Source organism: Oncorhynchus keta, chromosome 33 (assembly GCF_023373465.1).
Source record: "Oncorhynchus keta strain PuntledgeMale-10-30-2019 chromosome 33, Oket_V2, whole genome shotgun sequence".
Classification (NCBI taxonomy): domain Eukaryota; kingdom Metazoa; phylum Chordata; class Actinopteri; order Salmoniformes; family Salmonidae; genus Oncorhynchus; species Oncorhynchus keta.
This window is the reverse complement of record NC_068453.1, coordinates 2,320-72,644: the sequence shown is the minus strand read 5'-3', so window position 1 is coordinate 72,644 and position 70,325 is coordinate 2,320. Positions and strand designations below refer to the sequence as shown.

The 70,325-nt window shown below is 34.8% G+C and overlaps 1 long non-coding RNA gene across 2 annotated transcripts; it reads right to left on the bottom strand.

Annotated features, from left to right (window-relative positions):
• Positions 1–14,220: 14,220 nt before the first annotated feature.
• Positions 14,221–68,829, bottom strand: LOC127914574 (uncharacterized). 2 transcript variants are annotated; one of them, XR_008088900.1, is made up of 2 exons: positions 68,732–68,829; positions 14,221–14,598 (listed from the first exon to the last, which is right to left on the bottom strand). It is a non-coding gene; the product is annotated as an uncharacterized LOC127914574 (long non-coding RNA). The 2 variants fall into 2 exon arrangements; XR_008088901.1 differs by lacking the exon at positions 68,732–68,829 and adding an exon at positions 67,429–67,722.
• Positions 68,830–70,325: the final 1,496 nt, after the last annotated feature.

Below are 70,325 nucleotides of genomic sequence, written 5' to 3'. Positions count from 1 at the left end.
TTGCAATGAGGTTAGTGGAAGAACAGCATCTAGTAAAGATGAGGTCAAGCGTATTGCCTGCCTTGTGAGTAGGGGGGGAAGGTGAGAGGGTGAGGTCAAAAGAGGAGAGGAGTGGAAAGAAGGAGGCAGAGAGGAATGAGTCAAAGGTAGACGTTGTGACGGCCCTGAATTTTTCTGAACCGTCTCAGTGCAGCTCCTTGCAATAGGGCGCTTTCCCTTTAATTCCCAATTAAATAGCCAGCATCAGCTGTGCGAAAGTGGGGTTGTGATGGAGACGTGCATGAGGATGTGTTCAACCCTGAGTTCCGAAGCTTCTCTATTCCGTTTGTTTTGTTGCCGTTAAACGTGTGTTTTGTAGCCTAAGAGAGTTTACCCAGGATCGGATCCACTCTTCGCGTCCCTGGACTACACCTCTCCGTTCTTCGTGGCCTTTCTCCGCTGGAGATCTATTGGCGGATTGGATTGTCTGACTGACCGACTGACTACCACCTTTTTGTATACGGTATTTCATTTGTTTGGATGTGATGTATACTGTGATTTGTGTAGTTAGTGGTAGTTGAGGACTTAATTAAGAGTTGATCCGCTTTAAGGTTCTGTGGTAAAGTAATTGTTATATTGATTGTATGTTTAATACTGGGTTTAGGCTACACGGAATGAACGGACAAACATCGCGTGACAAAAGTCACTTGAGTTCACTGAACTCCTTTACCGGGCAGGACTCTTTTTAGGCCCGAGGTACAGGACATTTCTGGAGGAACCAGAACTCATTGTGATATTATTATATGTGTGTGTGTAATCATTGTTGTTGCTAATACAACCCACGCAACAGAATATAGTTGTTTTTGAAGTTCTTTCCAATGTTTTAAGGGTTTATGAAAAGTTTATTTCCATCCTGACTTTTACATAAGTCCTTTGTATTGGTGTAGACTTGACGGACCAGATGGGACTCATTCCCACCCAAACTAAAAGGAGAAACCAATGTTTTCTCTGGTAGGCACCACCTACCTGGCACCCCTATAAATAATAACCTCAAGTCAAAACCGTTACATAAAAATGGCACCCCAGATGGGACAGCTCAACATTGAGAACTAACCAAAGCAAATATTTTGTGTGGAATTAAAACAATGGATTCACCCCAAGATAATGTGCTCATCCATGTCATACCTGTCAATGGGAATACACAGGGCCATTCTGACCATCAAGCTGACAATACAAATCATAATGTGAATGGAGATAATGGAGTTGATTTGGGCCAGAGCCCTGGGAATCTGAATGCTCGGCCTGAGCCACAGGCCACAGGAGGTCTAACCAGTTACTCACTTATTGACATGGATCTGTGTGGAAGTACTGAGCTAGTCCTCCCTCTGACACCCAACCTTCCTCCATTGTCTGGTTTATCTCCAGAGGTTGTAGTCTTACAACTTCAAGGTGACATCCTTGATATTCGTCAGACTCAACAACATCTCCAAACTCTTATCCACCATAAATTCAAATGTCTGAGGGAAGAGCAACAACAGAGTGCCATGGAATTCAGAAACTCACTGAGCACTCTAACCCACACGCTGAAAGAGCTCAGTGAGAGTGGAAGACGGGAAATGACTGGTGCCATGGACAGGCAGTTTGACTACCAACGAAACCAACTTACTCCAGACGCTGCTTGCTATGACCAGGTAGGCCATCTCCATGACTTGAGAGCTCTTGTCTCAAAGAACATGATCCAGGCTCGACTCAAGCAGAAGAGAAATTATGATAAGAACAGACGAGACATGCAGTTCCAGCTTCGTGATCGGGTGTGGCTTCGCTCTCATCCTTACTCGAAAGCTGAACAATTCTTCTCGGCCAAGCTCGCTCCTAAATGGCAAGGACCATATAGGATTGTGGAGCAGATGGGCCCTTTGAACTACCGAGTGGTGAAAGAGGACACAGGTGAAGATATGCGCGTTGTTCATGTCTCACGCCTTAAGGCCTGTTACCCCTCGGCTGAGGAATTGGAGGCGATTGAGCGCCGCAAGGTCCTGGATATCTTTGAAGAGGAAAGTGAGGAGACTTTTCTCGGATTCCCAGACCCAGAAGTCTCGCACCTTAAGGCCTGTGACCCCTCAGCTGAGGAGCGTGAGCTCCAAAAAGTAATGAATATTTTTGTAGAGGAAAGTGATGAGGCGACCTTTCTCGGTTTCCCCGACCAAGATGTGCCTTCCAGGGCAATGGTCGGCTTTTTCCAGGGGAGGGGTGTGTGACGGCCCTGAATTTTTCTGAACCGTCTCAGTGCAGCTCCTTGCAATAGGGCGCTTTCCCTTTAATTCCCAATTAAATAGCCAGCATCAGCTGTGCGAAAGTGGGGTTGTGATGGAGACGTGCATGAGGATGTGTTCAACCCTGAGTTCAAGCTTCTCTATTCCGTTTGTTTTGTTGCCGTTAAACGTGTGTTTTGTAGCCTAAGAGAGTTTACCCAGGATCGGATCCACTCTTCGCGTCCCTGGACTACACCTCTCCGTTCTTCGTGGCCTTTCTCCGCTGGAGATCTATTGGCGGATTGGATTGTCTGACTGACCGACTGACTACCACCTTTTTGTATACGGTATTTCATTTGTTTGGATGTGATGTATACTGTGATTTGTGTAGTTAGTGGTAGTTGAGGACTTAATTAAGAGTTGATCCGCTTTAAGGTTCTGTGGTAAAGTAATTGTTATATTGATTGTATGTTTAATACTGGGTTTAGGCTACACGGAATGAACGGACAAACATCGCGTGACAAAAGTCACTTGAGTTCACTGAACTCCTTTACCGGGCAGGACTCTTTTTAGGCCCGAGGTACAGGACATTTCTGGAGGAACCAGAACTCATTGTGATATTATTATATGTGTGTGTGTAATCATTGTTGTTGCTAATACAACCCACGCAACAGAATATAGTTGTTTTTGAAGTTCTTTCCAATGTTTTAAGGGTTTATGAAAAGTTTATTTCCATCCTGACTTTTACATAAGTCCTTTGTATTGGTGTAGACTTGACGGACCAGATGGGACTCATTCCCACCCAAACTAAAAGGAGAAACCAATGTTTTCTCTGGTAGGCACCACCTACCTGGCACCCCTATAAATAATAACCTCAAGTCAAAACCGTTACAACGTGGGGAGGTTAAAGTCGCCCAGAACTGTGAGAGGTGAGCCGTCCTCAGGAAAGGAGCTTATCAAGGCATCAAGCTCATTGATGAACTCTCCAAGGGAACCTGGAGGGCGATAAATGATAAGGATGTTAAGCTTGAAAGGGCTGGTAGCTGTGACAGCATGGAATTCAAAGGAGGCGATAGACAGATGGGTAAGGGGAGAAAGAGAGAAAGACCACTTGGGAGAGATGAGGATCCCGGTGCCACCACCCCGCTGACCAGAAGCTCTCGGGGTGTGCGAGAACACGTGGGCGGACGAGGAGAGAGCAGTAGATGTAGCAGTGTTATCTGTGGTGATCCATGTTTCCGTCAGTGCCAAGAAGTCGAGGGACTGGAGGGAGGCATAGGCTGAGATGAACTCTGCCTTGTTGGCCGCAGATCGGCAGTTCCAGAGGCTACCGGAGACCTGAAACTCCACGTGGGTCGTACGCGCTGGGACCACCAGATTAGGGTGGCCGCGGCCACGCGGTGTGGAGCGTTTGTGTGGTCTGTGCAGAGAGGAGAGAACAGGGATAGACAGACACATAGTTGACAGGCTACAGAAGAGGCTACGCTAATGCAAGGAGATTGGAATGACAAGTGGACTACACGTCTCGAATGTTCAGAAAGTTAAGCTTACGTAGCAAGAATCTTATTGACTAAAATGATTAAAATGATACAGTACTGCTGAAGTAGGCTAGCTGGCAGTGGCTGCGTTGTTGACACTACACTAATCAAGTCGTTCCGTTGAGTGTAATAGTTTCTACAGTGCTACTATTCGGGGGCTAGCTGGCTAGCTAGCAGTGTTGATTACGTTACGTTGCGTTAAAAGAACGACAATAGCTGGCTAGCTAACCTAGAAAATCGCTCTAGACTACACAATTATCTTTGATACAAAGACGGCTATGTAGCTATCAAGCAAATCAAACCGTTGTGCTGTAATGAAATTAAATGAAAATGTGATACTACCTGTGGAGCGAAGCGGAATGCGACCGGGTTGTTGAGTGCAGAAGTTATATTCGGTAGACGTTGGCTAGCTGTTAGCTGTTAGCTAGCTAGCAGTGTCTCCTACGTTAAGGACGACAAATAGCTGGGTAGCTGTTAGCTAGCTAGCAGTGTCTCCTACGTTAAGGACGACAAATAGCTGGCTAGCTGTTAGCTGTTAGCTAGCTAGCAGTGTCTCCTACGTTAGGACGACAAATAGCTGGCTAGCTGTTAGCTGTTAGCTAGCTAGCAGTGTCTCCTACGTTAAGGATGACAAATAGCTGGCTAGCTAAACTCAGTAAATTAAGATAATCACTCTAAGACTACACACTCTAAACTACACAATTATCTTGGCTACGAAGACAGCAAAGACAACTATGTAGCTAGCTAACACTACACCAATCAAGTCGTTGAGTGTAATAGTTTCTACAGTGGTGCTATACGGTAGACGTTAGCTATGTGGCTAACTGCTGGGCAGTAGACTACGTTAGGACGACGAAATACGATAATTACGCAATTATCTTTGATACAAAGACGGCTATGTAGCTAGCTAAGAAGACACAAACACGCAAACACAGAGGAAGTAACCAGCAGCCACACAAATGCTTGACCATGCAGGGCAAGTCAAGTCAAGGCTGATCTTCATGGGGGAGTTACCCAGTGACAATGTCAACAGCCTTGCGTATACCATTTCACACTACTGAGCTGAGGTGATACAAGTCAAGCTGAGCTGTACTGCCCTAGCATGGTTATGCATTCATCCACCACAGTTTCTGGAACCATGCTGATGGGCCATGTTTTTGTGCACCTTTTTAGTTTTTGTCATGTGAAAAGGATAGCCTTTAGGTTATCATAACAGAAACATTCCAATGGATCAAATCAAAATAGCCTTCAACAAAAACTTGGGTTTGACGCCAATGGGAGCTTGTTGGACTTCCTAAATATTGTCTACTTTTATCCCACTGAGCCACGTGGCTTCAGTCTTGTTTCAGATCCTCCTCGGTGAAGTTTCCTCTAGGTACAGATCTAGGATCAGCTTCCACTCCCCCAAGCTTAACCTTAATCATTACAGGGGGAAATCCAAAACTGCATCTAGAGGCAACTTCATCCTACACCAGTTCAGATGCAAAATTACTTTCCATCAGGTCATGATTCTGGAGAAGCCTCAGGGCTGCATTCCATATGACACCCTATTTCTTATGAGCCCTGGTCAAAAGTAGTGCTTTATAAAGGGAATAGGGTGCCATTTGGAACAGAGTCTAGGTCACCACAGCAGACAGGACAGATCCTGGACCTGTGGTGACTGACTAGCTTCATCATATTTCACTCTGGTGGAAGGAGGGCTAGCCAGATCCCATGTCTGTTTGAGTATGCCTAGAGTCCCAGCTAACAATTCTAGGGAGAGAAAATGCTTTTGTAATATTACCCATAACGTTCCCCTTGTGAGTGTCCAGTTTTCCATTAGTTAGGGCAACATTTTATGTATGTTAGCAAAAACGTCCTGAGAACCTATCTAGCATGTTTTGACGTTAGAGTTTCCTTAATGTCAAACAAAACTTACCCAGAATGTGGTTACCATGTTCTCAGAATAAAGATATTAATGTTCTAGACACATTCTATGGGATGTTGCAAGAACTGTGTCCAGTTTTATGAGGTTTAGGAGAATATTCCATCAACGTCACACCAAACATACACAGAACATGATTGCTATGTAGGCGGCGCCGGAGAAGATGACTGACGTTTTACATGCTCCTAACCGATTGTGTTTTTATGTTCATTTTTTTGCAACGTATTTTTTTAAACTTATTTTGTAAATAATGTTGCTGCTACTGTCTCTTATGACCGTCTCTGTCTCTTATGGACATCAGAACAACTCATCCAGAACTGGCAGAAGCTTTTTTTCCCTTTAACGAGTCCGACATGAATGACATACTGCTTTCCCGGGAATAGTCACAAATCCCTGTCATTTGCTTTAAAAGAGGATGGAGAAAAAGAGGGCTGCCTTCTGAGAATTCGTAGGCGATCGAATAAACCCCCCGCCTTCTGTTCTTCTAGCTAACATGCAATCATTAGAAAATAAAAATCGACGACCTACGAGGAAGATTAAACTACCAACGGGACATTGAAAACTGTAATATCTTACGCTTCACAGGGTTGTGGCTGAACGATGACATTATCAACATACAGCTGGCTGGTTATACGTTGTATCGCAGGATAGAACAGCGGCGTGTAAGACAACGGGTGACGGACTATGCATATATGTACACAACAGCTGGTGCTGTTCTCAAGGTTTTGCTCGCCTGAGGTAGAGTATCTCATGATAAGCTGTAGACCACACTATCTACCTAGAGAGTTTATTTATATTTTCGTAGCGGTCTACATACCACCACAGACCGTTGCGGGCACTATAAGACCGCACTCAATGAGCTGTATTCTGCCATAAGCAAACAGGAAAATGCTCATCCAGAGGCGGCACTCCTAGTGGCCGGGGCCTTTAATGCAGGGAAACTTAATTTTTTTAAACCAAATTTCTATCAGCATGGTGCAACCAGATGGGCGGGGGAAACTCTAGACCACCTTTACTCAACACATTGAGATGCTTACAAAACTCTCCCTCACCCTCCATTTGTCAAATCTGACAATAACGCTATCCTCCTGATTCCTGCTTACAAGCACAAATGAAAGCAGGACGCACCAGTGACTCAGTCAATAAAAAAGTGGTCAGATGAAGCAGATGCTAAGCCACAGGACTGTTTTGCTAGTGTAACAGCATTAAAAATCGTACAATGTGATTTTCTGGATTTTTTTTCTCTCATTTTGTCTGTCATAGTTGAAGTGGTACCTATGATGAAAATACAGGCCTCATCTTTTTAAGTGGGAGAACTTGCACAATTGGTGGCTGACTAAATACTTTTTTGCCCCACTGTATGTACAGTTGAAGTCGGAAAATTCAAAAAACTTTAGCCAACTACATTTTAAACTCCGTTATTCAATATTCCTGACATTTAATCTCAGTAAAGATTCACTGTTTTAGGTCAGTTAGGATCACCAATTTATTTTAAGATTGTGAAATATCAGAATAACAGTATAGAATGATTTATTTCAGTTTTTCTTTTTTTCTTTCACATTCCCAGTGGGTCAGAAGTTTACATTCACACAAATAGCATTTGGTAGCATAGCCTTTAAATTGTTTAACTTGTGTCAAACATTTCGGGTTGCCTTCCACAAGCTTCCCACTATAAGTTGGGTGAATTTTGGCCCATTCCTCCTGACTGAGCTGGTGTAACTGAGTCAGGTTTGTAAGGCCTCCTTGTTCACACACGCTTTTTCAGTTCTGCCCACAAATGTTTTATAGGATTGAGGTCAGGGCTTTGTGATGGCCACTCCAATACCTTGACTTTGTTGTCTTTAAGCCATTTTTCCACAACTTTGGAAGTATGCTTGGGGTCATTGTCCAATTGGAAGACCCATTTGCGGGGTCTTTAACTTCCTGACTGATGTCTTGAGATGTTGCTTCAATATATACATGTACTTTTCCCTCCTCATGAAGCCATCTATTTTGTGAAGTGTACCAGTCCCTCCTGCAGCAAAGCACCCCCACAACCTGATGCTGCCACCCCTGTGCTTCACAGTTGGGATGGTGTTCTTCGGCTTGCAAGCTTCTCCCCTTTTCCTCCAAACATAACGATGGTGATTATGGCCAAACCACTACAAACTGATGCTGGCACTAAGACCGCACTCCATGAGCTGTATAAGAACATAAAGCAAACAAGAAAATGCTCATCCAGAGGTGGCGCTCCTAATGGCCGGGGACTTTAATGAGGGAAAACTTACATCCGTTTTTACCTACATTTGAAGTCGGAAGTTTACATACATTTTAGCCAAATACATTACATTTAAATTCCCTGTCTTAGATATAGATAATTTTGTACCTGTTTCTTCCAGCAACTTCCCAAGGTCCTTTGCTGTTGTTCACTTTTTGCACCAAAGTACGTTCATCTCTCCTTCCTGAGGGGTATGACAGCTACGTGGTTCCATGGTGTTTACACTTGCGTACTATTGTTTGTACAGAAGAACGTGGTACTTTCAGGCATTTGGAAATTGCTCCCAAGGATGAACAACACTTGTGGAGGTCTACATTTTTTTCTGAGGTCTTGGCTGATTTCTTTTGATTTTGCCATGATGTCAAGCAAAGAGGCACTGAGTTTGAAAGTTGGCCTTGAAATACAGCCATAGGTACACGTCCAATTGACTCAAATGATGTCAATTAGCCTATCAAAAGCTTCTAAAGCCATGACATAATTTTCTGGAATTTTCCAAGCTGTTTAAAAGCACAGTCAACTTGGTGTATGTAAACTTCTGACCCACTGGAATTGTGATACAGTGAATTATAAGTGAAATAATCTGTCTGTAAACAATTGTTGGAAAAACTACTTGTGTCGTGCACAAAGCAGATGACCGACTTGCCAAAACTATAGTTTGTTAAAACCTCTTAAGTCGACCCCCTACTTTTTCGAACATTCTGCTACTCATGCCAGGAATGTAGTATATGCATATGATTAGTATGTGTGGATAGAAAACACTCAGACGTTTATAAAACTGGTTAAATCACGGCTGTGACTATAACAGAACGTGCGTTTCATCGAAAAGCGCAGGAAAATCTGATCACTGAAAATGGGAAAATATATCCATGCGCCACTTGAACCCATTGTTGAATGTGAACCACATTAAATGGGGCCGAGGTTGCAATACCTACAGCTTCCACACGATGTCAACAGTCTTGTCATTTGCCTAAGATTTGTTTCTTGGTCAAACTGACACGAGGCAGCGCATTTCTTCCGGTCTCCGACCGGATATTTTGGTTGAGTTTTACCCGGACATTATTTCCAGACGTACAGCTATAGAATATACATCGCCTCGTGATCAATTTGATCGATTATTAACGTTTACTAATACCTAAAGTTGCATTACAAAAGTATTTTGAAGTGTTTTGTGAAAGTTTATCGTCGACTTTTTTAATTTAAAAAAATGACGTTGCGTTAAAAAACGATGATTTTTCCCTTGATCACACAGTCTTCATAGACCGATATCTAGGCTATATATGGACCGATTTAAACGAAAAAAAGACCCAATAGTGATGTTTATGGGACATCTAGGAGTGCCAACAAAGAATATTGTCAAAGGTAATGAATGTTTTATATTTTAGTGGTAAGAGTGTTGGACTAGTAACCGGAAGGTTGCAAGTTCAAACCCCCGAGCTGACAAGGTACAAATCTGTAGTTCTGCCCCTGAACAGGCAGTTAACCCACTGTTCCTAGGCCGTCATTGAAAATAAGATTTTGTTCTTAACTGACTTTCCTAGTTAAATAAAGGTAAAATAAAAATATAAAAATATGCGAGGCTCTGCTGGCAGCAGGCAACATTTTCACGAAAATAAGAAAAGCAATCAAATTAAATCATTTATCTTTGAAGAACTTTGGATGTTTTCACTCAGGAGACTCCCAGTTAGATAGCAAATGTTCCTTTTTTCCAAAAATATTATTTTTCTAGGCGGAATAGCTCCCGTTTGTTCTTCACGTTTGGCTGAGAAATCGACCGGAAAATGCGGTCACTACAACGCCAAACTTTTTTTCCAAATTAGCTCCATAATATCGACAGAAACATGGCAAATGTTGTTTGGAATCAATCCTCAAGGTGTTTTTAACATATCTATTCGATAATATATCTGCCGAGACAAGACAAAAACAAGACAAGACAAGACAAGACAAACACAAGACAAGACAAGACAAACACAAGACAAGTCAAGACAAAAACAAGACAAGAAACAAGACAAGACACAAACAAGACAAGACAAACACAAGACAAGACAAGACAAGACAAGACAAAAACAAGACAAGACAAGACAAAAACAAGACAAGAACAAAACAAGACAAGACAAACACAAGACAAGACAAAAACAAGACAAGACAAACACAAGACAAGACAAGACAAGACAAGACAAAAACAAGACAAGACAAACACAAGACAAGTCAAGACAAAAACAAGACAAGACAAGAAAAGATAAACACAAGACAAGACTAAAACAAGACAAGACACAAACAAGACAAGACAAACACAAGACAAGACAAGACAAGACAAAAACAAGACAAGACAAGACAAGACAAAAACAAGACAAGACCAAAACAAGACAAGACAAACACAAGACAAGAAAAAAACAAGACAAGACAAACACAAGACAAGACAAGACAAGATAAGACAAGACAAAAACAAGACAAGACAAACACAAGACAAGACAAACACAAGACATGATAAGACAAAAACAAGACAAGACAAGACAAGACAAACACAAGACAAGACAAGACAAGACAAAAACAAGACAAGACAAAAACAAGACAAGACAAGACAAAAACAAGACAAGACAAGACAAAAGCAAGACAAGACAAACACAAGACAAGACAAACACAAGACATGACAAGACAAACACAAGACAAAACAAGACAAAAACAAGACAAGACAAGATAAGACAAGACAAAAACAAGACAAGACAAAAACAAGACAAGACAAGACAAACACAAGACAAGACAAGACAAAAACAAGACAAGACAAGACAAAAACAAGACAAGACAAGACAAACACAAGACAAGACAAGACAAAAACAAGACAATACAAGATAAGACAAGACAAACACAAGACAAGACAAGACAAACACAAGACAAGACAAGACAAACACAAGACAAGTCAAGACAAAAACAAGACAAAAACAAGACAAGACAAGACAAAAACAAGACAAGACAAGACAAGAACAAGACAAAAGCAAGACAAGACAAACACAAGACAAGACAAACACAAGACATGACAAGACAAGACAAAAACAAGACAAGACAAAAACAAGACAAGACAAACACAAGACAAGACAAACACAAGACAAGACAAAAACAAGACAAGACAAGACAAGACAAACAAAGACAAGATAAGACAAGACAAAAAAAACAAGACAAGACAAACACAAGACACGAGACAAACACAAGACAAGACAAGACAAAAAAAACAAGACAAGACAAACACAAGACAAGATAAGACAAGACAAAAACAAGACAAGACAAACACAAGACAAGACAAACACAAGACATGACAAGACAAGACAAAAACAAGACAAGACAAAAACAAGACAAGACAAACACAAGACAAGACACAAGACAAAAACAAAAACAAGACAAGACAAGACAAGACAAACACAAGACAAGATAAGACAAGACAAAAACAAGACAAGACAAACACAAGACGAGACAAACACAAGACAAGACAAGACAAAAACAAGACAAGACAAACACAAGACAAGATAAGACAAGACAAAAACAAGACAAGACAAACACAAGACAAGACAAACACAAGACATGACAAGACAAAACAAGACAAGACAAGACAAAAACAAGACAAGACAAACACAAGACAAGACACGACAAGCACAAGACATGACAAGACAAAAAAAGACAAGACAAGACAAAAACAAGACAAGATAAGACAAGACAAACACAAGACAAGACAAGACAAAAACAAGACAAGACAAAAACAAGACAAGACAAGACAAAAACAAGATAAGACAAACACAAGACAAGACAAACACAAGACATGACAAGACAAGACAAAAACAAGACAAGATAAGACAAGACAAAAACAAGACAAGACAAAAACAAGACAAGACAAACACAAGACAAGAGAAAAAACAAGACAAGACAAGACAAAAACAAGACAAGACAAACACAAGACAAGATAAGACAAGACAAAAACAAGACAAGACAAACACAAGACAAGACAAACACAAGACATGACAAGTCAAAAACAAGACAAGACAAGATAAGACAAGACAAAAACAAGACAAGACAAAAACAAGACAAGACAAGACAAAAACAAGACAAGACAAGACAAACACAAGACAAGATAAGACAAGACAAAAACAAGACAGGACAAACACAAGACAACACAAACACAAGACATGACAAGACAAAACAAGACAAGACAAGACAAAAACAAGACAAGACAAACACAAGACAAGACACGACAAACACAAGACATGACAAGACAAAGAAAGACAAGACAAGACAAACACAAGACAAGACAAACACAAGACATGATAAGACAAAAACAAGACAAGACAAAAACAAGACAAGACAAAAACAAGACAAGACAAGACAAGACAAACACAAGACAAGACAAACACAAGACATGATAAGACAAAATCAAGACAAGACAAACACAAGACAAGACAAACACAAGACAAGACAAAAACAAGACAAGACAAACACAAGACAAGACAAGACAAGACAAGAAAAAACAAGACAAGACAAGACAAACACAAGACAAAACAAACACAAGACAAGAGAAAAAACAAGACAAGACAAGACAAACACAAGACAAGACAAGATAAGACAAACACAAGACAAGACAAACACAAGACATGATAAGACAAAAACAAGACAAGACAAAAACAAGACAAGACAAGATAAGAGAAGACAAAAACAAGACAAGACAAAAACAAGACAAGACAAGACAAACACAAGACAAGAGAAAAAACAAGACAAGACAAGACAAAAACAAGACAAGACAAGACAAACACAAGACAAGATAAGACAAGACAAAAACAAGACAAAAAATTTTTTTTTGCAATTTTTTTTTTTGAAAAAAAGTTTTTTTTTGGTGAAAAAAAAACGTTAAAAAAATTTTTTTTTGCGATTTTTTTTTTTGAAAAAAACACTTTTTTTTGAAAAAAATTACATAAAAAAAAATTTTTTTTTGCGATTTTTTTTTAAAAAAAACGTAAAAAAATTTTTTTCGATTTTTTGAAAAAGTTTTTTTAAAAAAACGTAAAAAAAAATTTTTGCGATTTTTTGAAAAAAGTTTTTTTTTGAAAAAAAAAAAACGTAAAAAAATTTTTTACGTTTTTTTTTGAAAAAAAACTTTTCAAAAAAAATCGCAAAAAAAAGTTTTTTTAAGTTTTTTTTTTTTAAAAAAACGTTTTTTTGCAAAAAAAAAAAACGTAAAAAATTTTTTTTTGCGATTTTTTTTGAAAAAAAAAGTTTTTTTTTTTTTTTTTGAAAAAAAAAACGTAAAAAAAATTTTTCAAAAAAATCGCAAAAAAAACGTTAAAAAAAAAAAAAAAAATTTTTAAAAAAAAAAAAAAAAAAACGCAAAAAACGAAAAAATCATAAAAAACTTTTCAAAAAAAAAATCAAAAAAAATTTTTTTTTTTAAAATCATAAAAAAATTTTTTTACGTTTTTTGGAAAAAAAAAACTTTTCAAAAAAAAATCGCAAAAAAAATGTTTTTTTGCGATTTTTTGAAAAAAATTTTTTTTGCGATTTTTTTTTGAAAAAAAAGTTTTCAAAAAAAAAAATCACTTTTTGTGAAAATGGTTAAAAATTATTTTCGGGTCCTTTCAGAATGGCGCAAATTCGGCATGTCGGGGTCACCGTTTTAAGTCGAAAAAAAAAAAAAAACTTTTTTTTGAAAATGGTTAAAAATTATTTTCGGGGTCCTTTCAGAATGTCGCAAATTCGGCATGTCCGGGGTCACCGTTTTTAAGTCCCAAAAAAAAAAAAAAATTTTTGAAAATGGTTAAAAATTATTTTCGGGGTCCTTTCAGAATGGCGCAAATTCGGCATGTCCGGGGTCACCGTTTTTAAGTCCCGAAAAAAAAAAAAAAAAAAAAAAAAATTTTTTGAAAATGGTTAAAAATTATTTTCAGGGTCCTTTCAGAATGGCGCAAATTCGGCATGTCCGGGGTCACAGTTTTAAGTCCCGAAAAAAAAAAAAAAAAAAAAACTTTTTTGAAAATGGTTAAAAAAAATATTTTCAGGGTCCTTTCAGAATGGCGCAAATTCGGCATGTCCGGGGTCACCGTTTTTAAGTCCCGAAAAAAAAAAAAAACTTTTTGTGAAAATGGTTAAAAATTATTTTCAGGGTCCTTTCCAGAATGGCGCAAATTCGGCATGTCCGGGTCACAGTTTTTAAGTCGAAAAAAAAAAAAAAAAAAAAACTTTTTTGAAAATGGTAAAAATTATTTTCGGGTCCTTTCCAGAATGGCGCAAATTCGGCATGTCCGGGGTCACCGTTTTTAAGTCCCGAAAAAAAAAAATCACTTTTTTGTGAAAATGGTTAAAAATTATTTTCGGGGTCCTTTCCAGAATGGCGCAAATTCGGCATGTCCGGGGTCACAGTTTTTGAGTCCCAGAAAAAAAAAAAAAAAAAAAAAAAATTTTTGAAAATGGTTAAAAATTATTTTCGGGGTCCTTTCCAGAATGGCGCAAATTCGGCATGTCCGGGGTCACCGTTTTTAAGTCCCAAAAAAAAAAAAAAATCACTTTTTTGTGAAAATGGTTAAAAATTATTTTCGGGGTCCTTTCCAGAATGGCGCAAATTCGGCATGTCCGGGGTCACAGTTTTTAAGTCCCGAAAAAAAAAAAAAAAAAAAAAAACTTTTTTTTGAAAATGGTTAAAAATTATTTTCGGGGTCCTTTCCAGAATGGCGCAAATTCGGCATGTCCGGGGTCACCGTTTTTAAGTCCCGAAAAAAAAAAAATCACTTTTTTGTGAAAATGGTTAAAAATTATTTTCGGGGTCCTTTCCAGAATGGCGCAAATTCGGCATGTCCGGGGTCACAGTTTTTAAGTCCCGAAAAAAAAAAAAAAATCACTTTTTTGTGAAAATGGTTAAAAATTATTTTCGGGGTCCTTTCCAGAATGGCGCAAATTCGGCATGTCCGGGGTCACAGTTTTTAAGTCCCGAAAAAAAAAAAAAAAAAAACTTTTTGTGAAAATGGTTAAAAATTATTTTCAGGGTCCTTTCAGAATGGCGCAAATTCGGCATGTCCGGGGTCACAGTTTTTAAGTCCCGAAAAAAAAAAAAAAAAAAACTTTTTTGAAAATGGTTAAAAATTATTTTCGGGGTCCTTTCCAGAATGGCGCAAATTCGGCATGTCCGGGGTCACCGTTTTTAAGTCCCGAAAAAAAAAAAAAAAAAAAACTTTTTTGAAAATGGTTAAAAATTATTTTCGGGGTCCTTTCCAGAATGGCGCAAATTCGGCATGTCCGGGGTCACAGTTTTTAAGTCCCGAAAAAAAAAAAAAAAAAATCACTTTTTTGTGAAAATGGTTAAAAATTATTTTCGGGGTCCTTTCAGAATGGCGCAAATTCGGCATGTCCGGGGTCACAGTTTTTAAGTCCCGAAAAAAAAAAAAAAAAAAAAAAAAAAAAAACTTTTTGTGAAAATGGTTAAAAATTATTTTCGGGGTCCTTTCAGAATGGCGCAAATTCGGCATGTCCGGGGTCACAGTTTTAAGTCCCGAAAAAAAAAAAAAATCTTTTTTGAAAATGGTTAAAAATTATTTTCGGGGTCCTTTCAGAATGGCGCAAATTCGGCATGTCCGGGGTCACAGTTTTTAAGTCCCGAAAAAAAAAAAAAACTTTTCTGTGAAAATGGTTAAAAATTATTTTCGGGTCCTTTCCAGAATGGCGCAAATTCGGCATGTCCGGGGTCACAGTTTTAAGTCCCGAAAAAAAAAAAAAAAAAAAAATTTTTTTGAAAATGGTTAAAAATTATTTTCGGGGTCCTTTCCAGAATGGCGCAAATTCGGCATGTCCGGGGTCACCGTTTTTAAGTCCCGAAAAAAAAAAAAAAAAAACTTTTTTGTGAAAATGGTTAAAAATTATTTTCGGGGTCCTTTCCAGAATGGCGCAAATTCGGCATGTCCGGGGTCACAGTTTTTGAGTCCCGAAAAAAAAAAAAAAAAAAAAAAAAATTTTTTGAAAATGGTTAAAAATTATTTTCGGGGTCCTTTCCAGAATGGCGCAAATTCGGCATGTCCGGGGTCACCGTTTTTAAGTCCCGAAAAAAAAAAAAAAAAAAAAAAACTTTTTGTGAAAATGGTTAAAAATTATTTTCGGGGTCCTTTCAGAATGGCGCAAATTCGGCATGTCCGGGGTCACAGTTTTAAGTCCCGAAACACAAAAAAAAAAAAAAAAAAAATTTTTGAAAATGGTTAAAAATTATTTTCGGGGTCCTTTCCAGAATGGCGCAAATTCGGCATGTCCGGGGTCACCGTTTTTAAGTCCCGAAAAAAAAAAAAAAAAAAACTTTTTGTGAAAATGGTTAAAAATTATTTTCGGGGTCCTTTCCAGAATGGCGCAAATTCGGCATGTCCGGGGTCACAGTTTTTAAGTCCCGAAAAAAAAAAAAAAAAAAAAAAACTTTTTTGAAAATGGTTAAAAATTATTTTCGGGGTCCTTTCCAGAATGGCGCAAATTCGGCATGTCCGGGGTCACCGTTTTAAGTCCCGAAAAAAAAAAAAAAAAAAATCACTTTTTTGTGAAAATGGTTAAAAATTATTTTCGGGGTCCTTTCAGAATGGCGCAAATTCGGCATGTCCGGGGTCACAGTTTTTAAGTCCCGAAAAAAAAAAAAAAAAAAACTTTTTTTTGAAAATGGTTAAAAATTATTTTCGGGGTCCTTTCAGAATGGCGCAAATTCGGCATGTCCGGGGTCACCGTTTTTAAGTCCCGAAAAAAAAAAAAAAAAAAACACTTTTTTGTGAAAATGGTTAAAAATTATTTTCGGGGTCCTTTCAGAATGGCGCAAATTCGGCATGTCCGGGGTCACAGTTTTTAAGTCCCGAAAAAAAAAAAAAAAAAACTTTTTTGTGAAAATGGTTAAAAATTATTTTCAGGGGTCCTTTCAGAATGGCGCAAATTCGGCATGTCCGGGGTCACAGTTTTTAAGTCCCGAAAAAAAAAAAAAAAAAAACTTTTTTTTGAAAATGGTTAAAAATTATTTTCGGGGTCCTTTCAGAATGGCGCAAATTCGGCATGTCCGGGTCACAGTTTTTAAGTCCCGAAAAAAAAAAAAAAAAAAAAAAAAATTTTTTTTGAAAATGGTTAAAAATTATTTTCAGGGTCCTTTCAGAATGGCGCAAATTCGGCATGTCCAGGGTCACCGTTTTTAAGTCCCGAAAAAAAAAAAAAAAAAAACTTTTTGTGAAAATGGTTAAAAATTATTTTCGGGGTCCTTTCCAGAATGGCGCAAATTCGGCATGTCCGGGGTCACAGTTTTTAAGTCCCGAAAAAAAAAAAAAAAAAAAAACTTTTTTTGAAAATGGTTAAAAATTATTTTCGGGGTCCTTTCCAGAATGGCGCAAATTCGGCATGTCCGGGGTCACAGTTTTTAAGTCCCGAAAAAAAAAAAAAAAAAAAATCACTTTTTTGAAAATGGTTAAAAATTATTTTCAGGGTCCTTTCAGAATGGCGCAAATTCGGCATGTCCGGGGTCACAGTTTTAAGTCCCGAAAAAAAAAAAAAAAAAAAAACTTTTTTGAAAATGGTTAAAAATTATTTTCGGGGTCCTTTCAGAATGGCGCAAATTCGGCATGTCCGGGGTCACCGTTTTTAAGTCCCGAAAAAAAAAAAAAAAAAACTTTTTGTGAAAATGGTTAAAAATTATTTTCAGGGTCCTTTCAGAATGGCGCAAATTCCGGCATGTCCGGGGTCACAGTTTTTAAGTCCCGAAAAAAAAAAAAAAAAAACTTTTTTTGAAAATGGTTAAAAATTATTTTCAGGGTCCTTTCAGAATGGCGCAAATTCGGCATGTCCGGGTCACCGTTTTTAAGTCCCGAAAAAAAAAAAAAAAAAATCACTTTTTGTGAAAATGGTTAAAAATTATTTTCGGGGTCCTTTCAGAATGGCGCAAATTCGGCATGTCCGGGGTCACAGTTTTTAAGTCCCGAAAAAAAAAAAAAAAAAAAAAAAACTTTTTTGAAAATGGTTAAAAATTATTTTCAGGGTCCTTTCAGAATGGCGCAAATTCGGCATGTCCGGGGTCACCGTTTTTAAGTCCCGAAAAAAAAAAAAAAAAAAAAACTTTTTTGTGAAAATGGTTAAAAATTATTTTCGGGGTCCTTTCAGAATGGCGCAAATTCGGCATGTCCGGGGTCACAGTTTTAAGTCCCGAAAAAAAAAAAAAAAAAAAAAAACTTTTTTGAAAATGGTTAAAAATTATTTTCGGGTCCTTTCAGAATGGCGCAAATTCAGCATGTCCGGGGTCACAGTTTTTAAGTCCCAAAAAAAAAAAAAAAAAAACTTTTTGTGAAAATGGTTAAAAATTATTTTCAGGGTCCTTTCAGAATGGCGCAAATTCGGCATGTCCGGGGTCACAGTTTTAAGTCCCGAAAAAAAAAAAAAAAAAAAAAAAAATTTTTGAAAATGGTTAAAAATTATTTTCAGGGTCCTTTCAGAATGGCGCAAATTCGGCATGTCCGGGGTCACAGTTTTAAGTCCCGAAAAAAAAAAAAAAAAAAACTTTTTTTGAAAATGGTTAAAAATTATTTTCAGGGTCCTTTCAGAATGGCGCAAATTCGGCATGTCCGGGTCACAGTTTTAAGTCGAAAAAAAAAAAAAAAAAAAAAAACTTTTTTTGAAAATGGTTAAAAATTATTTTCAGGGTCCTTTCAGAATGGCGCAAATTCGGCATGTCCGGGGTCACCGTTTTTAAGTCCCGAAAAAAAAAAAAAAAAAACTTTTTGTGAAAATGGTTAAAAATTATTTTCAGGGTCCTTTCAGAATGGCGCAAATTCGGCATGTCGGGGTCACAGTTTTTAAGTCCCGAAAAAAAAAAAAAAAAAACTTTTTTGAAAATGGTTAAAAATTATTTTCAGGGTCCTTTCCAGAATGGCGCAAATTCAGCATGTCCGGGGTCACAGTTTTAAGTCCCGAAAAAAAAAAAAAAAAAAACTTTTTGTGAAAATGGTTAAAAATTATTTTCAGGGTCCTTTCAGAATGGCGCAAATTCGGCATGTCCGGGGTCACAGTTTTTAAGTCCCGAAAAAAAAAAAAAAAAAAAAACTTTTTGAAAATGGTTAAAAATTATTTTCGGGGTCCTTTCAGAATGGCGCAAATTCGGCATGTCCGGGGTCACAGTTTTTAAGTCCCGAAAAAAAAAAAAAAAAAAATCACTTTTTGTGAAAATGGTTAAAATTATTTTCAGGGTCCTTTCAGAATGGCGCAAATTCGGCATGTCCGGGGTCACAGTTTTTAAGTCCCGAAAAAAAAAAAAAAAAAAAAACTTTTTGAAAATGGTTAAAAATTATTTTCAGGGTCCTTTCAGAATGGCGCAAATTCGGCATGTCCGGGGTCACAGTTTTTAAGTCCCGAAAAAAAAAAAAAAAAAACACTTTTTGTGAAAATGGTTAAAAATTATTTTCAGGGTCCTTTCAGAATGGCGCAAATTCGGCATGTCCGGGGTCACAGTTTTAAGTCCCGAAAAAAAAAAAAAAATCACTTTTGTGAAAATGGTTAAAAAATTATTTTCAGGGTCCTTTCAGAATGGCGCAAATTCGGCATGTCCGGGGTCACAGTTTTAAGTCCCGAAAAAAAAAAAAAAAAAAAAAACTTTTTTGTGAAAATGGTTAAAAATTATTTTCAGGGTCCTTTCAGAATGGCGCAAATTCGCATGTCGGGGTCACAGTTTTTAAGTCCCGAAAAAAAAAAAAAAAAAAAAAAACTTTTTTGAAAATGGTTAAAAATTATTTTCGGGGTCCTTTCAGAATGGCGCAAATTCGCATGTCCAGGGTCACCGTTTTTAAGTCCCGAAAAAAAAAAAAAAAAACTTTTTTGTGAAAATGGTTAAAAATTATTTTCAGGGGTCCTTTCAGAATGGCGCAAATTCGGCATGTCCGGGGTCACAGTTTTAAGTCCCGAAAAAAAAAAAAAAAAAAAAAAAAAAAAACTTTTTTTGAAAATGGTTAAAAATTATTTTCGGGGTCCTTTCAGAATGGCGCAAATTCGGCATGTCCGGGGGTCACCGTTTTTAAGTCCCGAAAAAAAAAAAAAAAAAAACTTTTTGTGAAAATGGTTAAAAATTATTTTCGGGTCCTTTCAGAATGGCGCAAATTCGGCATGTCCGGGGTCACATTTTTAAGTCCCGAAAAAAAAAAAAAAAAAAATCACTTTTTTGAAAATGGTTAAAAATTATTTTCGGGGTCCTTTCAGAATGGCGCAAATTCGGCATGTCCGGGGTCACAGTTTTTAAGTCGAAAAAAAAAAAAAAAAAAAACTTTTTTGAAAATGGTTAAAAATTATTTTCAGGGTCCTTTCAGAATGGCGCAAATTCGGCATGTCCGGGGTCACCGTTTTTAAGTCCCGAAAAAAAAAAAAAAAAAAACTTTTTTGTGAAAATGGTTAAAAATTATTTTCAGGGTCCTTTCAGAATGGCGCAAATTCGGCATGTCCGGGGTCACAGTTTTTAAGTCCCGAAAAAAAAAAAAAAAAAAAATCACTTTTTTGAAAATGGTTAAAATTATTTTCGGGGTCCTTTCAGAATGGCGCAAATTCGGCATGTCGGGGTCACAGTTTTTAAGTCCCGAAAAAAAAAAAAAAAAAAACTTTTTTGTGAAAATGGTTAAAAATTATTTTCAGGGTCCTTTCAGAATGGCGCAAATTCGGCATGTCCGGGGTCACAGTTTTTAAGTCCCGAAAAAAAAAAAAAAAAAAAAACTTTTTGAAAATGGTTAAAAATTATTTTCAGGGTCCTTTCAGAATGGCGCAAATTCGGCATGTCCGGGGTCACAGTTTTTAAGTCGAAAAAAAAAAAAAAAAACTTTTTTTTGAAAATGGTTAAAAATTATTTTCGGGGTCCTTTCCAGAATGGCGCAAATTCGGCATGTCCGGGGTCACAGTTTTTAAGTCCCGAAAAAAAAAAAAAAAAAATCACTTTTTGTGAAAATGGTTAAAAATTATTTTCGGGGTCCTTTCAGAATGGCGCAAATTCGGCATGTCCGGGGTCACAGTTTTTAAGTCCCGAAAAAAAAAAAAAAAAACACTTTTTTTGTGAAAATGGTTAAAAATTATTTTCGGGGTCCTTTCAGAATGGCGCAAATTCGGCATGTCCGGGGTCACAGTTTTAAGTCCCAAAAAAAAAAAAAAAACTTTTTTGTGAAAATGGTTAAAAATTATTTTCGGGGTCCTTTCAGAATGGCGCAAATTCGGCATGTCCGGGGTCACAGTTTTTAAGTCCCGAAAAAAAAAAAAAAAAAAAATCACTTTTTTGTGAAAATGGTTAAAAATTATTTTCGGGTCCTTTCAGAATGGCGCAAATTCGGCATGTCCGGGGTCACAGTTTTAAGTCCCGAAAAAAAAAAAAAAAAAACTTTTTTGAAAATGGTTAAAAATTATTTTCAGGGTCCTTTCAGAATGGCGCAAATTCGGCATGTCCAGGGTCACCGTTTTTAAGTCCCGAAAAAAAAAAAAAAAAAAACTTTTTTGTGAAAATGGTTAAAAATTATTTTCGGGTCCTTTCAGAATGGCGCAAATTCGGCATGTCGGGGTCACAGTTTTTAAGTCCCGAAAAAAAAAAAAAAAAATCTTTTTGTGAAAATGGTTAAAAATTATTTTCGGGGTCCTTTCAGAATGGCGCAAATTCGGCATGTCCGGGGTCACAGTTTTTAAGTCCCGAAAAAAAAAAAAAAAAAAAAAACTTTTTTGAAAATGGTTAAAATTATTTTTCGGGGTCCTTTCAGAATGGCGCAAATTCGGCATGTCCAGGGTCACCGTTTTTAAGTCCCGAAAAAAAAAAAAAAAAAAAACACTTTTTTGTGAAAATGGTTAAAAATTATTTTCGGGTCCTTTCAGAATGGCGCAAATTCGGCATGTCCGGGGTCACAGTTTTAAGTCCCGAAAAAAAAAAAAAAAAAATCACTTTTTTGAAAATGGTTAAAAATTATTTTCAGGGTCCTTTCAGAATGGCGCAAATTCGGCATGTCCGGGGTCACAGTTTTTAAGTCCCGAAAAAAAAAAAAAAAAAAAAAACTTTTTTGTGAAAATGGTTAAAAATTATTTTCGGGGTCCTTTCCAGAATGGCGCAAATTCGGCATGTCCGGGGTCTGAGTTTTAAGTCCCGAAAAAAAAAAAAAAAAAAAACTTTTAAAATGGTTAAAAATTATTTTCGGGGTCCTTTCCAGAATGGCGCAAATTCGGCATGTCCGGGGTCACCGTTTTTAAGTCCCGAAAAAAAAAAAAAAAAAAATCTTTTTGTGAAAATGGTTAAAAATTATTTTCAGGGTCCTTTCAGAATGGCGCAAATTCGGCATGTCCGGGGTCACAGTTTTTAAGTCCCGAAAAAAAAAAAAAAAAAAAAAACTTTTTGAAAATGGTTAAAAATTATTTTCGGGGTCCTTTCAGAATGGCGCAAATTCGGCATGTCCGGGGTCACAGTTTTTAAGTCCCGAAAAAAAAAAAAAAAAAAACTTTTTGTGAAAATGGTTAAAAATTATTTTCAGGGGTCCTTTCAGAATGGCGCAAATTCGGCATGTCCGGGGTCACAGTTTTAAGTCCCGAAAAAAAAAAAAAAAAAAAACTTTTTTGAAAATGGTTAAAAATGATTTTTCGGGGTCCTTTCAGAATGGCGCAAATTCGGCATGTCCGGGTCACCGTTTTTAAGTCCCGAAAAAAAAAAAAAATCACTTTTTGTGAAAATGGTTAAAAAATTATTTTCGGGGTCCTTTCAGAATGGCGCAAATTCGGCATGTCCGGGGTCACAGTTTTTAAGTCCCGAAAAAAAAAAAAAAAATCACTTTTTTGTGAAAATGGTTAAAAATTATTTTCAGGGTCCTTTCAGAATGGCGCAAATTCGGCATGTCCGGGGTCACAGTTTTTAAGTCCCGAAAAAAAAAAAAAAAACACTTTTTTGAAAATGGTTAAAATTATTTTCAGGGTCCTTTCAGAATGGCGCAAATTCGGCATGTCCGGGGTCACAGTTTTTAAGTCCCGAAAAAAAAAAATCACTTTTTTGTGAAAATGGTTAAAAATTATTTTCGGGGTCCTTTCAGAATGGCGCAAATTCGGCATGTCCGGGGTCACAGTTTTAAGTCCCGAAAAAAAAAAAAAAAAAAAAATCTTTTTTGTGAAAATGGTTAAAAAAAATTATTTTCAGGGTCCTTTCAGAATGGCGCAAATTCGGCATGTCCGGGGTCACAGTTTTTAAGTCCCGAAAAAAAAAAAAAAAAAACACTTTTTGTGAAAATGGTTAAAAAATTATTTTCGGGGTCCTTTCAGAATGGCGCAAATTCGGCATGTCCGGGGTCACAGTTTTAAGTCCCGAAAAAAAAAAAAAAAAAAAACTTTTTTGAAAATGGTTAAAAATTATTTTCGGGGTCCTTTCAGAATGGCGCAAATTCGGCATGTCCGGGGTCACAGTTTTAAGTCCCGAAAAAAAAAAAAAAAAACTTTTTGTGAAAATGGTTAAAAATTATTTTCAGGGTCCTTTCAGAATGGCGCAAATTCGGCATGTCCGGGGTCACAGTTTTTAAGTCCCGAAAAAAAAAAAAAAAAATCACTTTTTGTGAAAATGGTTAAAAATTATTTTCGGGGTCCTTTCAGAATGGCGCAAATTCGGCATGTCCGGGGTCACAGTTTTTAAGTCCCGAAAAAAAAAAAAAAAACTTTTTGTGAAAATGGTTAAAAATTATTTTCAGGGTCCTTTCAGAATGGCGCAAATTCGGCATGTCCGGGGTCACAGTTTTAAGTCCCGAAAAAAAAAAAAAAAAAAAAAAAAAAAAATTTTTTGAAAATGGTTAAAAATTATTTTCGGGGTCCTTTCAGAATGGCGCAAATTCGGCATGTCCGGGGTCACAGTTTTTAAGTCCCGAAAAAAAAAAAAAAAAACTTTTTTGTGAAAATGGTTAAAAATTATTTTCGGGGTCCTTTCAGAATGGCGCAAATTCGGCATGTCCGGGGTCACAGTTTTTAAGTCGAAAAAAAAAAAAAAAAAAAATCACTTTTTGTGAAAATGGTTAAAATTATTTTCGGGGTCCTTTCAGAATGGCGCAAATTCGGCATGTCCGGGGTCACAGTTTTTAAGTCCCGAAAAAAAAAAAAAAAAAAACTTTTTTTGAAAATGGTTAAAAATTATTTTCGGGGTCCTTTCCAGAATGGCGCAAATTCGGCATGTCCGGGGTCACAGTTTTTAAGTCCCGAAAAAAAAAAAAAAAATCACTTTTTTGTGAAAATGGTTAAAAATTATTTTTCGGGGTCCTTTCAGAATGGCGCAAATTCGGCATGTCCGGGGTCACAGTTTTTAAGTCCCGAAAAAAAAAAAAAAAAAAAAACTTTTTTTGAAAATGGTTAAAAATTATTTTCGGGGTCCTTTCCAGAATGGCGCAAATTCGGCATGTCCGGGGTCACCGTTTTTAAGTCCCAAAAAAAAAAAAAAAATTTTTTTTGAAAATGGTTAAAAATTATTTTCGGGGTCCTTTCAGAATGGCGCAAATTCGGCATGTCCGGGGTCACAGTTTTTAAGTCCCGAAAAAAAAAAAAAAAAAAAAATCACTTTTTGTGAAAATGGTTAAAATTATTTTCAGGGTCCTTTCAGAATGGCGCAAATTCGGCATGTCCGGGGTCACAGTTTTTAAGTCCCGAAAAAAAAAAAAAAAAAATCACTTTTTTGTGAAAATGGTTAAAAATTATTTTCGGGGTCCTTTCAGAATGGCGCAAATTCGGCATGTCCGGGGTCACAGTTTTTAAGTCCCGAAAAAAAAAAAAAAAAAAAACTTTTTGTGAAAATGGTTAAAAAATTATTTTCGGGGTCCTTTCAGAATGGCGCAAATTCGGCATGTCCGGGGTCACAGTTTTTAAGTCCCGAAAAAAAAAAAAAAAAAAAAATTTTTTGAAAATGGTTAAAAATTATTTTCGGGGTCCTTTCAGAATGGCGCAAATTCGGCATGTCCGGGTCACCGTTTTTAAGTCCCGAAAAAAAAAAAAAAAAAAAAAATCACTTTTTGTGAAAATGGTTAAAAATTATTTTCGGGGTCCTTTCAGAATGGCGCAAATTCGGCATGTCCGGGGTCACAGTTTTTAAGTCCCGAAAAAAAAAAAAAAAAAAAAAAATCACTTTTTTTTGAAAATGGTTAAAAATTATTTTCGGGGTCCTTTCAGAATGGCGCAAATTCGGCATGTCCGGGTCACAGTTTTAAGTCGAAAAAAAAAAAAAAAACTTTTTTGTGAAAATGGTTAAAAATTATTTTCAGGGTCCTTTCAGAATGGCGCAAATTCGGCATGTCCGGGGTCACAGTTTTTAAGTCCCGAAAAAAAAAAAAAAATCACTTTTTGTGAAAATGGTTAAAAATTATTTTCAGGGTCCTTTCAGAATGGCGCAAATTCGGCATGTCCGGGGTCACAGTTTTTAAGTCCCGAAAAAAAAAAAAAAAAAAATTTTTTTGAAAATGGTTAAAAATTATTTTCGGGGTCCTTTCAGAATGGCGCAAATTCGGCATGTCCGGGGTCACAGTTTTAAGTCCCGAAAAAAAAAAAAAAAAAACTTTTTGTGAAAATGGTTAAAAATTATTTTCAGGGGTCCTTTCAGAATGGCGCAAATTCGGCATGTCCGGGGTCACAGTTTTTAAGTCCCGAAAAAAAAAAAATCACTTTTTTGTGAAAATGGTTAAAAATTATTTTCAGGGTCCTTTCAGAATGGCGCAAATTCGGCATGTCCGGGGTCACAGTTTTTAAGTCCCGAAAAAAAAAAAAAAAAAATCACTTTTTTGTGAAAATGGTTAAAAATTATTTTTCAGGGTCCTTTCAGAATGGCGCAAATTCAGCATGTCCGGGGTCACAGTTTTTAAGTCCCGAAAAAAAAAAAAAAAAAAAAATTTTTTGAAAATGGTTAAAAATTATTTTCGGGGTCCTTTCAGAATGGCGCAAATTCGGCATGTCCGGGGTCACAGTTTTTAAGTCCCGAAAAAAAAAAAAAAAAAAAAAAAAAAACTTTTGAAAATGGTTAAAAATTATTTTCGGGTCCTTTCCAGAATGGCGCAAATTCGGCATGTCCGGGGTCACCGTTTTTAAGTCCCGAAAAAAAAAAAAAAAAACACTTTTTTGTGAAAATGGTTAAAAATTATTTTCGGGGTCCTTTCAGAATGGCGCAAATTCGGCATGTCCGGGGTCACAGTTTTTAAGTCCCGAAAAAAAAAAAAAAAAAAATAAAATTTTTTGAAAATGGTTAAAAATTATTTTCGGGGTCCTTTCCAGAATGGCGCAAATTCGGCATGTCCGGGGTCACCGTTTTTAAGTCCCGAAAAAAAAAAAAAAAATCACTTTTTTGTGAAAATGGTTAAAAATTATTTTCGGGGTCCTTTCAGAATGGCGCAAATTCGGCATGTCCGGGGTCACAGTTTTAAGTCCCGAAAAAAAAAAAAAAAAAAACTTTTTTGAAAATGGTTAAAAATTATTTTCGGGGTCCTTTCAGAATGGCGCAAATTCGGCATGTCCGGGGTCACAGTTTTTAAGTCCCGAAAAAAAAAAAAAAAAAAAAAAATTTTTTTGAAAATGGTTAAAAATTATTTTCAGGGTCCTTTCAGAATGGCGCAAATTCGGCATGTCCGGGGTCACAGTTTTAAGTCCCGAAAAAAAAAAAAAAAAAAACTTTTTTGAAAATGGTTAAAAATTATTTTCGGGGTCCTTTCAGAATGGCGCAAATTCGGCATGTCAGGGTCACCGTTTTTAAGTCGAAAAAAAAAAAAAAAAAAAAAAACTTTTTGTGAAAATGGTTAAAAATTATTTTCAGGGGTCCTTTCAGAATGGCGCAAATTCGGCATGTCCGGGGTCACAGTTTTTAAGTCGAAAAAAAAAAAAAAAAAAAACTTTTTTGTGAAAATGGTTAAAAATTATTTTCAGGGTCCTTTCAGAATGGCGCAAATTCGGCATGTCCGGGGTCACAGTTTTTAAGTCCCGAAAAAAAAAAAAAAAAAAAAAAAAAAAACTTTTTTGAAAATGGTTAAAAAATTATTTTCGGGGTCCTTTCAGAATGGCGCAAATTCGGCATGTCCGGGGTCACAGTTTTAAGTCCCGAAAAAAAAAAAAAAAAAACTTTTTGTGAAAATGGTTAAAAATTATTTTCGGGGTCCTTTCAGAATGGCGCAAATTCGGCATGTCCGGGGTCACAGTTTTTAAGTCCCGAAAAAAAAAAAAAAAAAAAAAAAAAAAAAAAAAAAACTTTTGAAAATGGTTAAAAATTATTTTCGGGGTCCTTTCAGAATGGCGCAAATTCGGCATGTCCGGGGTCACAGTTTTTAAGTCCCGAAAAAAAAAAAAAAAAAAACTTTTTTGAAAATGGTTAAAAATTATTTTCAGGGTCCTTTCAGAATGGCGCAAATTCGGCATGTCCGGGGTCACAGTTTTTAAGTCCCGAAAAAAAAAAAAAAAAAAAAAAAACTTTTTTGAAAATGGTTAAAATTATTTTCAGGGTCCTTTCAGAATGGCGCAAATTCAGCATGTCCGGGGTCACAGTTTTTAAGTCCCGAAAAAAAAAAAAAAAAAAAAAAAAACTTTTTTGAAAATGGTTAAAAATTATTTTCAGGGTCCTTTCAGAATGGCGCAAATTCGGCATGTCCGGGGTCACAGTTTTTAAGTCCCGAAAAAAAAAAAAAAAAAAACTTTTTTTGAAAATGGTTAAAATTATTTTCAGGGTCCTTTCAGAATGGCGCAAATTCGGCATGTCCGGGGTCACAGTTTTTAAGTCCCGAAAAAAAAAAAAAAAAAAAAAACTTTTTTGAAAATGGTTAAAAATTATTTTCAGGGTCCTTTCAGAATGGCGCAAATTCGGCATGTCCGGGGTCACAGTTTTTAAGTCCCGAAAAAAAAAAAAAACTTTTGTGAAAATGGTTAAAAATTATTTTCGGGGTCCTTTCAGAATGGCGCAAATTCGGCATGTCCGGGGTCACAGTTTTAAGTCCCGAAAAAAAAAAAAAAAAAAAAACTTTTTGAAAATGGTTAAAAAATTATTTTCAGGGTCCTTTCAGAATGGCGCAAATTCGGCATGTCAGGGTCACAGTTTTTAAGTCCCGAAAAAAAAAAAAAAAAAAAAACTTTTTTTGAAAATGGTTAAAAATTATTTTCGGGGTCCTTTCAGAATGGCGCAAATTCGGCATGTCCGGGGTCACAGTTTTTAAGTCCCGAAAAAAAAAAAAAAAAAAAAAAAATTTTTTGAAAATGGTTAAAAATTATTTTCGGGGTCCTTTCAGAATGGCGCAAATTCGGCATGTCCGGGGTCACAGTTTTTAAGTCCCGAAAAAAAAAAAAAAAAAATCACTTTTTTGTGAAAATGGTTAAAAATTATTTTCAGGGTCCTTTCAGAATGGCGCAAATTCAGCATGTCCGGGGTCACAGTTTTTAAGTCGAAAAAAAAAAAAAAAAACTTTTTTGAAAATGGTTAAAAAATTATTTTCAGGGTCCTTTCAGAATGGCGCAAATTCGGCATGTCAGGGGTCACAGTTTTAAGTCCCGAAAAAAAAAAAAAAAAAATCACTTTTTTGAAAATGGTTAAAAATATTTTCAGGGTCCTTTCAGAATGGCGCAAATTCGGCATGTCCGGGGTCACAGTTTTTAAGTCCCGAAAAAAAAAAAAAAAAAAATAATAATTTTTTGTGAAAATGGTTAAAAATTATTTTCAGGGTCCTTTCAGAATGGCGCAAATTCGGCATGTCCGGGGTCACAGTTTTAAGTCCCGAAAAAATTTTTGTGAAAATGGTTAAAAATTATTTTCAGGGTCCTTTCAGAATGGCGCAAATTCGGCATGTCCGGGGTCACAGTTTTAAGTCCCGAAAAAAAAAAAAAAACTTTTTGAAAATGGTTAAAAATTATTTTCGGGGTCCTTTCAGAATGGCGCAAATTCGGCATGTCCGGGGTCACAGTTTTAAGTCCCGAAAAAAAAAAAAAAAAAAACTTTTTTGAAAATGGTTAAAAATTATTTTTCGGGGTCCTTTCAGAATGGCGCAAATTCGGCATGTCCGGGGTCACAGTTTTAAGTCCCGAAAAAAAAAAAAAAAAAAATTTTTTTGAAAATGGTTAAAAATTATTTTCAGGGTCCTTTCAGAATGGCGCAAATTCGGCATGTCCGGGTCACAGTTTTAAGTCCCGAAAAAAAAAAAAAAAAAAACTTTTTGAAAATGGTTAAAAATTATTTTCAGGGTCCTTTCAGAATGGCGCAAATTGGCATGTCCGGGGTCACCGTTTTTAAGTCCCGAAAAAAAAAAAAAAAAAAACTTTTTTGTGAAAATGGTTAAAAAATTATTTTCGGGGTCCTTTCAGAATGGCGCAAATTCGGCATGTCCGGGGTCACAGTTTTTAAGTCGAAAAAAAAAAAAAAAAAAATCACTTTTTTGAAAAATGGTTAAAAATTATTTTCAGGGTCCTTTCAGAATGGCGCAAATTCGGCATGTCCGGGGTCACCGTTTTTAAGTCGAAAAAAAAAAAAAAAAAAAAAACTTTTTTGAAAATGGTTAAAAATTATTTTCAGGGTCCTTTCAGAATGGCGCAAATTCGGCATGTCCGGGGTCACAGTTTTTAAGTCCCGAAAAAAAAAAAAAAAAAAAAAACTTTTTTTGAAAATGGTTAAAAAATTATTTTCGGGGTCCTTTCAGAATGGCGCAAATTCGGCATGTCCGGGGTCACAGTTTTAAGTCCCGAAAAAAAAAAAAAAAAAAATTTTTTGAAAATGGTTAAAATTATTTTCGGGTCCTTTCAGAATGGCGCAAATTCGGCATGTCCAGGGTCACCGTTTTTAAGTCCCGAAAAAAAAAAAAAAAAAAAAAACAACTTTTTGTGAAAATGGTTAAAAATTATTTTCGGGGTCCTTTCAGAATGGCGAAAATTCGGCATGTCCGGGGTCACAGTTTTTAAGTCCCGAAAAAAAAAAAAAAAAAAAAACTTTTTTTTGAAAATGGTTAAAAATTATTTTCGGGGTCCTTTCCAGAATGGCGCAAATTCGGCATGTCCGGGGTCACAGTTTTTAAGTCCCGAAAAAAAAAAAAAAAAACTTTTTTTTGAAAATGGTTAAAAAATTATTTTCAGGGTCCTTTCAGAATGGCGCAAATTCGGCATGTCCGGGGTCACCGTTTTTAAGTCCCGAAAAAAAAAAAAAAAAAAAACTTTTTGTGAAAATGGTTAAAATTATTTTCAGGGTCCTTTCAGAATGGCGCAAATTCGGCATGTCCGGGGTCACAGTTTTTAAGTCAAAAAAAAAAAAAAAAAAACTTTTTGTGAAAATGGTTAAAAATTATTTTCAGGGTCCTTTCAGAATGGCGCAAATTCGGCATGTCCGGGGTCACAGTTTTTAAGTCGAAAAAAAAAAAAAAAAAAACTTTTTTTAAGTGAAAATGGTTAAAAATTATTTTCAGGGTCCTTTCAGAATGGCGCAAATTCGGCATGTCCGGGGTCACAGTTTTAAGTCGAAAAAAAAAAAAAAAAAAAAAAAAAACTTTTTGAAAATGGTTAAAAATTATTTTCGGGGTCCTTTCAGAATGGCGCAAATTCGGCATGTCCGGGGTCACCGTTTTTAAGTCCCGAAAAAAAAAAAAAAAAAAAAAATAACTTTTTGAAAATGGTTAAAAATTATTTTCAGGGTCCTTTCAGAATGGCGCAAATTCGGCATGTCAGGGTCACAGTTTTTAAGTCCCGAAAAAAAAAAAAAAAAAAAACTTTTGAAAATGGTTAAAAATTATTTTCAGGGTCCTTTCAGAATGGCGCAATTCGGCATGTCCGGGGTCACCGTTTTAAGTCCCGAAAAAAAAAAAAAAAAAACTTTTTTTGAAAATGGTTAAAAATTATTTTCAGGGTCCTTTCAGAATGGCGCAAATTCGGCATGTCCGGGGTCACCGTTTTTAAGTCCCGAAAAAAAAAAAAAAAAAAATCACTTTTTTGAAAATGGTTAAAAATTATTTTCGGGGTCCTTTCAGAATGGCAAATTCGGCATGTCCGGGGTCACAGTTTTTAAGTCCCGAAAAAAAAAAAAAAAAAAAAAAAACTTTTTTGAAAATGGTTAAAATTATTTTCAGGGTCCTTTCAGAATGGCGCAAATTCGGCATGTCCGGGGTCACAGTTTTTAAGTCGAAAAAAAAAAAAAAAAAAAAAAAAAACTTTTGAAAATGGTTAAAAATTATTTTCGGGGTCCTTTCAGAATGGCGCAAATTCGGCATGTCCGGGGTCACAGTTTTTAAGTCGAAAAAAAAAAAAAAAAAAAAAACTTTTTTGAAAATGGTTAAAAATTATTTTCGGGGTCCTTTCAGAATGGCGCAAATTCGGCATGTCCGGGGTCACAGTTTTTAAGTCGAAAAAAAAAAAAAAAAAAACTTTTTGAAAATGGTTAAAAATTATTTTCAGGGTCCTTTCAGAATGGCGCAAATTCGGCATGTCCGGGGTCACATTTTTAAGTCCCGAAAAAAAAAAAAAAAAAAAAAACTTTTTGAAAATGGTTAAAAATTATTTTCGGGGTCCTTTCAGAATGGCGCAAATTCGGCATGTCCAGGGTCACAGTTTTTAAGTCCCGAAAAAAAAAAAAAAAAAAACTTTTTTGTGAAAATGGTTAAAAATTATTTTCGGGGTCCTTTCAGAATGGCGCAAATTCGGCATGTCCGGGGGTCACCGTTTTAAGTCCCGAAAAAAAAAAAAAAAACTTTTTTGTGAAAATGGTTAAAAATTATTTTCGGGGTCCTTTCAGAATGGCGCAAATTCGGCATGTCCGGGGTCACAGTTTTTAAGTCCCGTTTCAGAATGGCGCAAATTCGGCATGTCCGGGGTCACAGTTTTTAAGTCCCGAAAAAAAAAAAAAAAAAAAAAAAAAAAATTTTTGTGAAAATGGTTAAAAATTATTTTCAGGGGTCCTTTCAGAATGGCGCAAATTCGGCATGTCCGGGGTCACAGTTTTTAAGTCGAAAAAAAAAAAAAAAAAAAAAAACTTTTTTGAAAATGGTTAAAAATTATTTTCAGGGTCCTTTCAGAATGGCGCAAATTCGGCATGTCCGGGGTCACAGTTTTAAGTCCCGAAAAAAAAAAAAAAAAAAAAACACTTTTTTGAAAATGGTTAAAAATTATTTTCAGGGTCCTTTCAGAATGGCGCAAATTCGGCATGTCCGGGGTCACAGTTTTAAGTCCCGAAAAAAAAAAAAAAAAAAAAAACTTTTTTGAAAATGGTTAAAAATTATTTTCGGGGTCCTTTCCCGGGGTCACAGTTTTTAAGTCGAAAAAAAAAAAAAAAAAAAAAAAAAAAAAATTTTTGAAAATGGTTAAAAATTATTTTCAGGGTCCTTTCAGAATGGCGCAAATTCGGCATGTCCGGGGTCACCGTTTTAAGTCCCGAAAAAAAAAAAAAAAAAAAAAAAAAAAAAAATGGTTAAAATTATTTTCAGGGTCCTTTCAGAATGGCGCAAATTCGGCATGTCCGGGGTCACAGTTTTTAAGTCCCGAAAAAAAAAAAACTTTTTGAAAATGGTTAAAGTATTTTCAGGGTCCTTTCAGAATGGCGCAAATTCGGCATGTCCGGGGTCACCGTTTTTAAGTCGAAAAAAAAAAAAAAAAAAAAAACTTTTGAAAATGGTTAAAAATTATTTTCAGGGTCCTTTCAGAATGGCGCAAATTCGGCATGTCCGGGGTCACAGTTTTTAAGTCCCGAAAAAAAAAAAAAAAAAATCAAAAAAAAAAAAATGTCCGGGGTTTTGAAAATGGTTAAAAATTATTTTCAGGGTCCTTTCAGAATGGCGCAAATTCGGCATGTCCAGGGTCACCGTTTTTAAGTCGAAAAAAAAAAAAAAAAAAAAAAAAAAATTTTTTGAAAATGGTTAAAAATTATTTTCAGGGTCCTTTCAGAATGGCGCAAATTCAGCATGTCCAGGGTCACCGTTTTTAAGTCCCGAAAAAAAAAAAAAAAAAAAAAACTTTTTGAAAATGGTTAAAAATTATTTTCAGGGTCCTTTCAGAATGGCGCAAATTCAGCATGTCCAGGGTCACTTTTTAAGTCCCGAAAAAAAAAAAAAAAAAAAAAAAAAAAATGGTTAAAAATTATTTTCAGGGTCCTTTCAGAATGGCGCAAATTCGGCATGTCCGGGGTCACCGTTTTTAAGTCCCGAAAAAAAAAAAAAAAAAAAAAAAACTTTTTGAAAATGGTTAAAATTATTTTCAGGGTCCTTTCAGAATGGCGCAAATTCGGCATGTCCGGGGTCACAGTTTTAAGTCCCGAAAAAAAAAAAAAAAAAAAAAAACTTTTTTTGAAAATGGTTAAAAATATTTTCAGGGTCCTTTCAGAATGGCGCAAATTCGGCATGTCCGGGGTCACCGTTTTTAAGTCCCGAAAAAAAAAAAAAAAATCAAAAAAACTTTTTTGAAAATGGTTAAAAATTATTTTCAGGGTCCTTTCAGAATGGCGCAAATTCGGCATGTCCGGGGTCACAGTTTTTAAGTCCCGAAAAAAAAAAAAAAAAAAAAAAAATTTTTTTTGAAAATGGTTAAAAAAAAAAAAAAAAAAAAAAAACTTTTTATTTTCAGGGTCCTGAATGGCGCAAATTCGGCATGTCCGGGGTCACCGTTTTTAAGTCGAAAAAAAAAAAAAAAAAAAAACTTTTTTGAAAATGGTTAAAAATTATTTTCAGGGTCCTTTCAGAATGGCGCAAATTCGGCATGTCCGGGGTCACAGTTTTAAGTCGAAAAAAAAAAAAAAAAAAAACTTTTTGAAAATGGTTAAAAATTATTTTCAGGGTCCTTTCAGAATGGCGCAAATTCGGCATGTCCAGGGTCACCGTTTGGTTAAAAATTATTTTCGGGGTCCTTTCAGAATGGCGCAAATTCGGCATGTCCGGGGTCACAGTTTTTAAGTCCCGAAAAAAAAAAAAAAAAAAAACTTTTTTTGAAAATGGTTAAAAATTATTTTCGGGGTCCTTTCAGAATGGCGCAAATTCGGCATGTCCGGGGTCACCGTTTTTAAGTCCCGAAAAAAAAAAAAAAAAAATCACTTTTTTGTGAAAATGGTTAAAAATTATTTTCGGGGTCCTTTCAGAATGGCCCAAATTCGGCATGTCCGGGGTCACAGTTTTAAGTCCCGAAAAAAAAAAAAAAAAAAAAAACTTTGTGAAAATGGTTAAAAATTATTTTCGGGGTCCTTTCAGAATGGCGCAAATTCGGCATGTCCGGGGTCACAGTTTTTAAGTCCCGAAAAAAAAAAAAAAAAAAAACACTTTTTTGTGAAAATGGTTAAAAATTATTTTCGGGGTCCTTTCAGAATGGCGCAAATTCGGCATGTCCGGGGTCACAGTTTTAAGTCCCGAAAAAAAAAAAAAAAAAAAAAACTTTTTTTTTTTTGAAAATGGTTAAAAAATTATTTTCGGGGTCCTTTCCAGAATGGCGCAAATTCGGCATGTCCAGGGTCACCGTTTTTAAGTCCCGAAAAAAAAAAAAAAAAAATTTTTTTGAAAATGGTTAAAAATTATTTTCGGGGTCCTTTCCAGAATGGCGCAAATTCGGCATGTCCGGGGTCACCGTTTTTAAGTCCCGAAAAAAAAAAAAAAAAAAAATAACTTTTTTTTTTGAAAATGGTTAAAAATATTTTCGGGGTCCTTTCAGAATGGCGCAAATTCGGCATGTCCGGGGTCACCGTTTTTAAGTCCCGAAAAAAAAAAAAAAAAAATTTTTTGTGAAAATGGTTAAAAATTATTTTCGGGGTCCTTTCCAGAATGGCGCAAATTCGGCATGTCCGGGTCACAGTTTTTAAGTCCCGAAAAAAAAAAAAAAAAAAAAACTTTTTTGAAAATGGTTAAAAATTATTTTCGGGGTCCTTTCCAGAATGGCGCAAATTCGGCATGTCCAGGGTCACCGTTTTTAAGTCCCGAAAAAAAAAAAAAAATCACTTTTTTTTGAAAATGGTTAAAAATTATTTTCGGGGTCCTTTCCAGAATGGCGCAAATTCGGCATGTCCGGGGTCACAGTTTTAAGTCCCGAAAAAAAAAAAAAAAAAAATAACTTTTTTTGAAAATGGTTAAAAATTATTTTCGGGGTCCTTTCCAGAATGGCGCAAATTCGGCATGTCCAGGGTCACCGTTTTTAAGTCCCGAAAAAAAAAAAAAAAAAAAAATCACTTTTTGTGAAAATGGTTAAAAATTATTTTCGGGGTCCTTTCCAGAATGGCGCAAATTCGGCATGTCCGGGGTCACAGTTTTTAAGTCCCGAAAAAAAAAAAAAAACTTTTTTTTGAAAATGGTTAAAAATTATTTTCGGGGTCCTTTCCAGAATGGCGCAAATTCGGCATGTCCGGGGTCACAGTTTTTAAGTCCCGAAAAAAAAAAAAAAAAAAAACTTTTTTGAAAATGGTTAAAAATTATTTTCGGGGTCCTTTCCAGAATGGCGCAAATTCGGCATGTCCAGGGTCACCGTTTTTAAGTCCCGAAAAAAAAAAAAAAACACTTTTTTGTGAAAATGGTAAAAATTATTTTCGGGTCCTTTCAGAATGGCGCAAATTCGGCATGTCCGGGGTCACCGTTTTTAAGTCCCGAAAAAAAAAAAAAAAAAAAAAATCACTTTTTGTGAAAATGGTTAAAAATTATTTTCGGGGTCCTTTCCAGAATGGCGCAAATTCGGCATGTCCGGGGTCACCGTTTTTAAGTCCCGAAAAAATAAAAAAAAAAAAAAATCACTTTTTGTGAAAATGGTTAAAAATTATTTTCGGGTCCTTTCAGAATGGCGCAAATTCGGCATGTCCGGGGTCACAGTTTTTAAGTCCCGAAAAAAAAATAAAAAAAAAATAACTTTTTTGAAAATGGTTAAAAATTATTTTCGGGTCCTTTCAGAATGGCGCAAATTCGGCATGTCGGGGTCACAGTTTTTAAGTCCCGAAAAAAAAAAAAAAAAAAAATCAATTTTTTTTTGAAAATGGTTAAAAATTATTTTCGGGGTCCTTTCCAGAATGGCGCAAATTCGGCATGTCCGGGGTCACAGTTTTTAAGTCCCGAAAAAAAAAAAAAAAAATTTTTTTTTGAAAATGGTTAAAAATTATTTTCGGGGTCCTTTCCAGAATGGCGCAAATTCGGCATGTCCGGGGTCACCGTTTTAAGTCCCGAAAAAAAAAAAAAAATCACTTTTTTGTGAAAATGGTTAAAAATTATTTTCGGGGTCCTTTCCAGAATGGCGCAAATTCGGCATGTCCGGGGTCACAGTTTTTAAGTCCCAAAAAAAAAAAAAAAAAATAACTTTTTTTTGAAAATGGTTAAAAATATTTTCGGGGTCCTTTCAGAATGGCGCAAATTCGGCATGTCCAGGGTCACCGTTTTTAAGTCCCGAAAAAAAAAAAAAAAAAACTTTTTTGAAAATGGTTAAAAATTATTTTCGGGGTCCTTTCCAGAATGGCGCAAATTCGGCATGTCCAGGGTCACCGTTTTTAAGTCCCGAAAAAAAAAAAAAAAAAAAACTTTTTTGTGAAAATGGTTAAAAATTATTTTCGGGGTCCTTTCCAGAATGGCGCAAATTCGGCATGTCCAGGGTCACCGTTTTAAGTCCCGAAAAAAAAAAAAAAAAACACTTTTTTTGTGAAAATGGTTAAAATTAATGTCCGGGGTCACCGTTTTTAAGTCCCGAAAAAAAAAAAAAAACTTTTTGTGAAAATGGTTAAAAAATTATTTTCAGGGTCCTTTCAGAATGGCACAAATTCGGCATGTCCGGGGTCACAGTTTTAAGTCCCGAAAAAAAAAAAAAAAAAAACTTTTTGAAAATGGTTAAAAATTATTTTCGGGGTCCTTTCCAGAATGGCACAAATTCGGCATGTCGGGGTCACCGTTTTAAGTCCCGAAAAAAAAAAAAAAAAACTTTTTTGTGAAAATGGTTAAAAATTATTTTCGGGGTCCTTTCAGAATGGCGCAAATTCGGCATGTCCGGGGTCACAGTTTTTAAGTCCCGAAAAAAAAAAATAAAAAAAATAACTTTTTTTGAAAATGGTTAAAAATATTTTCGGGGTCCTTTCCAGAATGGCGCAAATTCGGCATGTCCAGGGTCACCGTTTTTAAGTCCCGAAAAAAAAAAAAAAAAAAAACTTTTTTGTGAAAATGGTTAAAAATTATTTTCGGGGTCCTTTCAGAATGGCGCAAATTCGGCATGTCCGGGGTCACAGTTTTAAGTCCCGAAAAAAAAAAAAAAACTTTTTGAAAATGGTTAAAAATTATTTTCGGGGTCCTTTCAGAATGGCGCAAATTCGGCATGTCCGGGTCACAGTTTTTAAGTCGAAAAAAAAAAAAAAAAAAAAAAAAAACTTTTTTGAAAATGGTTAAAAAATTATTTTCGGGTCCTTTCAGAATGGCGCAAATTCGGCATGTCCGGGGTCACAGTTTTTAAGTCCCGAAAAAAAAAAAAAAAAAACACTTTTTTGAAAATGGTTAAAAATTATTTTCGGGGTCCTTTCAGAATGGCGCAAATTCGGCATGTCCGGGTCACCGTTTTTAAGTCCCGAAAAAAAAAAAAAAAAAAACTTTTTTTTGAAAATGGTTAAAAATTATTTTCGGGGTCCTTTCCAGAATGGCGCAAATTCGGCATGTCCGGGTCACAGTTTTAAGTCCCGAAAAAAAAAAAAAAAAAATAAAACTTTTGAAAATGGTTAAAAATTATTTTCGGGGTCCTTTCAGAATGGCGCAAATTCGGCATGTCCAGGGTCACCGTTTTTAAGTCCCGAAAAAAAAAAAAAAAAAATCACTTTTTTGAAAATGGTTAAAAATTATTTTCGGGGTCCTTTCAGAATGGCGCAAATTCGGCATGTCCGGGGTCACAGTTTTTAAGTCCCGAAAAAAAAAAAAAAAATCACTTTTGTGAAAATGGTTAAAAATTATTTTCGGGGTCCTTTCAGAATGGCGCAAATTCGGCATGTCCGGGGTCACAGTTTTTAAGTCCCGAAAAAAAAAAAAAAAAAAAAACTTTTTTGAAAATGGTTAAAAAATATTTTCGGGGTCCTTTCAGAATGGCGCAAATTCGGCATGTCCAGGGTCACCGTTTTTAAGTCCCGAAAAAAAAAAAAAAAAAAAACTTTTTGTGAAAATGGTTAAAAATTATTTTCGGGGTCCTTTCAGAAGCAAATTCGGCATGTCAGGGTCACAGTTTTTAAGTCCCGAAAAAAAAAAAAAAAAAAAAATTTTTTGAAAATGGTTAAAAATTATTTTCAGGGTCCTTTCAGAATGGCGCAAATTCGGCATGTCCAGGGTCACCGTTTTTAAGTCCCGAAAAAAAAAAAAAAAAACTTTTTTGAAAATGGTTAAAAATTATTTTCAGGGGTCCTTTCAGAATGGCGCAAATTCGGCATGTCCGGGGTCACAGTTTTAAGTCCCGAAAAAAAAAAAAAAAAAAAAAAAAAAAAAAAAACTTTTTTGAAAATGGTTAAAAATTATTTTCAGGGTCCTTTCAGAATGGCGCAAATTCGGCATGTCCGGGGTCACAGTTTTAAGTCCCGAAAAAAAAAAAAAAAAAAAAAAAAATTTTTTGAAAATGGTTAAAAATTATTTTCGGGGTCCTTTCAGAATGGCGCAAATTCGGCATGTCCGGGGTCACAGTTTTAAGTCCCGAAAAAAAAAAAAAAAAAAAAAAAAAAAACTTTTTTGAAAATGGTTAAAAAATTATTTTCAGGGTCCTTTCAGAATGGCGCAAATTCGGCATGTCCGGGGTCACAGTTTTAAGTCCCGAAAAAAAAAAAAAAAAAAAAAAACTTTTTTGAAAATGGTTAAAAATTATTTTCAGGGTCCTTTCAGAATGGCGCAAATTCGGCATGTCCGGGGTCACCGTTTTTAAGTCGAAAAAAAAAAAAAAAAAAAACTTTTTTTGAAAATGGTTAAAAATTATTTTCAGGGGTCCTTTCAGAATGGCGCAAATTCGGCATGTCCGGGGTCACAGTTTTTAAGTCCCGAAAAAAAAAAAAAAAAAAAAACTTTTTTTTGAAAATGGTTAAAAAATTATTTTCGGGGTCCTTTCAGAATGGCGCAAATTCGGCATGTCGGGGTCACAGTTTTTAAAAATTATTTTCGGGGTCCTTTCAGAATGGCGCAAATTCGGCATGTCCAGGGTCACCGTTTTTAAGTCCCGAAAAAAAAAAAAAAAAAACTTTTTTGAAAATGGTTAAAAATTATTTTCGGGGTCCTTTCAGAATGGCGCAAATTCGGCATGTCCGGGGTCACAGTTTTAAGTCCCGAAAAAAAAAAAAAAAAAAAAAACTTTTTGTGAAAATGGTTAAAAATTATTTTCGGGGTCCTTTCAGAATGGCGCAAATTCGGCATGTCCGGGGTCACAGTTTTTAAGTCCCGAAAAAAAAAAAAAAAAAAAATCACTTTTTTGAAAATGGTTAAAAATTATTTTCGGGGTCCTTTCAGAATGGCGCAAATTCGGCATGTCCGGGGTCACCGTTTTTAAGTCCCGAAAAAAAAAAAAAAAAAACTTTTTTGTGAAAATGGTTAAAAATTATTTTCGGGGTCCTTTCAGAATGGCGCAAATTCGGCATGTCCGGGGTCACAGTTTTTAAGTCCCGAAAAAAAAAAGGAAAAAAAAAAACTTTTTTGAAAATGGTTAAAAATTATTTTCGGGGTCCTTTCAGAATGGCGCAAATTCGGCATGTCCGGGGTCACAGTTTTTAAGTCCCGAAAAAAAAAAAAAAAAAAAAAAATCACTTTTTTTGAAAATGGTTAAAAATTATTTTCGGGGTCCTTTCAGAATGGCGCAAATTCGGCATGTCCGGGGTCACAGTTTTTAAGTCCCGAAAAAAAAAAAAAAAAAAAAAAACTTTTTTTGAAAAGGGTTAAAAAATATTTTCAGGGTCCTTTCAGAATGGCGCAAATTCGGCATGTCCGGGGTCACAGTTTTTAAGTCCCGAAAAAAAAAAAAAAAAAAAAAACTTTTTGTGAAAATGGTTAAAAATTATTTTCGGGGTCCTTTCAGAATGGCGCAAATTCGGCATGTCGGGGTCACAGTTTTTAAGTCCCGAAAAAAAAAAAAAAAAAACTTTTTTTTGAAAATGGTTAAAAATTATTTTCGGGGTCCTTTCAGAATGGCGCAAATTCGGCATGTCCGGGGTCACCGTTTTAAGTCCCGAAAAAAAAAAAAAAAAAAACTTTTTTTGAAAATGGTTAAAAATTATTTTCAGGGTCCTTTCAGAATGGCGCAAATTCGGCATGTCCGGGGTCACAGTTTTTTTAAGTCCCGAAAAAAAAAAAAAAAAAAAAACTTTTTTGTGAAAATGGTTAAAAATTATTTTCAGGGTCCTTTCAGAATGGCGCAAATTCGGCATGTCCAGGGTCACCGTTTTTAAGTCCCGAAAAAAAAAAAAAAAAAAATCTTTTTGTGAAAATGGTTAAAAATTATTTTCAGGGTCCTTTCAGAATGGCGCAAATTCGGCATGTCCGGGGTCACAGTTTTTAAGTCCCGAAAAAAAAAAAAAAAAAAAAAAACTTTTTTGAAAATGGTTAAAAATTATTTTCGGGGTCCTTTCAGAATGGCGCAAATTCGGCATGTCCGGGGTCACAGTTTTTAAGTTTTAAGTCGAAAAAAAAAAAAAAAAAAAAAAAACTTTTTGAAAATGGTTAAAAATTATTTTCAGGGTCCTTTCAGAATGGCGCAAATTCGGCATGTCCGGGGTCACAGTTTTTAAGTCGAAAAAAAAAAAAAAAAAAAAAAACTTTTTTGAAAATGGTTAAAAATTATTTTCAGGGTCCTTTCAGAATGGCGCAAATTCGGCATGTCAGGGTCACCGTTTTTAAGTCCCGAAAAAAAAAAAAAAAAAAAAAAAATCACTTTTTTGAAAATGGTTAAAAATTATTTTCGGGGTCCTTTCAGAATGGCGCAAATTCGGCATGTCCGGGGTCACAGTTTTAAGTCGAAAAAAAAAAAAAAAAAAAACTTTTTTGAAAATGGTTAAAAATTATTTTCAGGGTCCTTTCAGAATGGCGCAAATTCGGCATGTCCGGGGTCACAGTTTTTAAGTCCCGAAAAAAAAAAAAAAAAAAAACTTTTTTTTGAAAATGGTTAAAAATTATTTTCAGGGTCCTTTCAGAATGGCGCAAATTCGGCATGTCCGGGGTCACAGTTTTTAAGTCCCGAAAAAAAAAAAAAAAAAAAAAAAACTTTTTTGAAAATGGTTAAAAATTATTTTCAGGGTCCTTTCAGAATGGCGCAAATTCAGCATGTCAGGGGTCACAGTTTTTAAGTAAATGGTTAAAAATTATTTTCGGGGTCCTTTCAGAATGGCGCAAATTCGGCATGTCCGGGGTCACAGTTTTAAGTCCCGAAAAAAAAAAAAAAAAAAAAACTTTTTTGAAAATGGTTAAAAATTATTTTCAGGGTCCTTTCAGAATGGCGCAAATTCGGCATGTCCGGGTCACATTTTAAGTCCCGAAAAAAAAAAAAAAAAAAATCACTTTTTGTGAAAATGGTTAAAAATTATTTTCGGGGTCCTTTCAGAATGGCGCAAATTCGGCATGTCCGGGGTCACCGTTTTTAAGTCCCGAAAAAAAAAAAAAAAAAAAAACTTTTTTGTGAAAATGGTTAAAAATTATTTTCGGGGTCCTTTCAGAATGGCGCAAATTCGGCATGTCCGGGGTCACAGTTTTAAGTCCCGAAAAAAAAAAAAAAAAAAAAACTTTTTTTTGAAAATGGTTAAAAAATTATTTTCGGGGTCCTTTCAGAATGGCGCAAATTCGGCATGTCCGGGGTCACAGTTTTAAGTCCCGAAAAAAAAAAAAAAAAACTTTTTTGAAAATGGTTAAAAATTATTTTCAGGGTCCTTTCAGAATGGCGCAAATTCGGCATGTCCGGGGTCACAGTTTTTAAGTCCCGAAAAAAAAAAAAAAAAAAAACTTTTTTGAAAATGGTTAAAAATTATTTTCGGGGTCCTTTCAGAATGGCGCAAATTCGGCATGTCCGGGGTCACAGTTTTTAAGTCCCGAAAAAAAAAAAAAAAAAAAACTTTTTTGAAAATGGTTAAAAATTATTTTCAGGGTCCTTTCAGAATGGCGCAAATTCAGCATGTCCGGGTCACAGTTTTAAGTCCCGAAAAAAAAAAAAAAAAAAAAAACTTTTTTTGAAAATGGTTAAAAATATTTTCGGGGTCCTTTCAGAATGGCGCAAATTCGGCATGTCCGGGGTCACCGTTTTTAAGTCCCGAAAAAAAAAAAAAAAAAAAAACACTTTTTGTGAAAATGGTTAAAAATTATTTTCAGGGTCCTTTCAGAATGGCGCAAATTCGGCATGTCCGGGGTCACAGTTTTAAGTCCCGAAAAAAAAAAAAAAAAAAAAACTTTTTTTGAAAATGGTTAAAAATTATTTTCGGGGTCCTTTCAGAATGGCGCAAATTCGGCATGTCCGGGGTCACCGTTTTTAAGTCCCGAAAAAAAAAAAAAAATCACTTTTTGTGAAAATGGTTAAAAATTATTTTCGGGGTCCTTTCAGAATGGCGCAAATTCGGCATGTCCGGGGTCACAGTTTTTAAGTCCCGAAAAAAAAAAAAAAAAAAAAAAAAACTTTTTGAAAATGGTTAAAAATTATTTTCGGGGTCCTTTCAGAATGGCGCAAATTCGGCATGTCCAGGGTCACAGTTTTTAAGTCCCGAAAAAAAAAAAAAAAAAAAATCTTTTTGTGAAAATGGTTAAAAATTATTTTCGGGGTCCTTTCAGAATGGCGCAAATTCGGCATGTCAGGGGTCACCGTTTTTAAGTCCCGAAAAAAAAAAAAAAAAAAATCACTTTTTTGTGAAAATGGTTAAAAATTATTTTCGGGGTCCTTTCAGAATGGCGCAAATTCGGCATGTCCGGGGTCACAGTTTTAAGTCCCAAAAAAAAAAAAAAAACTTTTTTGTGAAAATGGTTAAAAATTATTTTCGGGGTCCTTTCAGAATGGCGCAAATTCGGCATGTCCAGGGTCACCGTTTTTAAGTCCCGAAAAAAAAAAAAAAAATCACTTTTTTTGTGAAAATGGTTAAAAATTATTTTCAGGGTCCTTTCAGAATGGCGCAAATTCGGCATGTCCGGGGTCACCGTTTTTAAGTCCCGAAAAAAAAAAAAAAAAAAAACTTTTTTGAAAATGGTTAAAAATTATTTTCAGGGTCCTTTCAGAATGGCGCAAATTCGGCATGTCCGGGGTCACAGTTTTTAAGTCCCGAAAAAAAAAAAAAAAAAAAAAATCACTTTTTGTGAAAATGGTTAAAAATTATTTTCGGGGTCCTTTCAGAATGGCGCAAATTCGGCATGTCCGGGGTCACAGTTTTTAAGTCCCGAAAAAAAAAAAAAAAAAAACTTTTTTGAAAATGGTTAAAATTATTTTCGGGGTCCTTTCAGAATGGCGCAAATTCGGCATGTCCGGGGTCACCGTTTTTAAGTCCCGAAAAAAAAAAAAAAAAAAATTTTTTTAAGTCGAAAAAAAAAAAAAAAAAAAACTTTTTTGTGAAAATGGTTAAAAATTATTTTCGGGGTCCTTTCAGAATGGCGCAAATTCGGCATGTCCGGGGTCACAGTTTTTAAGTCGAAAAAAAAAAAAAAAAAAAAAAAAAAATTTTTTTTTGAAAATGGTTAAAAATTATTTTCGGGGTCCTTTCAGAATGGCGCAAATTCGGCATGTCCGGGGTCACAGTTTTTAAGTCCCGAAAAAAAAAAAAAAAAAACTTTTTTGAAAATGGTTAAAAATTATTTTCAGGGTCCTTTCAGAATGGCGCAAATTCGGCATGTCCGGGGTCACAGTTTTTAAGTCGAAAAAAAAAAAAAAAAAAAAAAAAACTTTTGAAAATGGTTAAAAATTATTTTCGGGGTCCTTTCAGAATGGCGCAAATTCAGCATGTCCGGGGTCACAGTTTTTAAGTCCCGAAAAAAAAAAAAAAAAAAACTTTTTTGAAAATGGTTAAAAATTATTTTCAGGGTCCTTTCAGAATGGCGCAAATTCGGCATGTCCGGGGTCACAGTTTTTAAGTCGAAAAAAAAAAAAAAAAAAAAAAACTTTTTTGAAAATGGTTAAAAATTATTTTCAGGGTCCTTTCAGAATGGCGCAAATTCGGCATGTCCGGGGTCACAGTTTTTAAGTCCCGAAAAAAAAAAAAAAAAAAAAACTTTTTTTTTTGAAAATGGTTAAAAATTATTTTCAGGGTCCTTTCAGAATGGCGCAAATTCGGCATGTCCGGGGTCACAGTTTTTAAGTCCCGAAAAAAAAAAAAAAAAAAACTTTTTTTGAAAATGGTTAAAAATTATTTTCAGGGTCCTTTAGAATGGCGCAAATTCGGCATGTCCGGGGTCACAGTTTTTAAGTCCCGAAAAAAAAAAAAAAAAAAAAACTTTTTGTGAAAATGGTTAAAAAATTATTTTCAGGGGTCCTTTCAGAATGGCGCAAATTCGGCATGTCCGGGGTCACAGTTTTAAGTCCCGAAAAAAAAAAAAAAAAAAAAAAACTTTTTGAAAATGGTTAAAAATTATTTTCGGGGTCCTTTCAGAATGGCGCAAATTCGGCATGTCCGGGGTCACAGTTTTTAAGTCGAAAAAAAAAAAAAAAAAAAAAAAACTTTGAAAATGGTTAAAATTATTTTCAGGGTCCTTTCAGAATGGCGCAAATTCGGCATGTCCGGGGTCACAGTTTTTAAGTCGAAAAAAAAAAAAAAAAAAAAAAAAAAACTTTTTGAAAATGGTTAAAATTATTTTCAGGGTCCTTTCAGAATGGCGCAAATTCGGCATGTCCGGGGTCACAGTTTTTAAGTCCCGAAAAAAAAAAAAAAAAAAAAAAAAAAAAAAAAAAAAAACTGAAAATGGTTAAAAATTATTTTCAGGGTCCTTTCAGAATGGCGCAAATTCGGCATGTCCGGGTCACAGTTTTTAAGTCCCGAAAAAAAAAAAAAAAAAAAACTTTTTTGAAAATGGTTAAAAATTATTTTCAGGGGTCCTTTCAGAATGGCGCAAATTCAGCATGTCCAGGGTCACAGTTTTTAAGTCCCGAAAAAAAAAAAAAAAAAAAAAAACTTTTTTGAAAAAAAAAATTTTGAAAATGGTTAAAATTATTTTCGGGGTCCTTTCAGAATGGCGCAAATTCGGCATGTCCGGGGTCACAGTTTTTAAGTCCCGAAAAAAAAAAAAAAAAAAAAAAACTTTGAAAAATGGTTAAAAATTATTTTCGGGGTCCTTTCAGAATGGCGCAAATTCGGCATGTCCGGGGTCACAGTTTTAAGTCCCGAAAAAAAAAAAAAAAAAAATTTTTTTTGAAAATGGTTAAAAATTATTTTCGGGTCCTTTCAGAATGGCGCAAATTCGGCATGTCCGGGGTCACAGTTTTAAGTCCCGAAAAAAAAAAAAAAAAAAAAACTTTTTTGAAAATGGTTAAAATTATTTTCGGGGTCCTTTCCAGAATGGCGCAAATTCGGCATGTCCAGGGTCACAGTTTTTAAGTCCCGAAAAAAAAAAAAAAAAAAAACTTTTTTGAAAATGGTTAAAAATTATTTTCAGGGTCCTTTCAGAATGGCGCAAATTCGGCATGTCCGGGGTCACAGTTTTTAAGTCCCGAAAAAAAAAAAAAAAAAAAAAAAAAAAAATTTTTTGAAAATGGTTAAAATTTTCGGGGTCCTTTCAGAATGGCGCAAATTCGGCATGTCCGGGGTCACAGTTTTAAGTCCCGAAAAAAAAAAAAAAAAAAAAACTTTTTTGAAAATGGTTAAAAATTATTTTCGGGGTCCTTTCAGAATGGCGCAAATTCGGCATGTCCGGGGTCACAGTTTTAAGTCCCGAAAAAAAAAAAAAAAAAAAAAATCTTTTTTGAAAATGGTTAAAAATTATTTTCAGGGTCCTTTCCAGAATGGCGCAAATTCGGCATGTCCGGGGTCACAGTTTTTAAGTCCCGAAAAAAAAAAAAAAAAAAAAAAAAAACTTTTTTTTTTTTGACGAAAAAAAAAAAAAAAAAAAAAAACTTTTTTGAAAATGGTTAAAAATTATTTTCAGGGTCCTTTCAGAATGGCGCAAATTCGGCATGTCCGGGTCACAGTTTTAAGTCCCGAAAAAAAAAAAAAAAAAAAAACTTTTGTGAAAATGGTTAAAAATTATTTTCAGGGGTCCTTTCAGAATGGCGCAAATTCGGCATGTCCGGGGTCACAGTTTTTAAGTCCCGAAAAAAAAAAAAAAAAAAAAAACTTTTTTGTGAAAATGGTTAAAAATTATTTTCAGGGGTCCTTTCAGAATGGCGCAAATTCGGCATGTCAGGGTCACCGTTTTTAAGTCCCGAAAAAAAAAAAAAAAAAAAATCACTTTTTTTGAAAATGGTTAAAAATTATTTTCGGGTCCTTTCAGAATGGCGCAAATTCGGCATGTCCGGGGTCACCGTTTTTAAGTCCCGAAAAAAAAAAAAAAAATTTTTTTGAAAATGGTTAAAAATTATTTTCAGGGTCCTTTCAGAATGGCGCAAATTCGGCATGTCCGGGGTCACCGTTTTTAAGTCCCGAAAAAAAAAAAAAAAAAATCACTTTTTTGTGAAAATGGTTAAAAATTATTTTCGGGTCCTTTCAGAATGGCGCAAATTCGGCATGTCCGGGGTCACAGTTTTTAAGTCCCGAAAAAAAAAAAAAAAAAAACACTTTTTTGTGAAAATGGTTAAAAATTATTTTCAGGGTCCTTTCAGAATGGCGCAAATTCGGCATGTCCGGGGTCACCGTTTTTAAGTCCCGAAAAAAAAAAAAAAAAAAAATCCTTTTTTGTGAAAATGGTTAAAAAATTATTTTCGGGGTCCTTTCAGAATGGCGCAAATTCGGCATGTCCAGGGTCACCGTTTTAAGTCCCGAAAAAAAAAAAAAAAAAAAAAAACTTTTGAAAATGGTTAAAAATATTTTCAGGGTCCTTTCAGAATGGCGCAAATTCGGCATGTCCGGGGTCACAGTTTTAAGTCCCGAAAAAAAAAAAAAAAAACTTTTTTGAAAATGGTTAAAAATTATTTTCGGGGTCCTTTCAGAATGGCGCAAATTCGGCATGTCCGGGGTCACAGTTTTAAGTCCCGAAAAAAAAAAAAAAAAAAAAAAACTTTTTTGAAAATGGTTAAAAATTATTTTCAGGGTCCTTTCAGAATGGCGCAAATTCGGCATGTCCGGGGTCACAGTTTTAAGTCCCGAAAAAAAAAAAAAAAAAAAAAAAAACTTTTTTGAAAATGGTTAAAAATTATTTTCGGGGTCCTTTCAGAATGGCGCAAATTCGGCATGTCCGGGTCACCGTTTTTAAGTCCCGAAAAAAAAAAAAAAAAAAACTTTTGAAAATGGTTAAAAATTATTTTCGGGGTCCTTTCAGAATGGCGCAAATTCGGCATGTCCGGGTCACAGTTTTTAAGTCCGGCATGTCCGGGGTCACAGTTTTTAAGTCCCGAAAAAAAAAAAAAAAAAAAAAAACTTTTTTTTTGAAAATGGTTAAAAACATTTTCAGGGGTCCTTTCAGAATGGCGCAAATTCGGCATGTCCAGGGTCACCGTTTTTAAGTCCCGAAAAAAAAAAAAAAAAAAAACTTTTTGTGAAAATGGTTAAAAATTATTTTCGGGTCCTTTCAGAATGGCGCAAATTCGGCATGTCCGGGGTCACAGTTTTTAAGTCCCGAAAAAAAAAAAAAAAAAATCACTTTTTGTGAAAATGGTTAAAAATTATTTTCAGGGTCCTTTCAGAATGGCGCAAATTCGCATGTCCAGGGTCACCGTTTTAAGTCCCGAAAAAAAAAAAAAAAATTTTTTGTGAAAATGGTTAAAATTATTTTCAGGGTCCTTTCAGAATGGCGCAAATTCGGCATGTCCGGGGTCACAGTTTTTAAGTCCCGAAAAAAAAATAAATAAAAAATAACTTTTTTAAAATGGTTAAAAAATATTTTTCAGGGTCCTTTCAGAATGAAGCAAATTCGGCATGTCCGGGGTCACCGTTTTTAAGTCCCGAAAAAAAAAAAAAAAAAAAAAACACTTTTTGTGAAAATGGTTAAAAATTATTTTCAGGGTCCTTTCCAGAATGGCGCAAATTCGGCATGTCCGGGTCACAGTTTTTAAGTCGAAAAAAAAAAAAAAAAAAAACTTTTTTGAAAATGGTTAAAAAATTATTTTTCAGGGTCCTTTCCAGAATGGCGCAAATTCAGCATGTCCAGGGTCACCGTTTTTAAGTCCGAAAAAAAAAAAAAAAAAACACTTTTTGTGAAAATGGTTAAAAATTATTTTCGGTCCTTTCAGAATGGCGCAAATTCGGCATGTCCGGGGTCACAGTTTTTAAGTCTCGAAAAAAAAAAAAAAAAAAACTTTTTGTGAAAATGGTTAAAAATTATTTTCAGGGGTCCTTTCAGAATGGCGCAAATTCGGCATGTCCGGGGTCTGAGTTTTTAAGTCCGAAAAAAAAAAAAAAAATCACTTTTTGTGAAAATGGTTAAAAAATTATTTTCAGGGTCCTTTCAGAATGGCGCAAATTCGGCATGTCGGGGTCACCGTTTTTAAGTCCCGAAAAAAAAAAAAAAAAAAATAACTTTTTTGAAAAAAAAAAAAAAAAAATTTTAAAAAAATATTTTTTCGGGGTCCTTTCAGAATGGCGCAAATTCGGCATGTCCGGGGTCACCGTTTTTAAGTCGAAAAAAAAAAAAAAACTTTTTTGAAAATGGTTAAAAAAATTTTCGGGGTCCTTTCCAGAATGGCGCAAATTCGGCATGTCCGGGGTCACAGTTTTTAAGTCCCGAAAAAAAAAAAAAAATTTTTTGAAAATGGTTAAAAATTATTTTCAGGGTCCTTTCAGAATGGCGCAAAATTCGGCATGTCCAGGGTCACCGTTTTTAAGTCCCGAAAAAAAAAAAAAAAAAAACTTTTTTGTGAAAATGGTTAAAAAAATATTTTCGGGGTCCTTTCAGAATGGCGCAAATTCGGCATGTCCAGGGTCACAGTTTTTAAGTCCCGAAAAAAAAAAAAAAAAAAACTTTTTTTTTGAAATGGTTAAAAATTATTTTCAGGGTCCTTTCAGAATGGCGCAAATTCGGCATGTCCGGGGTCACCGTTTTAAGTCCCGAAAAAAAAAAAAAAATCTTTTTGAAAATGGTTAAAAATTATTTTCGGGGTCCTTTCCAGAATGGCGCAAATTCGGCATGTCCGGGGTCACAGTTTTAAGTCCCAAAAAAAAAATAAAAAAAAAATTTTTTTGAAAATGGTTAAAAAAATATTTTCCGGGGTCCTTTCAGAATGGCGCAAATTCGGCATGTCCGGGGTCACCGTTTTAAGTCCCGAAAAAAAAAAAAAAATCACTTTTTTGTGAAAATGGTTAAAAATTATTTTCGGGTCCTTTCAGAATGGCGCAAATTCGGCATGTCCGGGGTCACAGTTTTAAGTCCCGATTTTTGTGAAAATGGTTAAAAATTATTTTCGGGGTCCTTTCAGAATGGCGCAAATTCGGCATGTCCGGGGTCACCGTTTTTAAGTCCCGAAAAAAAAAAAAAAATCACTTTTGTGAAAATGGTTAAAAATTATTTTCGGGGTCCTTTCAGAATGGCGCAAATTCGGCATGTCCGGGGTCACAGTTTTTAAGTCCCGAAAAAAAAAAAAAAAAAAAAAACTTTTTTGAAAATGGTTAAAAATTATTTTCGGGGTCCTTTCAGAATGGCGCAAATTCGGCATGTCCGGGGTCACAGTTTTTAAGTCCCGAAAAAAAAAAAAAAAAAACACTTTTTTGAAAATGGTTAAAAATTATTTTTCGGGGTCCTTTCAGAATAAAATGGTTAAAATTATTTTCAGGGTCCTTTCAGAATGGCGCAAATTCGGCATGTCCAGGGTCACAGTTTTAAGTCCCGAAAAAAAAAAAAAAAAAAAACTTTTTTGAAAATGGTTAAAATTATTTTCAGGGTCCTTTCAGAATGGCGCAAATTCGGCATGTCCGGGGTCACAGTTTTAAGTCGAAAAAAAAAAAAAAAAAAAAAAAAAAAAAACTTTTGAAAATGGTTAAAAATTATTTTCAGGGTCCTTTCAGAATGGCGCAAATTCGGCATGTCCGGGGTCACCGTTTTTAAGTCGATTTCAGGGTCCTTTCAGAATGGCGCAAATTCGGCATGTCCGGGGTCACAGTTTTTAAGTCGAAAAAAAAAAAAAAAAAAAAAAAACTTTTGAAAATGGTTAAAAATTATTTTCAGGGTCCTTTCAGAATGGCGCAAATTCGGCATGTCGGGGTCACAGTTTTAAGTCCCGAAAAAAAAAAAAAAAAAACTTTTTTTGAAAAAAAAAAAAATCACTTTTTTGTGAAAATGGTTAAAAATTATTTTCAGGGTCCTTTCAGAATGGCGCAAATTCGGCATGTCCGGGGTCACCGTTTTTAAGTCGAAAAAAAAAAAAAAAAAAACTTTTTGAAAATGGTTAAAAATTATTTTCGGGGTCCTTTCCAGAATGGCGCAAATTCGGCATGTCCGGGGTCACCGTTTTTAAGTCCCGAAAAAAAAAAAAAAAAAAAATCTTTTTGTGAAAATGGTTAAAATTATTTTCGGGGTCCTTTCAGAATGGCGCAAATTCGGCATGTCCGGGGTCACCGTTTTAAGTCCCGAAAAAAAAAAAAAAAAAAACTTTTTTTGAAAATGGTTAAAAATTATTTTCGGGGTCCTTTCAGAATGGCGCAAATTCGGCATGTCAGGGTCACCGTTTTTAAGTCCCGAAAAAAAAAAAAAAAAAAAATCTTTTTTTTGAAAATGGTTAAAAATTATTTTCGGGGTCCTTTCCAGAATGGCGCAAATTCGGCATGTCCGGGGTCACCGTTTTTAAGTCCCGAAAAAAAAAAAAAAAAAATCACTTTTTTGTGAAAATGGTTAAAAATTATTTTCGGGGTCCTTTCCAGAATGGCGCAAATTCGGCATGTCCGGGGTCACAGTTTTAAGTCCCGAAAAAAAAAAAAAAAAAAAAAAAATCACTTTTTTGTGAAAATGGTTAAAAATTATTTTCGGGGTCCTTTCAGAATGGCGCAAATTCGGCATGTCCGGGGTCACCGTTTTTAAGTCCCGAAAAAAAAAAAAAAAATCACTTTTTTGTGAAAATGGTTAAAAATTATTTTCGGGGTCCTTTCCAGAATGGCGCAAATTCGGCATGTCCGGGGTCACCGTTTTTAAGTCCCGAAAAAAAAAAAAAAAAAAAAACTTTTTTGTGAAAATGGTTAAAAATTATTTTCGGGGTCCTTTCAGAATGGCGCAAATTCGGCATGTCCGGGGTCACCGTTTTAAGTCCCGAAAAAAAAATTAAAAAAATCACTCTTTTAAAATGGTTAAAAATTATTTTCAGGGTCCTTTCCAGAATGCGCAAATTCGGCATGTCCGGGGTCACCGTTTTTAAGTCGAAAAAAAAAAAAAAAAAAAAAAAAAAAAACTTTTGAAAATGGTTAAAAATTATTTTCGGGTCCTTTCAGAATGGCGCAAATTCGGCATGTCCGGGGTCACCGTTTTTAAGTCCCAAAAAAAAAAAAAAAAAAAACTTTTGTGAAAATGGTTAAAAATTATTTTCGGGGTCCTTTCAGAATGGCGCAAATTCGGCATGTCCGGGGTCACCGTTTTTAAGTCCCGAAAAAAAAAAAAAAAAAAAAAAAAACTTTTTTGAAAATGGTTAAAATTATTTTCGGGGTCCTTTCAGAATGGCGCAAATTCGGCATGTCCAGGGTCACCGTTTTTAAGTCCCCGAAAAAAAAAAAAAAAAATCACTTTTTTTTAAAATGGTTAAAAATTATTTTCGGGGTCCTTTCCAGAATGGCGCAAATTCGGCATGTCCGGGTCACCGTTTTTAAGTCCCGAAAAAAAAAAAACACTTTTTTGTGAAAATGGTTAAAAATTTTCGGGGTCCTTTCCAGAATGGCTAAATTCAGCATGTCCGGGGTCACAGTTTTTAAGTCGAAAAAATAAAAAAAAAAAAATACTTTTTTGAAAATGGTTAAAATTATTTTCAGGGTCCTTTCCAGAATGGCGCAAATTCGGCATGTCCGGGGTCACAGTTTTTAAGTCCCGAAAAAAAAAAAAAAAAACACTTTTTTGAAAATGGTTAAAAATTATTTTCGGGTCCTTTCCAGAATGGCTACAAATTCGGCATGTCCAGGGTCACCGTTTTAAGTCCCGAAAAAAAAAAAAAAAAATCACTTTTTGTGAAAATGGTTAAAAATTATTTTCGGGGTCCTTTCAGAATGGCGCAAATTCGGCATGTCCGGGGTCACAGTTTTTAAGTCCCGAAAAAAAAAAAAAAACTTTTTGTGAAAATGGTTAAAAATTATTTTCGGGGTCCTTTCCAGAATGGCGCAAATTGGCATGTCCGGGGTCACAGTTTTTAAGTCCCGAAAAAAAAAAAAAAAAATCACTTTTTGTGAAAATGGTTAAAATTATTTTTCGGGGTCCTTTCAGAATGGCGCAAATTCAGCATGTCCGGGGTCACAGTTTTAAGTCCCGAAAAAAAAAAAAAAAAAAATCACTTTTTTGTGAAAATGGTTAAAAATTATTTTCGGGGTCCTTTCCAGAATGGCGCAAATTCGGCATGTCCGGGTCACAGTTTTTAAGTCCGAAAAAAAATCTTTTTTGAAAATGGTTAAAAATTATTTCGGGTCCTTTCCAGAATGGCGCAAATTCGGCATGTCCAGGGTCACCGTTTTTAAGTCCGAAAAAAAAAAAAAATCACTTTTTTTTGAAAATGGTTAAAAATTATTTTCGGGTCCTTTCAGAATGGCGCAAATTGGCATGTCCAGGGTCACCGTTTTTAAGTCCCGAAAAAAAAAAAATCACTTTTTTGAAAAAAAAATCACTCTTTTTTAAAATGGTTAAAAATTATTTTCGGGGTCCTTTCAGAATGGCGCAAATTCGGCATGTCCGGGGTCACTGTTTTTAAGTCCCGAAAAAAAAAAAAAAAAAAAATAACTTTTTTGAAAATGGTTAAAAATTATTTTCGGGGTCCTTTCAGAATGGCGCAAATTCGGCATGTCCGGGGTCACCGTTTTTAAGTCGAAAAAAAAAAAAAAAAAACTTTTTTGAAAATGGTTAAAAATTATTTTCGGGGTCCTTTCCAGAATGGCGCAAATTCGGCATGTCCAGGGTCACCGTTTTTAAGTCCCGAAAAAAAAAAAAAAAAAAAAAACTTTTTGTGAAAATGGTTAAAAATTATTTTCAGGGTCCTTTCAGAATGGCGCAAATTCGGCATGTTCCGGGTCACAGTTTTTAAGTCCCGAAAAAAAAAAAAAACTTTTTTGAAAATGGTTAAAAATTATTTTCCGGGGTCCTTTCAGAATGGCGCAAATTCGGCATGTCCGGGGTCACCGTTTTTAAGTCCCGAAAAAAAAAAAAATAAAATCACTTTTTGTGAAAATGGTTAAAAATTATTTTCAGGGTCCTTTCAGAATGGCGCAAATTCGGCATGTCCAGGGTCACAGTTTTTAAGTCCCGAAAAAAAAAAAATCAATATTTTTTTTTAAATGGTTAAAATGGATTATTTTCGGGGTCCTTTCAGAATGGCGCAAATTCGGCATGTCCAGGGTCACCGTTTTAAGTCGAAAAAAAAAAAAAAAAAATCACTTTTTTGTGAAAATGGTTAAAAATTATTTTCAGGGTCCTTTCAGAATGGCGCAAATTCGGCATGTCCGGGGTCACAGTTTTTAAGTACCGAAAAAAAAAAAAAAAAAAAATAACTTTTGAAAATGGTTAAAAAATTATTTTCAGGGTCCCTTTCCAGAATGGCGCAAATTCGGCATGTCGGGGTCACCGTTTTAAGTCCCGAAAAAAAAAAAAAAAAAAAAATTTTTTGTGAAAATGGTTAAAAATTATTTTCGGGGTCCTTTCAGAATGGCGCAAATTCGGCATGTCCGGGTCACAGTTTTTAAGTCCCAAAAAAACTTTTTTGAAAATGGTTAAAAATTATTTTCGGGTCCTTTCAGAATGGCGCAAATTCAGCATGTCCGGGGTCTGTTTTTAAGTCCCGAAAAAAAAAAAAAAAAAAATCACTTTTTTGTGAAAATGGTTAAAATTATTTTCAGGTCCTTTCAGAATGGCGCAAATTCGGCATGTCCGGGGTCACAGTTTTTAAGTCCCGAAAAAAAAAAAAAAAAAATCACTTTTTTGTGAAAATGGTTAAAAATTATTTTTAGGGGTCCTTTCAGAATGGTCCGGCATAAAATTCGGCATGTCCGGGGTCACCGTTTTTAAGTCGAAAAAAAAAAAAAAAAAAAAAAAAACTTTTGAAAATGGTTAAAAATTATTTTTGGGGTCCTTTCAGAATGGCGCAAATTCGGCATGTCCGGGGTCACCGTTTTTAAGTCTCGAAAAAAAAAAAAAATCACTTTTTTGTGAAAATGGTTAAAAATTATTTTTCGAGGTCCTTTCCAGAATGGCGCAAATTCGGCATGTCGGGGTCACCGTTTTAAGTCCCGAAAAAAAAAAAAAAAAAAACACTTTTTTGTGAAAATGGTTAAAAAAAAATATTTTCAGGGGTCCTTTCAGAATGGCGCAAATTCGGCATGTCCGGGGTCACAGTTTTTAAGTCCCGAAAAAAAAAAAAAAAAATCACTTTTTGTGAAAATGGTTAAAAAATTATTTTCAGGGTCCTTTCCAGAATGGCGCAAATTCGGCATGTCCAGGGTCACCGTTTTTAAGTCCCGAAAAAAAAAAAAAAAAACTTTTTGTGAAAATGGTTAAAAATTATTTTCGGGGTCCTTTCAGAATGGCGCAAATTCGGCATGTCAGGTCACCGTTTTTAAGGGTCACAGTTTTAAGTCCCGAAAAAAAAAAAAAAAAAAAAAAACTTTTGAAAATGGTTAAAAATTATTTTCGGGGTCCTTTCAGAATGGCGCAAATTCGGCATGTCCGGGGTCACAGTTTTTAAGTCCCGAAAAAAAAAAAAAAAAAAACTTTTTTGAAAATGGTTAAAAATTATTTTCGGGGTCCTTTCAGAATGGCGCAAATTCGGCATGTCCGGGGTCACAGTTTTTAAGTCCCGAAAAAAAAAAAAAAAAAAAACTTTTTTGAAAATGGTTAAAAATTATTTTCAGGGTCTGTCCGGGGTCACAGTTTTTAAGTCCCGAAAAAAAAAAAAAAAAAAAAAAAAAACTTTTGAAAATGGTTAAAAATTATTTTCAGGGTCCTTTCAGAATGGCGCAAATTCGGCATGTCCGGGGTCACCGTTTTTAAGTCCCGAAAAAAAAAAAAAAAAAAAAAAAACTTTTTTGAAAATGGTTAAAAATTATTTTCGGGGTCCTTTCAGAATGGCGCAAATTCGGCATGTCCAGGGTCACCGTTTTTAAGTCCCGAAAAAAAAAAAAAAAAAATTTTTTTTTTTTTTTGAAATGGTTAAAAATTATTTTCAGGGTCCTTTCAGAATGGCGCAAATTCGGCATGTCCGGGGTCACAGTTTTTAAGTCCCGAAAAAAAAAAAAAAAAAAATCTTTTTGAAAATGGTTAAAAATTATTTTCAGGGTCCTTTCAGAATGGCGCAAATTCGGCATGTCAGGGTCACCGTTTTTAAGTCCCGAAAAAAAAAAAAAAAACTTTTTTTGAAAATGGTTAAAAATTATTTTCGGGGTCCTTTCAGAATGGCGCAAATTCGGCATGTCCGGGGTCTGATTTTAAGTCCCGAAAAAAAAAAAAAAAAACTTTTTTTTGAAAATGGTTAAAAATTATTTTCAGGGTCCTTTCAGAATGGCGCAAAATTCGGCATGTCAGGGTCACCGTTTTTAAGTCGAAAAAAAAAAAAAAAAAAAAAAACTTTTTTGAAAATGGTTAAAAATTATTTTCGGGGTCCTTTCAGAATGGCGCAAATTCGGCATGTCCGGGGGTCACCGTTTTAAGTCGAAAAAAAAAAAAAAAAAAAAAACTTTTTTGAAAATGGTTAAAAATTATTTTCAGGGTCCTTTCAGAATGGCGCAAATTCGGCATGTCCGGGGTCACAGTTTTAAGTCCCGAAAAAAAAAAAAAAAAAAAAAAAAAACTTTTTTTTGAAAATGGTTAAAAATTATTTTCAGGGTCCTTTCAGAATGGCGCAAATTCGGCATGTCCGGGGTCACTTAAGTCCCGAAAAAAAAAAAAAAAAAAACTTTTTTGTGAAAATGGTTAAAAATTATTTTCGGGGTCCTTTCAGAATGGCGCAAATTCAGCATGTCAGGGTCACAGTTTTAAGTCCCGAAAAAAAAAAAAAAAAAAAACTTTTTTTGAAAATGGTTAAAAATTATTTTCAGGGTCCTTTCAGAATGGCGCAAATTCGGCATGTCGGGGTCACAGTTTTTAAGTCCCGAAAAAAAAAAAAAAAAAAAAAAAAAACTTTTTGTGAAAATGGTTAAAAATTATTTTCAGGGTCCTTTCAGAATGGCGCAAATTCGGCATGTCCGGGGTCACAGTTTTTAAGTCCCGAAAAAAAAAAAAAAAAAAAAACTTTTTTGAAAATGGTTAAAAATTATTTTCAGGGTCCTTTCAGAATGGCGCAAATTCAGCATGTCCAGGGTCACAGTTTTTAAGTCGAAAAAAAAAAAAAAAAAAAAAACTTTTTTGAAAATGGTTAAAAATTATTTTCAGGGTCCTTTCAGAATGGCGCAAATTCGGCATGTCCGGGGTCACCGTTTTTAAGTCGAAAAAAAAAAAAAAAAAAAAACTTTTTGTGAAAATGGTTAAAAATTATTTTCAGGGTCCTTTCAGAATGGCGCAAATTCGGCATGTCCGGGGTCACAGTTTTTAAGTCCCGAAAAAAAAAAAAAAAAAAAAAATTTTTTGAAAATGGTTAAAAATTATTTTCAGGGTCCTTTCAGAATGGCGCAAATTCGGCATGTCCGGGGTCACAGTTTTTAAGTCCCGAAAAAAAAAAAAAAAAAAAAAAAAAAAACTTTTTTGAAAATGGTTAAAATTATTTTCGGGGTCCTTTCAGAATGGCGCAAATTCGGCATGTCCGGGGTCACAGTTTTTAAGTCCCGAAAAAAAAAAAAAAAAAAAAAAAAACTTTTTTTTGAAAATGGTTAAAAATTATTTTCGGGGTCCTTTCAGAATGGCGCAAATTCGGCATGTCCGGGGTCACCGTTTTTAAGTCCCGAAAAAAAAAAAAATCACTTTTTTGTGAAAATGGTTAAAAATTATTTTCAGGGTCCTTTCAGAATGGCGCAAATTCGGCATGTCCGGGGTCAAAGTCCCAAAAAAAAAAAAAAAAAAAAAAAAAAACTTTTTTTTGAAAATGGTTAAAAATTATTTTCGGGGTCCTTTCCAGAATGGCGCAAATTCAGCATGTCCGGGGTCACAGTTTTTAAGTCCCGAAAAAAAAAAAAAAAAAAACTTTTTGAAAATGGTTAAAATTATTTTCAGGGTCCTTTCAGAATGGCGCAAATTCGGCATGTCCGGGGTCCGTTTTTAAGTCCCGAAAAAAAAAAAAAAAAAAAACTTTTTTGAAAATGGTTAAAAATTATTTTCAGGGTCCTTTCAGAATGGCGCAAATTCAGCATGTCCGGGGTCACAGTTTTTAAGTCGAAAAAAAAAAAAAAAAAAAAAACTTTTTTGAAAATGGTTAAAAATTATTTTCAGGGTCCTTTCAGAATGGCGCAAATTCGGCATGTCCGGGGTCGTTTTTAAGTCGAAAAAAAAAAAAAAAAAACTTTTTTTGAAAATGGTTAAAAATTATTTTCAGGGTCCTTTCAGAATGGCGCAAATTCGGCATGTCCGGGGTCACCGTTTTTAAGTCGAAAAAAAAAAAAAAAAAAAAAACTTTTTGTGAAAATGGTTAAAAATTATTTTCGGGTCCTTTCAGAATGGCGCAAATTCGGCATGTCCGGGGTCACAGTTTTTAAGTCCCGAAAAAAAAAAAAAAAAAAAAACTTTTTTTTGAAAATGGTTAAAAATTATTTTCAGGGTCCTTTCAGAATGGCGCAAATTCGGCATGTCCAGGGTCACCGTTTTAAGTCCCGAAAAAAAAAAAAAAAAAAAAACTTTTTTGAAAATGGTTAAAAATTATTTTCAGGGTCCTTTCAGAATGGCGCAAATTCGGCATGTCCGGGGTCACAGTTTTTAAGTCCCGAAAAAAAAAAAAAAAAAAAAAACTTTTTGAAAATGGTTAAAAATTATTTTCAGGGTCTTCAGAATGGCGCAAATTCGGCATGTCCGGGGTCACAGTTTTTAAGTCCCGAAAAAAAAAAAAAAAAAAAAAAAACACTTTTTGAAAATGGTTAAAAATTATTTTCAGGGTCCTTTCAGAATGGCGCAAATTCGGCATGTCCGGGGTCACAGTTTTTAAGTCGAAAAAAAAAAAAAAAAAAACTTTTTTGAAAATGGTTAAAAATTATTTTCAGGGTCCTTTCAGAATGGCGCAAATTCGGCATGTCAGGGTCACCGTTTTTAAGTCCCGAAAAAAAAAAAAAAAAAAAACTTTTTGTGAAAATGGTTAAAAATTATTTTCAGGGTCCTTTCAGAATGGCGCAAATTCGGCATGTCCGGGGTCACCGTTTTTAAGTCGAAAAAAAAAAAAAAAAAAAATCACTTTTTTGTGAAAATGGTTAAAAATTATTTTCAGGGTCCTTTCAGAATGGCGCAAATTCGGCATGTCCGGGGTCACAGTTTTTAAGTCGAAAAAATTTTGAAAATGGTTAAAAATTATTTTCAGGGTCCTTTCAGAATGGCGCAAATTCAGCATGTCCGGGGTCACCGTTTTTAAGTCCCGAAAAAAAAAAAAAAAAACTTTTTTGAAAATGGTTAAAAATTATTTTCAGGGTCCTTTCAGAATGGCGCAAATTCGGCATGTCCGGGGTCACAGTTTTTAAGTCGAAAAAAAAAAAAAAAAAAAAAACTTTTTTTGAAAATGGTTAAAAATTATTTTCAGGGTCCTTTCAGAATGGCGCAAATTCGGCATGTCCAGGGTCACCGTTTTTAAGTCCCGAAAAAAAAAAAAAAAAAAAAAAACTTTTTGAAAATGGTTAAAAATTATTTTCAGGGTCCTTTCAGAATGGCGCAAATTCGGCATGTCCGGGGTCACAGTTTTTAAGTCGAAAAAAAAAAAAAAAAAAAAAAAACTTTTTTGAAAATGGTTAAAAATTATTTTCAGGGTCCTTTCAGAATGGCGCAAATTCGGCATGTCCGGGGTCACAGTTTTTAAGTCCCGAAAAAAAAAAAAAAAAACACTTTTTTGAAAATGGTTAAAAAAATTATTTTCAGGGTCCTTTCAGAATGGCGCAAATTCAGCATGTCAGGGTCACAGTTTTTAAGTCCCGAAAAAAAAAAAAAAAAAAAAAAAAACTTTTTGAAAATGGTTAAAAATTATTTTCAGGGTCCTTTCAGAATGGCGCAAATTCGGCATGTCCGGGGTCACCGTTTTTAAGTCGAAAAAAAAAAAAAAAAAAAAAAAACTTTTTGTGAAAATGGTTAAAAATTATTTTCAGGGTCCTTTCAGAATGGCGCAAATTCGGCATGTCCGGGTCACAGTTTTTAAGTCCCGAAAAAAAAAAAAAAAAACTTTTTTGTGAAAATGGTTAAAAATTATTTTCAGGGTCCTTTCAGAATGGCGCAAATTCGGCATGTCCGGGGTCACAGTTTTAAGTCGAAAAAAATTATTTTCGGGTCCTTTCAGAATGGCGCAAATTCGGCATGTCCGGGTCACAGTTTTTAAGTCCCGAAAAAAAAAAAAAAAAACTTTTTTGTGAAAATGGTTAAAAATTATTTTCAGGGTCCTTTCAGAATGGCGCAAATTCGGCATGTCCGGGGTCACCGTTTTAAGTCCCGAAAAAAAAAAAAAAAAAACACTTTTTTTTGAAAATGGTTAAAAATTATTTTCAGGGTCCTTTCCAGAATGGCGCAAATTCGGCATGTCCGGGGTCACAGTTTTTAAGTCCCGAAAAAAAAAAAAAATCAAAATTTTTTTTGAAAATGGTTAAAAATTATTTTCAGGGTCCTTTCAGAATGGCGCAAATTCGGCATGTCCGGGGTCACAGTTTTAAGTCCCGAAAAAAAAAAAAAAAAAAAATTTTTTTGTGAAAATGGTTAAAATTATTTTCGGGGTCCTTTCAGAATGGCGCAAATTCGGCATGTCCGGGGTCACAGTTTTAAGTCCCGAAAAAAAAAAAAAAAAAAAAACTTTTTTGAAAATGGTTAAAAATTATTTTCAGGGGTCCTTTCAGAATGGCGCAAATTCGGCATGTCCGGGGTCACAGTTTTAAGTCCCGAAAAAAAAAAAAACTTTTTTGAAAATGGTTAAAAATTATTTTCAGGGTCCTTTCAGAATGGCGCAAATTCGGCATGTCCAGGGTCACCGTTTTTAAGTCCCGAAAAAAAAAAAAAAAAAAACTTTTTTGTGAAAATGGTTAAAAATATTTTCAGGGTCCTTTCAGAATGGCGCAAATTCGGCATGTCCGGGTCACAGTTTTTAAGTCCCGAAAAAAAAAAAAAAAAAAAACTTTTTTGAAAATGGTTAAAAAATTATTCAGAATGGGCGCAAATTCGGCATGTCCGGGGTCACCGTTTTTAAGTCCCGAAAAAAAAAAAAAAAAAAAAACTTTTTTGAAAATGGTTAAAATTATTTTCAGGGTCCTTTCAGAATGGCGCAAATTCGGCATGTCCAGGGTCACCGTTTTTAAGTCGAAAAAAAAAAAAAAAAACACTTTTTGTGAAAATGGTTAAAAAATTATTTTTCAGGGGTCCTTTCAGAATAGCAAATTCGGCATGTCCGGGGTCACAGTTTTAAGTCGAAAAAAAAAAAAAAAAAAATCACTTTTTTTTTTAAAATGGTTAAAAAATTATTTTCAGGGTCCTTTCAGAATGGCGCAAATTCGGCATGTCCGGGGTCACCGTTTTTAAGTCCCGAAAAAAAAAAAAAAAAATAACTTTTTGTGAAAATGGTTAAAAAGTATTTTCAGGGTCCTTTCAGAATGGCGCAAATTCGGCATGTCCGGGGTCACCGTTTTAAGTCCCGAAAAAAACTTTTTTGAAAATGGTTAAAAATTATTTTCAGGGTCCTTTCAGAATGGCGCAAATTCGGCATGTCAGGGTCACCGTTTTTAAGTCCCGAAAAAAAAAAAAAAAAAAATCACTTTTTTGTGAAAATGGTTAAAAATTATTTTCGGGGTCCTTTCAGAATGGCGCAAATTCGGCATGTCCGGGGTCACAGTTTTAAGTCGAAAAAAAAAAAAAAAAAAAATTTTTTGAAAATGGTTAAAAATTATTTTCAGGGTCCTTTCAGAATGGCGCAAATTCGGCATGTCCAGGGTCACCGTTTTTAAGTCCCGAAAAAAAAAAAAAAAAAAAAAATCTTTTTTTGAAAATGGTTAAAAATTATTTTCAGGGTCCTTTCAGAATGGCGCAAATTCGGCATGTCAGGGTCACCGTTTTTAAGTCCCGAAAAAAAAAAAAAAAAAAATCTTTTTGTGAAAATGGTTAAAAATTATTTTCGGGGTCCTTTCAGAATGGCGCAAATTCGGCATGTCGGGGTCACCGTTTTAAGTCCCGAAAAAAAAAAAAAAAAAAAAAACACTTTTTGAAAATGGTTAAAAAATTATTTTCGGGGTCCTTTCAGAATGGCGCAAATTCGGCATGTCCAGGGTCACCGTTTTTAAGTCCCGAAAAAAAAAAAAAAAATCACTTTTTGTGAAAATGGTTAAAAATTATTTTCAGGGGTCCTTTCAGAATGGCGCAAATTCGGCATGTCCAGGGTCACAGTTTTTAAGTCCCGAAAAAAAAAAAAAAAAAAAAAAACTTTTTTGAAAATGGTTAAAAAATTATTTTCGGGGTCCTTTCCAGAATGGCGCAAATTCGGCATGTCCAGGGTCACCGTTTTTAAGTCCCGAAAAAAAAAAAAAAAAAAAATCACTTTTTTGTGAAAATGGTTAAAAATTATTTTCGGGGTCCTTTCCAGAATGGCGCAAATTCGGCATGTCCGGGTCACAGTTTTTAAGTCCCGAAAAAAAAAAAAAAAAAAAAAACTTTTTTTGAAAATGGTTAAAAATTATTTTCGGGGTCCTTTCCAGAATGGCGCAAATTCGGCATGTCCAGGGTCACCGTTTTTAAGTCCCGAAAAAAAAAAAAAAAAACTTTTTTGTGAAAATGGTTAAAAATTATTTTCGGGGTCCTTTCCAGAATGGCGCAAATTCGGCATGTCCGGGGTCACAGTTTTTAAGTCCCGAAAAAAAAAAAAAAAAAACACTTTTTTTGAAAATGGTTAAAAATTATTTTCGGGGTCCTTTCCAGAATGGCGCAAATTCGGCATGTCCAGGGTCACCGTTTTTAAGTCGAAAAAATTCCAGAATGGCGCAAATTCGGCATGTCCGGGGTCACCGTTTTTAAGTCCCGAAAAAAAAAAAAAAAAAATCACTCTTTTTTTAAAATGGTTAAAAATTATTTTCGGGGTCCTTTCCAGAATGGCGCAAATTCGGCATGTCCGGGGTCACCGTTTTTAAGTCCCGAAAAAAAAAAAAAAAAATAAAATAACTTTTTTGTGAAAATGGTTAAAAATTATTTTCGGGGTCCTTTCCAGAATGGCGCAAATTCGGCATGTCCGGGGTCACCGTTTTTAAGTCCCGAAAAAAAAAAAAAAAATCACTTTTTTGTGAAAATGGTTAAAAATTATTTTCGGGGTCCTTTCCAGAATGGCGCAAATTCGGCATGTCCGGGTCACCGTTTTTAAGTCCCGAAAAAAAAAAAAAAATAAAATAACTTTTTGTGAAAATGGTTAAAAATATTTTAGGGGTCCTTTCCAGAATGGCGCAAATTCGGCATGTCCGGGGTCACCGTTTTTAAGTCCCGAGAAAAAAAAAAAAAAAAAAAATCACTTTTTTGAAAATGGTTAAAAATTATTTTCAGGGTCCTTTCAGAATGGCGCAAATTCGGCATGTCAGGGTCACCGTTTTTAAGTCCCGAAAAAAAAAAAAAAAAAAAACTTTTTTGAAAATGGTTAAAAATTATTTTCGGGGTCCTTTCAGAATGGCGCAAATTCAGCATGTCCAGGGTCACCGTTTTAAGTCCCGAAAAAAAAAAAAAAAATCACTTTTTTTTGAAAATGGTTAAAAATTATTTTCGGGGTCCTTTCAGAATGGCGCAAATTCGGCATGTCGGGGTCACCGTTTTTAAGTCCCGAAAAAAAAAAAAAAAAAAACTTTTTGAAAATGGTTAAAATTATTTTCGGGGTCCTTTCAGAATGGCGCAAATTCGGCATGTCCGGGGTCACAGTTTTTAAGTCCCGAAAAAAAAAAAAAAAAAAAAACTTTTTTGAAAATGGTTAAAAATTATTTTCGAGAATGGCGCAAATTCGGCATGTCCGGGGTCACAAAAAAAAAAAAAAAAAAAAAAAACTTTTTTGAAAATGGTTAAAAATTATTTTCAGGGTCCTTTCAGAATGGCGCAAATTCGGCATGTCAGGGTCACCGTTTTTAAGTCCCGAAAAAAAAAAAAAAAAAAAACTTTTTGTGAAATTAAAAATTATTTTCAGGGTCCTTTCAGAATGGCGCAAATTCGGCATGTCCGGGGTCACAGTTTTAAGTCCCGAAAAAAAAAAAAAAAAAAAAAAAAACTTTTGTGAAAATGGTTAAAATTATTTTCGGGGTCCTTTCAGAATGGCGCAAATTCGGCATGTCCGGGGGTCACCGTTTTTAAGTCCCGAAAAAAAAAAAAAAAAAAAAACTTTTTTTGAAAATGGTTAAAAATTATTTTCGGGGTCCTTTCAGAATGGCGCAAATTCGGCATGTCCGGGGTCACAGTTTTTAAGTCCCGAAAAAAAAAAAAAAAAAAAAAATTTTTTTTGAAAATGGTTAAAAATTATTTTCAGGGTCCTTTCAGAATGGCGCAAATTCGGCATGTCCGGGGTCACAGTTTTTAAGTCGAAAAAAAAAAAAAAAAAAACTTTTTTGAAAATGGTTAAAATTATTTTCGGGGTCCTTTCAGAATGGCGCAAATTCGGCATGTCCAGGGTCACCCCGAAAAAAAAAAAAAAAACTTTTTTGAAATACCGAAAAAAAAAAAAAAAAAAACTTTTTTTGAAAATGGTTAAAAATTATTTTCGGGGTCCTTTCAGAATGGCGCAAATTCGGCATGTCCAGGGTCACCGTTTTTAAGTCCCGAAAAAAAAAAAAAAAAAATCACTTTTTGTGAAAATGGTTAAAAATTATTTTCGGGGTCCTTTCAGAATGGCGCAAATTCGGCATGTCCGGGTCACAGTTTTTAAGTCCCGAAAAAAAAAAAAAAAAACTTTTTTAAAATGGTTAAAATTATTTTTTCAGGGTCCTTTCCAGAATGGCGCAAATTCGGCATGTCCGGGGTCACCGTTTTTAAGTCCCGAAAAAAAAAAAAAAAAAACTTTTTTGAAAATGGTTAAAAATTATTTTCAGGGTCCTTTCCAGAATGGCGCAAATTCAGGCATGTCCGGGTCAGTTTTTAAGTCCGAAAAAAAAAAAAAAATAACTTTTTTGTGAAAATGGTTAAAAATTATTTTCAGGGTCCTTTCAAAAAAAAAGAAAAAAAATCACTTTTTTGAAAATGGTTAAAAATTATTTTCGGGGTCCTTTCAGAATGGCGCAAATTCGGCATGTCAGGTCACCGTTTTTAAGTCGAAAAAAAAAAAAAAAAAAATCACTTTTTTTTTGAAAATGGTTAAAGTTATTTTTTCAGGTCCTTTCCAGAATGGCGCAAATTCGGCATGTCCAGGGTCACCGTTTTAAGTCCCGAAAAAAAAAAAAAAAAAAAAATAACTTTTTTTGTGAAAATGGTTAAAAAAATATTTTCGGGGTCCTTTCAGAATATCGCAAATTCGGCATGTCCCGGTCTATTTTTAAGTCGAAAAAAAAAAAAAAAAAAATTTTTGAAAATGGTTAAAATTATTTTCGAGGTCCTTTCAGAATGGCGCAAATTCGGCATGTCCAGGGTCACCGTTTTAAGTCCCGAAAAAAAAAAAAAAAAATCACTTTTTTGAAAATGGTTAAAAATTATTTTCGGGGTCCTTTCAGAATGGCGCAAATTCGGCATGTCCGGGGTCACCGTTTTTAAGTCGAAAAAAAAAAAAAAAAACTTTTTTGTGAAAATGGTTAAAAATTATTTTCGGGGTCCTTTCAGAATGGCGCAAATTCGGCATGTCCGGGTCACAGTTTTTAAGTCGAAAAAAAAAAAAAAAAAAAAAAAGTTTTTTGTGAAAATGGTTAAAAATTATTTTCAGGGGTCCTTTCAGAATGGCGCAAATTCGGCATGTCCGGGGTCACAGTTTTTAAGTCCCGAAAAAAAAAAAAAAAAAAATAAACTTTTTGAAAATGGTTAAAAAATTATTTTCGGGGTCCTTTCAGAATGGCGCAAATTCGGCATGTCCGGGGTCACAGTTTTTAAGTCGAAAAAAAAAAAAAAAAAAAACTTTTGTGAAAATGGTTAAAAATTATTTTCGGGGTCCTTTCAGAATGGCGCAAATTCGGCATGTCCGGGGTCACCGTTTTTAAGTCCCGAAAAAAAAAAAAAAAAAAACTTTTTTGAAAATGGTTAAAAATTATTTTCAGGGTCCTTTCAGAATGGCGCAAATTCGGCATGTCCGGGTCACGGTTTTTAAGTCCCGAAAAAAAAAAAAAAATCACTTTTTTGAAAATGGTTAAAAATTATTTTCGGGGTCCTTTCAGAATGGCGCAAATTCGGCATGTCCGGGGTCACAGTTTTTAAGTCCGAAAAAAAAAAAAAAACTTTTTTGAAAATGGTTAAAAAATTTTTCAGGGTCCTTTCCAGAATGGCGCAAATTCGGCATGTAAATTATTTTCAGGGTCCTTTCAGAATGGCGCAAATTCGGCATGTCCCAGGTCACAGTTTTTAAGTCCCGAAAAAAAAAAAAAAAAAAAACTTTTTTTAAAATGGTTAAAAAATTCTTTTCGGGGTCCTTTCAGAATGGCGCAAATTCGGCATGTCGGGTTCACCGTTTTTTAAGTCCCGAAAAAAAAAATAAATAAAACACTTTTTTTTGAAAATGGTTAAAAAATTATTTTCAGGGTCCTTTCAGAATGGCGCAAATTCGGCATGTCCGGGGTCACAGTTTTAAGTCCCGAAAAAAAAAAAAAAAAAAACTTTTTTGAAAATGGTTAAAAATATTTTCGGGGTCCTTTCCAGAATGGCGCAAATTCGGCATGTCGAGGGTCACCGTTTTTAAGTCCCGAAAAAAAAAAAAAAAATCACTTTTTTGAAAATGGTTAAAAATTATTTTTCGGGGTCCTTTCAGAATGGCAAATTCGGCATGTCCGGGGTCACAGTTTTTAAGTCCCGAAAAAAAAAAAAGAAAAAAAAAATCACTTTTTTTGAAAATGGTTAAAAATTATTTTCGGGGTCCTTTCAGATAAAAACAAATTCGGCATGTCCGGGTCACCGTTTTAAAGTCCCGAAAAAAAAAAAAAAAAATAACTTTTGTGAAAATGGTTAAAAATTATTTTCAGGGGTCCTTTCAGAATGGCGCAAATTCGGCATGTCCGGGGTCACCGTTTTTAAGTCGAAAAAAAAAAAAAAAATCACTTTTTGTGAAAATGGTTAAAAATTATTTTCGGGGTCCTTTCAGAATGGCGCAAATTCGGCATGTCCGGGGTCACCGTTTTTAAGTCGAAAAAAAAAAAAAAAATCACTTTTTTGTGAAAATGGTTAAAAATATTTTCAGGGTCCTTTCAGAATGGCGCAAATTCGGCATGTCCGGGGTCACCGTTTTTAAGTCGAAAAAAAAAAAAAATCACTTTTTGTGAAAATGGTTAAAAAAAATTTTCGGGGTCCTGAAAATGGTTAAAGTATTTTCGGTCCTTTCAGAATGGCGCAAATTCGGCATGTCCAGGGTCACCGTTTTTAAGTCCCGAAAAAAAAAAAAAAAAAATCCTTTTTGTGAAAATGGTTAAAAATTATTTTCAGGGTCCTTTCAGAATGGCGCAAATTCGGCATGTCCTTTTTAAGTCCCGAAAAAAAAAAAAAAAAAAACTTTTTGAAAATGGTTAAAAATTATTTTCGGGGTCCTTTCCAGAATGGCGCAAATTCGGCATGTCCGGGGTCACAGTTTTTAAGTCCCGAAAAAAAAAAAAAAAAAAACTTTTTTGAAAATGGTTAAAAATTATTTTCGGGGTCCTTTCAGAATGGCGCAAATTCGGCATGTCCGGGGTCACAGTTTTAAGTCCCGAAAAAAAAAAAAAAAAAAAAAAAAAACTTTTTTGAAAATGGTTAAAAATTATTTTCGGGGTCCTTTCAGAATGGCGCAAATTCGGCATGTCCAGGGTCACAGTTTTTAAGTCCCGAAAAAAAAAAAAAAAAACTTTTTGTGAAAATGGTTAAAAATTATTTTCGGGGTCCTTTCAGAATGGCGCAAATTCGGCATGTCCGGGTCACAGTTTTAAGTCCCGAAAAAAAAAAAAAAAAAACTTTTTTGAAAATGGTTAAAAATTATTTTCGGGGTCCTTTCCAGAATGGCGCAAATTCGGCATGTCCAGGGTCACCGTTTTTAAGTCCCGAAAAAAAAAAAAAAAAAAAAAAAATCACTTTTTTGAAAATGGTTAAAAATTATTTTCGGGTCCTTTCCAGAATGGCGCAAATTCGGCATGTCCGGGGTCACAGTTTTTAAGTCCCGAAAAAAAAAAACTTTTTTTTGAAAATGGTTAAAAATTATTTTCGGGGTCCTTTCCAGAATGGCGCAAATTCGGCATGTCCAGGGTCACCGTTTTTAAGTCCCGAAAAAAAAAAAAAAAACTTTTTGAAAATGGTTAAAAATTATTTTCGGGGTCCTTTCCAGAATGGCGCAAATTCGGCATGTCCGGGGTCACAGTTTTTAAGTCCCGAAAAAAAAAAAAAAAAAATAACTTTTTTTTGAAAATGGTTAAAAATTATTTTCGGGGTCCTTTCCAGAATGGCGCAAATTCGGCATGTCCGGGGTCACAGTTTTAAGTCCCGAAAAAAAAAAAAAAAAAAAACTTTTTTGAAAATGGTTAAAAATTATTTTCGGGGTCCTTTCCAGAATGGCGCAAATTCGGCATGTCCAGGGTCACCGTTTTTAAGTCCCGAAAAAAAAAAAAAAAAACTTTTTTGAAAATGGTTAAAAATTATTTCGGGGTCCTTTCCAGAATGGCGCAAATTCGGCATGTCCGGGTCACAGTTTTTAAGTCCCGAAAAAAAAAAAAAAAAAAACTTTTTTGAAAATGGTTAAAAATTATTTTCGGGTCCTTTCCAGAATGGCGCAAATTCGGCATGTCCAGGGTCACAGTTTTTAAGTCCCGAAAAAAAAAAAAAAAAAAACTTTTTTGAAAATGGTTAAAAATTATTTTCGGGGTCCTTTCCAGAATGGCGCAAATTCGGCATGTCCGGGGTCACAGTTTTTAAGTCCCGAAAAAAAAAAAAAAAAAAACTTTTTTGAAAATGGTTAAAAATTATTTTCGGGGTCCTTTCCAGAATGGCGCAAATTCGGCATGTCCGGGTCACAGTTTTTAAGTCCCGAAAAAAAAAAAAAAAATAACTTTTTTGAAAATGGTTAAAAATTATTTTCGGGGTCCTTTCCAGAATGGCGCAAATTCGGCATGTCCGGGGTCACCGTTTTTAAGTCCCGAAAAAAAAAATCACTTTTTTGTGAAAATGGTTAAAAATTATTTTCGGGGTCCTTTCCAGAATGGCGCAAATTCGGCATGTCCGGGGTCACAGTTTTTAAGTCCCGAAAAAAAAAAAAAAAAAAATCACTTTTTGAAAATGGTTAAAAATTATTTTCGGGGTCCTTTCCAGAATGGCGCAAATTCGGCATGTCCGGGTCACAGTTTTTAAGTCCCGAAAAAAAAAAAAAAAAAAAAAAATTTTTTTTGAAAATGGTTAAAAATTATTTTCGGGTCCTTTCCAGAATGGCGCAAATTCGGCATGTCCGGGGTCACAGTTTTTAAGTCCCGAAAAAAAAAAAAAAAAACTTTTTTTTGAAAATGGTTAAAAATTATTTTCGGGGTCCTTTCCAGAATGGCGCAAATTCGGCATGTCCAGGGTCACCGTTTTTAAGTCCCGAAAAAAAAAAAAAAAAACTTTTTTGAAAATGGTTAAAATTATTTTCGGGGTCCTTTCCAGAATGGCGCAAATTCGGCATGTCCGGGGTCACAGTTTTTAAGTCCCGAAAAAAAAAAAAAAAAACTTTTTTGAAAATGGTTAAAAATTATTTTCGGGGTCCTTTCCAGAATGGCGCAAATTCGGCATGTCCAGGGTCACCGTTTTTAAGTCCCGAAAAAAAAAAAAAAAAAAAAAAAAATTTTTTTCAAACTTTTTTGAAAATGGTTAAAAATTATTTTCAGGGTCCTTTCCAGAATGGCGCAAATTCGGCATGTCCGGGGTCACAGTTTTAAGTCCCGAAAAAAAAAAAAAAAAAAACTTTTTTGTGAAAATGGTTAAAAATTATTTTCGGGGTCCTTTCCAGAATGGCGCAAATTCGGCATGTCCGGGGTCACAGTTTTTAAGTCCCGAAAAAAAAAAAAAAAAAAACTTTTTTGAAAATGGTTAAAAATTATTTTCGGGGTCCTTTCCAGAATGGCGCAAATTCAGCATGTCCGGGGTCACAGTTTTTAAGTCCCGAAAAAAAAAAAAAAAAAAAAAAAACTTTTTTGAAAATGGTTAAAATTATTTTCAGGGTCCTTTCAGAATGGCGCAAATTCAGCATGTCCGGGGTCACAGTTTTTAAGTCCCGAAAAAAAAAAAAAATTTTTTTGAAAATGGTTAAAAATTATTTTCGGGGTCCTTTCAGAATGGCGCAAATTCGGCATGTCCAGGGTCACCGTTTTTAAGTCCCGAAAAAAAAAAAAAAAAAAAAACTTTTTTTGAAAATGGTTAAAAATTATTTTCGGGGTCCTTTCCAGAATGGCGCAAATTCGGCATGTCCAGGGTCACGGTTTTTAAGTCCCGAAAAAAAAAAAAAAAACTTTTTTGAAAATGGTTAAAAATTATTTTCGGGGTCCTTTCCAGAATGGCGCAAATTCGGCATGTCCGGGGTCACAGTTTTTAAGTCCCGAAAAAAAAAAAAAAACTTTTTGTGAAAATGGTTAAAAATTATTTTCAGGGTCCTTTCCAGAATGTTTTTTGTGAAAATGGTTAAAAATTATTTTCGGGGTCCTTTCCAGAATGGCGCAAATTCGGCATGTCCAGGGTCACCGTTTTTAAGTCCCGAAAAAAAAAAAAAAAAAAAAAAAAAATTTTTTGAAAATGGTTAAAAATTATTTTCGGGGTCCTTTCCAGAATGGCGCAAATTCGGCATGTCCAGGGTCACCGTTTTTAAGTCCCGAAAAAAAAAAAAAAAAAAAAAAAACTTTTTTGAAAATGGTTAAAAATTATTTTCGGGGTCCTTTCCAGAATGGCGCAAATTCGGCATGTCCAGGGTCACAGTTTTTAAGTCCCGAAAAAAAAAAAAAAAAAAAACACTTTTTTGAAAATGGTTAAAAATTATTTTCGGGGTCCTTTCCAGAATGGCGCAAATTCGGCATGTCCGGGGTCACAGTTTTAAGTCCCGAAAAAAAAAAAAAAAAA